Here is a 72,089-nt window from a genome sequence, read left to right as displayed (position 1 = left end):
CATTTTAGGTGAAAAAAATTTTTTCTGAGAACTTTGCAGGCATTGCTTTTTCTAAAATTACTAATAAAAAGCCTGATAAAATCTGTAGGCTTTTTTTTTTTTCTTAGTTTGTGTTTCCTCAGGGAAGTCTTAGGCAAGGATTTGATTTCAATAGGTGATTTTGGAGGTGAACCTAAAAAATACTTGACAGTTAGGGAGTTATGGGCACAGAGAAGAGAAGGCAGCCAATTGAGACCTCATTATCAAGTAAACTATCACTTTGGGTTTTGAATCCTAATACTCTAGAAGTCAGTGTAGATGTGCCTGAAAGTATTCCATATGAGGAGTGAAGGACAAGGGGGTTGTGTATCCCAGTTTTTGCCAGCATTGGGTGTGGAATTGACATCCAATGTAAAATTGAATTCCCTGGAATGGGAGCCAATGAGCTGAGAAAGTTCTGAAGTTCTAAGAAAGTTCAAATGCCAAGTGCTGGCATTTGGAAGTTGGGATTGGGACAATGTAGGGCAGCAGTAAGGGTGAGAACAGAGCATGTGGTCTCCCAACTGTGTATGCTACAGTGTATATTTGTTCATACACTTTTAGCTTATATCATTTAAATTTTCCCACTCTTGAAAATTTCATGATTTTATCTTTATCTGAATCCCAGAATTTCAGGAGACTGTATCTATAGATATGGGTGTCATTAATTCTAACATTTCACAGGCCTTTTAAATAAAGTCAAAGCCTTTAACTCTGTGAAAATGTATTCTTAGTTTTGATTATTTCCTTCATTCCACTATCATTCTTTTCTTTTTCAGAAAATTCTGTTAGAGAGATGTTGGTAGATTTTCTAAGCTTTATTTTCTCATACACATATTGATTTTTTTCCCTAGACAATTGTACTTTTATTTTCCATGACCTCCTTCTCGCTTGCTACTTCTTTTTCATAGCAAGCTATTAGGTTTTATAGATTAATTTTATTCTTTTATAGAAGAAATATATTCTGAGGACATTTAAGAACACTTTCTGATTTACTTGCTCCCATCTTTACCCTCCTTCTCAAATTAGTCAAAGTATCATTGAATAGACTTTTTATTATTGTGACACCTACTTCCACAGAATTCTTTTTCTTACTCAAGATCTAGAGAGTGGTTTTCCATCACACAGCAACGACTCTCTTTTTAAAGATGGATTTCAAGTACTTGTCAGTTATGCTTTATTGCATAGACCTTACCATTGTAGGTTTTTCTTTGATGTTAAATATTTGTCCTATCTTTTGCATTATTTCAACATTGTAGTCAATTTCTAAGGAAGCAAATGGAATCATTCACAAATTTTAGCTCACATTAACTCACTATAAAGTTGATCCACATAAAAATATAAACTTAAAAATAGACAATTTTTTTGTTAGTAGATTTCCAACATATCCATTTTTTAGCAGTTATTAAAATTTGTACTTGTTTCAAAAATATGGTTTTTGTAAGTATAAATGCTATATGTTCATCTTAGAAATATCTCAAAATACAGAGGCTCCTGGGTGGTTCAGCCATTTAAGCATCCTTCTTGATTTTGGCTCAGATCATGATCTCAGAGTTCATGAGATCAAGCTCTGCATCTAGCTTTGTGCTGACAGCATGGATCCTCTTTCTGTCCCTACACTGCTTGTGTGCTCTCTCTCTCAAAATAAATAAATAAACTTAAAAAAAAAGAAATATTTTAAAATGCAGAAATCTATAAAGAAGAATGCAAAAATATAAATTCTAATGCTTTAAACATAAAAGTTGTTATAATGTTATGTATTTTCTTTATATATATATATATATATATATATATATATATATATATAAAATAATGTAATTAATTACATTAGGTTTGTCAAAAATTTTAAATGCAAAAACTATAAATTTATCTACATACCGTTATGGTAATTGTGTTTTGTAGCAATGGCTTCAGATTGCCATATACCAGAAATGAGAAACCCATCCCGAAGTCCATCATTTTCAAATGAATAGAATGAATGAACTCAGGATATAAGATTTTTTTTCTGAGTAATGTTTTTCAAAGCATGGACCAAACTTCTATATAGCTACTTATCTGAATGGAAATGGAAATTAAAGGAAGAAAAGCATAACCTCATTCCATATATACACATACCATATGTGTAAAATACAAATAGTATATATTATATTTACTCTTATAAGTATACTTACACACTACACAAGCAACTATATGTGCATTTAATATAAAGGAAAACAAAAATGCAATTTTAGAAGGAATTCAGTGTTAAGAGTAGATGAATAGAAGGAAATTCTGAAAAAAGGCAATATTAGAAGTAATTTGTCTAGATTTACATCCTAATAATAAGACTGAGGCTAATTATTCTACTCATTGGAACTGAACGAGGAAAGGTCATTACTCTTTTTTCACTCTTGGCACCTTAAAATGTTACCACTCACACACACACACACACACACACACACACACACACACAAAGCTGGAGTTCTTTGGTTCTAAAAGCTGTTTGGATGTTTATTATCATTTTCTTCATCTGGTTTCTTCCAAAAGTGCTGAAACTCATAGCTTGGAAAATTACAAGTAAGAATGGTTCTTTCTCTGTGCCACTCTTTTCAATTAAAATTGAAAATCACAATTCTAATCCCTTTTTTCTCTGATTCTTAAAGGTAATAACTGCTGGTCATTAATGTCAGTTTCACATGGAACCAAATTTGTTCAAAAATACAGTACATTCAAAAATGAGTGTCTTCTTTGTTCTTTCCCACAACCTGAACAATGTTAGAATCAGAGGCATTTTGTTGTTCCTTTTAATAATATTATACTAGTTTTCTTATATGTGTCTTAGAAAAAGCCTGTATTCAGTCTAAAATTCTCTTTAAAACGTGTATTTTCCTTCCTACTGTTCTTTTAATTTTGCACATTATAAGCCTAATTCTCGAATCCACAGGTACACACGGGGTGGGGAAAATTGCAATTCTCACCCCTGTAGGAGTATTACCTTTCTCTGCAAGCTTATTCTACCCCAAAACCGCAGGGGGTGTTGAGGAAGTGATGTGTGTCCACTGACAGAGATATCAACTTCAAGTCTGTGCTATATCATATCTTAGTGTGTCCAGATATAGATTGTATGCGTGTGCGCACGTGCGCGCATGCGCGCATTATGTTTTGATGTTGTGCCAGAAGACAATGGCTCATAACTGACACCTCAAGGCAGGTGGAATTTATGGCTTGTATCAGGGAACTAGAAATGGTTTTTATGTGGAAATAGGGTTTTTCACTCCCTGCAGTTATGATAGCACCACATGGGGATGGCAGGGGAAATAGGACAGTAAATGGAGTATGAGCTTTTTTTGTGTGTTTGTATTATGTTGCATGGTCTTCCAAAGAAGTCAGTGCAACAACAGAAAAAAAAAATAACTTAAGCATTGTATTATATTGAAATATTACTAAAAACAGGGCTTAGAGTGTGAATGAGCAGTGAAACCAAGTGCCTTCAAATATGTGTAGAGTGAGAACATACCTATGAAGTGTCTATACCATATCTATAACACATTTTAGTATACAATGTCTGCAATGAAGTCTTTTCCTAAAATTAATTCTAACAAAGCGTTAGACATACCACATGAGAAAATGTGGTAATAGTTAATGTAGAAAATCATGTATCAGAACCTAAAGATTTTGAGAGAGACAAAATATAGATGCTTCAATGATTAATAAAAATAGAAGAAATAAAGGGAAAACAGAGATACAAAATTACTACCAACTTTCTGTATATTCTTGCAACAAGTAATGGAGACATACAAAATTAGATATACGTTTTTCCTGAAACATTGTTAATTCTTAATCTTTCAAATTAGTTTAAGCCTCCAAAAAATGGGGAGGGAAATGATTAGCTTCACTAGTAAGAAATATAAACAATTAGTGGGTTTTTAAATTATTTTCCAACAAATTGTACTCATTTGTGTTAATGAGGTTGACACACTTGTGATGTGTACAAACATCTGTGAAGTGGTTTAATTGTTTTCAGTAATAGATTCTTCAGCACTTACATCTGGTGCCCTGTAATCTGGAATATTTTATGCTTCTATCTGGATAAAGAACTCATATTCTAGTCCCACACACCTTTCTCCCCCTCTCCCTGTCAGACTGAATTTTTTTGTCAGATTGGGTAGATTTTCCTTCTCTAAATTCCTTCAACTTTCTATTTCCAGGATCTTTGGTGGCCACTGATCTTAATTTTAATTTTCCGAATATTTATACAATTCATAGGCAAAAAATGGTTTCAAATCATAGACTTCCTGTGATGAATTGATATTGAGCACTTATGAAAATTAGGATACCATGTTCAGGCAGGGTGGGTCATATCTGTGGATGTTTAATATTGGAGAAGCAATGGGAGGCTTAGGGACAAACTAGGTAAAAACTTCAAATTGCTAATCTAAGCATTTTTCAAAACTATTCTCATTTGCACTCTTGTTGAAAGCACATAGGGCTAGAGATTGGAAGCACTTGATTTGGAATGCTTACCCATTTTATTAAATGTGGTTTTGATTCAGTTATTTAACTTCCTTGAACCTAATTTTCTTTGTAATGGGATTATTTTTTTGTGACTGTAAATACTGTGCCAATGTTAAATGTTCAGTAAGTGTAAGTCCTTGTCATTCCCTTCACCTCTTTTCTTTCCCAGTTCCTGATATAAGTACCAAAATATGAAAACAAAAATTAATATTATTTGTATAATTTTGATATCAATATATTAAAGATAACATTTTGTAATATGATTCCATTGGCAAGAATATATTGATACCTACTGAAGAGAAAAAGTGTTACTTAGTTTTTAACTTAGTTATTAATATCTAATATATAAGACATTTACAAAGAGATGGGAAACGGATCATTGTATTTCCTTATGGCATTGCAGACTTATTCACCTTAGGGAAAATATTTACATTTCTAGCATTTTATATGTCATTGCAAAACATTTTAATCATTGTAATTGTCACTATTCATATTTGTTAAAGGTAAAATAGCATTAGGAAGTCACTTTAAGCTCTTTTGAAAATTTTTTGATAGAAACAACCTATAATAATTATTAGAATTATGTCAATTTGCAGACATTAAAATTCTAAAGAATTAGTAATTATTAAAGTTTACTTCTCTACTGCAATTTACTTCTCTGCAATTACTACTGCAATTTTTACTTCTCTACTGCAATTTACTTCTCTAAATTTAGAGAAATTTACTTCTCTACTGCAATTCTACTACATATTTTTACTCTTTCTTTACCATGATATAGTTTTTTAGGTAGAGAGGCAAAATGTTTATTGTATTGAGAGCAGTGTGGCTTCATCATAACTGGTTTGAGAAAAAACCGTAATTTAGCCAATCTAAATTTTTTTTTTTTATTCTGGTCAATTCAGTTTTAGTTTCAATTCATTTCTGTTCTGTGCTGCATTTCTTGATTAACTCCTCCTTGTAGGACTTAGGAGTATTTAAAATTCAAGATGGGGTTTCCTAGGTTTACATTTTGACATTACAAACTCCACTTTTATCAATGATACATATTAGAAATGCTCATTAGAAGAAGCTTTCTGTAGATTTTAGAAAACTGTTCTTGTGGACATTACTTAAATTTTGTTCAGGGGCACCTGAGTGGCTCAGTCAGCTAAGGTTCTGACTCTTGATTTTGGCTGAGGTCATAATTTCATGGTTCTTGACATCGACCCTGCATTGGGCTCTGCGTTGATAGGGCGGAGACTGCTTAGGATTCTCTCTCTCTCTCTCCCTCTCAAAAATAAATAAACTTTAAAAATAAGTAAATATATATATTGTTCCATATCAGTTATATAGAGTGCCACAACATAAATCACTCTTAGTGTTTGGTGTTTAACGTTTTATTTCTCCTCTTAAAAAATGAATTTGTACTTCTTAGACTATTAAAGCCAATTATTCACTGTATCTACACTTTGAATTTGTTGACCCAAAGTAAAAAACTAGAATTTTATTAAAATTCAGTAGTTACATCTAGCCTAATTTTTCAGCACAAGTAAGCTCTCATTCACTCCCATTCATTACTTGTGTCTTTATTTGTTATCAGAGTTCCACTGTGTGTGTGTGTGTGTGTGTGTGTGTGTTATAAATCATTAAAATATGTATTGAAGTATTCAAATTATAGATTAAAAATAAAGCAAATGTATATTTGTAAACAGGACTCGGTTAACAGTATATATCTTCCTTTCTGAATGACGAAAGGAAGCTTACTTAGTGCAAGAATAGCTTCTAATTCTTGTATCAATGATTAAAGTGAAACATGGGCAAAAATGTGGAGCTTTTGAGACTGCACAACAGATTACTGAGGAGAGTTGGGAAATCTTCTTAGAGATTGTAGATGAAGTAGCAACACGGAAAGCCCTGCCTATTCACTGTGATGGTTTTGGAAAATATGGTTTAATAATGACACACTTTGGACATTCTCTTGCTGAGAATCAAATGAACACTGCCTTTCAAAGCAATATGACCATTGTAGTACTGCTAAAGCTTTCCAAGTGTGACCATCTGTGCTTGTAGACTTATGCTAAAATGTAAACAGCCTCTCTGAAAACCTCTAATCTTTGTTTTCTTTATGATTGTCTCCACTATGAATAAGGACTTTCATCCTTAGCTGATAGTGTTTGAAAGAATACACCTGAAACATTCATGATCTAAACCAGCAGTTTTGCAGTAGTTTCTAGAAAATTTAAGGAATAGGACAAAACTGTTACTGTAACTTTATATACAAAGAAATAACTGTGAAAACATTGTTCAATACTGTGCAAATGCATTATACTTCTAATCAAGAAATAAAATAAGGCCTTTTATTTTAAAATTAACAGGAAACACTTTTTTTTAACAACTTCGTTTGTGTGAGTAAAGTTTAACATTGTATTTGTTATCTTCCTTCAGGTAACATTGAATTTCATATCTTCCTACAAAGATGCATTTTAGTGTGCCTTTTACTAAAGCAATTACTGCAGAAGCCACACATTTCTCAGAAAGTTCTCATAAAATTACTGTTCTATTCTTTCATTGTTTCATTTAGGCATTGGAATTAGATTGGTCTTTTATAAATACTCATTAGTGGGTCTGATTCTTTCTCTAGTAGTAGCCTTCACTGGAAGAGATAGAACTGGCATAGCACACATTCACATTCTAAAAGGAATTGTTCATATTCTTTTGAGAGAACAAAAAATTATCTCCTCTTCTTTGTTAGTTTTAACTCATTTTCTCTTTTGGTTCACAAAGGGGGCACAATTAGGTGAGGTGTCATGAAGGAGAGGCCAAGGAGACAAAGAGAAAGACAGTCTCATTAATTGAAATTGTATTTCCTGCTTGTTAATTATCTGGATGCTGTGCCACCTGATTTGAGAAAAGTAACTTCTAAAAATGTTGGAATTTCTTTGTAACAGATTATTAACATAAAGTTTAAATTTTAATTGGATTTTTGGTAAATGACCTTTATCACTCCTGGCAGGGACACGACATACAATAACTAAAAAACCCCACTGGAGTCAGAGATTCCAGATGTCAAGATGGCAATGATAGTGGTACAAACCATGCTGCTAATTTTCAGAATCAAAATAGCCAAACAAACCAGGCACAGTAAACTCAGTGAAACAATTACAATGAGTCACCTCCCCTCCAACCCGCCACACATGCATATTTGAAAAAGAATTTTAAGAATAACATTTTGAGCCTCTTTTGCTAAACTGCAGTAAGATAGTGAAGAATCATGGGACCTACTGCTCTGCCTTTGAATTCACCTCTGATTAGATGTTTTTGGGATGAGGAAATTATTCAATCAAATATAGATTATATATATTAAAAAAGCATGTCCCAGTTGTGCATGGAAACCTAAATTAGTTGTAATCCCTAACATGGGAACCTACTGGGAAAAAACATATTGCTATTGAAACTCCCCCAACCTTGCAATGAGTAGGTACTGAGTAAGAGTGTGAAATCACTCAGAAAGCAATATAATTTGTACATTTTCAGTAGGACTATGACAGGATGAATACACTTTGGGGATTTTAATTTAATATTCTTTTCCTAAAAATATCAGTTTCTTTTATTTTAAGAAGTCAGCTGTCTCTATTTTTAATTTCCTGAGGATAGGTGTAAGGCTGGTCAAATAGTAAAAGAAGCAAGTCTTTCCAGTTTTTTTGTTTTTCCAAATGTTTAAGCTCTTAGGAGGACTTAATAAGTTTGAAAAAGAAGAAAAATAAAGAACATGTATGCAGGGATCAAAATAGTTTCCAACCTTGCCTTTGATTAAGATCTTGTTCTTGATTTAAATGAAATGCAAAACAAAATGGAAACAACGACAGCTCGGATTGAAGAGGCAGAGGAGAGAATAGGTGAACTAGAAGATAAAGTTATGGAAAAAGAGGAAGCTGAGAGAAAGAGAGATAAAAAAATCCAGGAGTATGAGGGGAAAATTAGAGAACTAAGTGTTACACTAAAAAGAAATAATATACGCATAATTGGTATCCCAGAGGAGGAAGAGAGAGGGAAAGGTGCTGAAGGGGTACTTGAAGAAATTATAGCTGAGAACTTCCCTGAACTGGGGAAGGAAAAAGGCATGGAAATCCAAGAGGCACAGAGAACTCCCTTCAGACGTAACTTGAATCGATCTTCTGCACGACATATCATAGTGAAACTGGCAAAATACAAGGATAAAGAGAAAATTCTGAAAACAGCAAGGGATAAACGTGCCCTCACATATAAAGGGAGACCTATAAGACTCGTGACTGATCTCTCTTTTGAAACTTGGCAGGCCAGAAAGGCTTGGCACGATATCTTCAGTGTGCTAAACAGAAAAAATATGCAGCCGAGAATCCTTTATCCAGCAAGTCTGTCATTTAGAATAGAAGGAGAGATAAAGGTCTTCCCAAACAAACAAAAACTGAAGGAATTTGTCACCATGAAACCAGCCCTACAAGAGATCCTAAGGGGGATCCTGTGAGACAAAGTACCAGAGACATCACTATAAGCATAAAACATACAGACATCACAATGACTCTAAACCCGTATCTTTCTATAATAACACTGAATGTAAATGAATTAAATGCGCCAACCAAAAGACATAGGGTATCAGAATGGATAAAAAAACAAGACCCATCTATTTGCTGTCTACAAGAGACTCATTTTAGATCTGAGGACACCTTTAGATTGAGAGTGAGGGGATGGAGAACTATTTATCATGCTCCTGGAAGCCAAAAGAAAGCTGGAGTAGCCATACTTATATCAGACAAACTAGACTTTAAATTAAAGGCTGTAACAAGAGATGAAGAAGGGCATTATATAATAATTACAGGGTCTATCCATCAGGAAGAGCTAACAATTATAAATGTCTATGCGCCGAATACCGGAGCCCCCAGATACATAAAACGATTACTCATAAACATAAGCAACGTTATTGATAAGAATGTGGTCATTGCAGGGGACTTTAACACTCCACTTACAGAAATGGATAGATCATCTAGACACACGGTCAATAAAGAAACAAGGGCCATGAATGATACATTGGATCAGATGGACTTGACAGATATATTTAGAACTCTGCATCCCAAAGCAACAGAATATACTTTCTTCTTGAGTGCACATGGAACATTCTCCAAGATAGATCATATACTGGGTCACAAAACAGCCCTTCCTAAGTTTACAAGAATTGAAATTATACCATGCATACTTTCAGACCACAATGCTATGAAGCTTGAAATCAACCACAGGAAAAAGTCTGGAAAACCTCCAAAAGCATGGAGGTTAAAGAACACCCTACTAAAGAATGAGTGGGTCAACCAGGCAATTAGAGAAGAAATTAAAAAATATATGGAAACAAATGAAAATGAAAATACAACAATCCAAACGCTTTGGGACGCAGTGAAGGCAGTCCTGAGAGGAAAATACATTGCAATCCAGGCCTATCTCAAGAAACAAGAAAAATCCCAAATACAAAATCTAACAGCACACGTAAAGGAAATAGAAGCAGAACAGCAAAGGCAGCCTAAACCCAGCAGAAGAAGAGAAATCATAAAGATCAGAGCAGAAATAAACAATATAGAATCTAAAAAAACTGTAGAGCAGATCAACGAAACCAAGAGTTGGTTTTTTGAAAAAATAAACAAAATTGACAAACCTGTAGCCAGGCTTCTCAAAAAGAAAAGGGAGATGACCCAAATAGATAAAATCATGAATGAAAATGGAATGATTACAACCAATCCCTCAGAGATACAAACAATTATCAGGGAATACTATGAAAAATTATATGCCAACAAATTGGACAACCTGGAAGAAATGGACAAATTCCTAAACACCCACACTCTTCCAAAACTCAATCAGGAGGAAATAGAAAGCTTGAATAGACCCATAACCAACGAAGAAATTGCATCGGTTATCAAAAATCTCCCAACAAATAAGAGTCCAGGACCAGATGGCTTCCCAGGGGAGTTCTACCAGACGTTTAAAGCAGAGATAATACCTATCCTTCTCAAGCTATTCCAAGAAATAGAAAGGGAGGAAAACTTCCAGACTCATTCTATGAAGCCAGTATTACTTTGATTCCTAAACCAGACAGAGACCCAGTAAAAAAAGAGAACTACAGGCCAATATCTCTGATGAATATGGATGCAAAAATTCTCAATAAGATACTAGCAAATCGAATTCAACAGCATATAAAAAGAATTATTCACCATGATCAAGTGGGATTCATTCCTGGGATGCAGGGCTGGTTCAACATTCACAAATCGATCAACGTGATACATCACATTAACAAAAAAAAAAAGAGAAGAACCATATGATCCTGTCAATCGATGCAGAAAAGGCCTTTGACAAAATCCAGCACCCTTTCCTAATAAAAACCCTTGAGAAAGTCGGGATAGAAGGAACATACTTAAAGATCATAAAAGCCATTTATGAAAAGCCCACAGCTAACATCATCCTCAACGGGAAAAACTGAGAGCTTTTTCCCTGAGATCAGGAACACGACAGGGATGCCCACTCTCACCGCTGCTGTTTAACATAGTGCTGGAAGTTCTAGCATCAGCAATCAGACAACAAAAGGAAATCAAAGGCATCAAAATTGGCAAAGATGAAGTCAAGCTTTCACTTTTTGCAGATGACATGATATTATACATGGAAAATCCGATAGACTCCACCAAAAGTCTGCTAGAACTGATACATGAATTCAGCAAAGTTGCAGGATACAAAATCAATGTACAGAAATCAGTTGCATTCTTATACACTAACAATGAAGCAACAGAAAGACAAAAAGAAACTGATCCCATTCACAATTGCACCAAGAGGCATTAAATACCTAGGAATAAATCTAACCAAAGATGTAAAAGATCTGTATGCTGAAAACTATAGAAAGCTTATGCAGGTAATTGAAGAAGATATAAAGAAATGGAAAGACATTCCCTGCTCATGGATTGGAAGAATAAATATTGTCAAAATGTCAATACTACCCAAAGCTATCTACACATTCAATGCAATCCCAATCAAAATGGCACCAGCATTCTTCTCGAAACTAGAACAAGCAATCCTAAAATTCATATGGAACCACAAAAGGCCCCGAATAGCCAAAGTAATTTTGAAGAAGAAGACCAAAGCAGGAGGCATCACCATCCCAGACTTTAGCCTCTACTACAAAGCTCTAATCATCAAGACAGCATGGTATAGGCACAAAAACAGACACATAGACCAATGGAATAGAATAGAAACCCCAGAACTAGACCCACAAACGTATGGCCAACTCATCTTTGGCAAGCAGGAAAGAACATCCAATGGAAAAAAGACAGTCTCTTTAACAAATGGTGCTGGGAGAACTGGACAGCAACGTGCAGAAGGTTGAAACTAGACCACTTTCTCACACCATTCACAAAAATAAACTCAAAATGGATAAAGGACCTGAATGTGAGACAGGAAACCATCAAAACCCTAGTGGAGAAAGCAGGAAAAGACCTCCCTGACCTCAGCCGTAGCAATCTCTTACTCGACACATCCCCAAAGGCAAGGGAATTAAAAGCAAAAGTGAATTACTGGGACCTTATGAAGATAAAAAGCTTCTGCACAGCAAAGGAAACAACTAACAAAACTAAAAGGCAACCAACGGAATGGGAAAAGATATTCGCAAATGACATATTGGACAAAGGGCTGGTATCCAAAATCTATAAAGAGCTCACCAAACTCCACACCCAAAAAACAACCCAGTGAAGAAATGGGCAGAAAACATGAATAGACACTTCTCTAAAGAAGACATCCAGGGGCGCCTGGGTGGCGCAGTCGGTTAAGCGTCCGACTTCAGCCAGGTCACGATCTCGCGGTCCGTGAGTTCGAGCCCCGCGTCAGGCTCTGGGCTGATGGCTCGGAGCCTGGAGCCTGTTTCCCATTCTGTGTCTCCCTCTCTCTCTGCCCCTCCCCCATTCATGCTCTGTCTCTCTCTGTCCCAAAAATAAATAAAAAAACGTTGGAAAAAAAAAAATAATAAGAGGACATCCAGATGGCCAACAGGCACATGAAAAGATGTTCAGCGTCGCTCCTTATCAGGGAAATACAAATCAAAACCACACTCAGATATCACCTCACGCCAGTCAGAGTGGCCAAAATGAACAAATCAGGAGACTATAGATGCTGGAGAGGATGTGGAGAAACAGGAACCCTCTTGCACTGTTGGTGGGAATGCAAATTGGTGCAGCCGCTCTGGAAAGCAGTGTGGAGGTTCCTCAGAAAATTAAAAATAGACCTACCCTATGACCCAGCAGTAGCACTGCTAGGAATTTACCCAAGGGATACAGGAGTACTGATGCATAGGGGCACTTGTACCCCAATGTTTATAGCAGCACTCTCAACAATAGCCAAATTATGGAAAGAGCCTAAATGTCCATCAACTGATGAATGGATAAGGAAATTGTGGTTTATATACACAATGGAATACTACGTGGCAATGAGAAAGAATGAAATATGGCCTTTTGTAGCATCGTGGATGGAACTGGAGAGTGTGATGCTAAGTGAAATAAGCCATACAGAGAAAGACAGATACCATATGGTTTCACTCTTATGTGGATCCTGAGAAACTCAACAGAAACCCATGGGGGAGGGGAAGGAAAAAAAAAAAAAAAAAGAGGTTAGAGTAGGAGAGAGCCAAAGCATAAGAGACTCTTAAAAAACTAAGAACAAACTGAGGGTTGATGGGGGGTGGGAGGGAGGGGAGGGTGTGGAGGAGGGCACCTTTTGGGATGAGCACTGGGTGTTGTATGGAAACCAATTTGACAATAAATATCATATATTTGGAAAAAAATTAAAAAAAATAATAAAAAATAAAAAGATCTTGTTCTTGATCAAAGAGATAAGCCTGGAAGGAAGACAGATTGTTCCCAATACCATTGCCACTGGTGTAAAGACCCACATCAGGGCAGAGTATTCAACCTTATTATTTGACCTGAAGATTAAAAACTCTGTCTAGTAATATGTTTAGCACATACTTTGACAAGAATGTTATAGATCAATAAGATAAGTCCAGCTTTTTGTTGATAAATATACTCATTATAGTCTTCCATTTTATCAGAGTAAATTCTTCCCCAGAGGGTTCCTGGCTCTGAAGACTTTCTCTGACTAAAGTTATGTGATCCATTGGTTTCTTTCTTTTACAATTAGAAGCCCAACTCTGCATGCCATAAAGTATTTCCCACTGCAGTGATCCCATTCTAGTAATTTATAACTATTACTTTAGCTTGCGACCACCACCCTGAATACAAACTTCCTCCATCAAAACATTTACTTGCTTCAGTTTCCTCAAATCAGAGCTACTATTGGATTATATATTAATATAGTATGTGAATTATATGTATTGGATTATGCATAAATCTGTATCCAGAGTCTAATCTATCTATCTAAACATAATTCACATGTATGCATTATGTATGATTGGGTAACAAGCCACTAGTTTTTAAAAATGCATTCTGTTTCCATTTTGAAATGGGAGACACCAATTTTGTTGATTACTGACTCATATTTGAGGCACATTACTTCTAACATGGAGTTATCAAAGTTTCACTAGGCATTTATAAATTGCAAAAAGAATAAGCAGTATCTTATTGTCAATTAATTTCCTTTTTCATTTTGTAACATACACATACAAAGGGTACTGTCTTTGTTAAAATGCCTAAATCATACACAATTTGCTCACGTTTCTTTGTACAAACTGTGCCTAAATACCATGCTTTTGATTATTTTAATTTTCTTCATACTTTTCTCTTTCTTACTCTTAATTCAGAAGTCACTTGTGAATCTTCTATTGATCTTACTTTCTCTTGCATTTTGCTATGCTGTACGTCAATACCTCTGACTCCACCAATTGTCTTGACAATATCTGTTTCTGTAAGTCATAAAACATATGATTAAGCTCTACATAATCTAATCACAAAAATAAATAAAAAATACATACCAGATGAAAATATCATAACTGCAAGACATAGTAGGTATTTAGAATATATATCAATAGTTAAAGGCATGGGTATTTGATGAGTCAAAGTGAAGATATGCACTCTACATATTGTTTTAGATTACAAATTAAACCATGGAACATACCCTGCAAAGGATTTTTATTACCTATTTTTTAAAACAACTAGTATTCCATTAAATCAATATTTAAATTATTTTTTATAAAATTTGAATTCCTATATTTGCTGAGAATTGAGAATATTGCACTTGTTCTAGTTGTTAGTATGTCTTAGTGACAAAGCTTGTGATTCATGTGATGGAAGTAAATATGGGAAGTAAAGCTAGTCCAAAGAGCCATAAAGTGAATTATAATTGGCCAGAAAATTCAAGGGTTCAGAGCCTATCAAAAATAATTTCAAAGATCCAGAAATGTGGAAATTCAGTGAGACAAAGAGATAAACTTAGGCTTAAGTGAGCAGTGGCTATATAAGATATATTAGGGTAAGTAAGGCCAGAGGCAGTTTCTTGAAGCAGGTAGTGATAGTCTTCTTAAAAAAAGAAAAACAAAAGCCATGTATTTGTTGATTATCATGTTTTGTATGTGTTTTCAGTTGATAGAAATAAAATTTGGGCAGAAATATGTAAAGTAGCTCAATAATATTCAGATCCTATTCATCTTAAAGTCAGTGTTTCCACAATATACTTTCATTTTCCTTCAACTAAGTTTTAAGCATTTAAAAATATTTTGAGCAGTTGTTGTCAAGTATGTGGAGAAAAATGTACCCTTGTGCCCTGTTGGTGAGAATGTAAATTGGCACAGCCACTGTGAAAAACAGTATGGAGGTTTCTCAAAAAATTAAAAAGATTTGTAGCATATGCCTACCACAAAATGTGTGTATACTTAGAGAAAAACACAACTTTGCTTTGCCCAAAGTTATTAAAATACAAATATCTATGTGTGTATGTATGCATGTGTATACATATGCACAAGCTTGGTATAATATTTACATAGAGATTCAAGGGCCACAAATAACAAGGCATTCTTGAAGTAAAGGTGCAAAGTAATAGTGGTTTTCCTTGTTTCATTTCCAATCCTAGAAGGAAGGTTTAAAGACTTCACTATTAACTATGCTGTTTGCAATTTTGTAGAAATCCTTTTTTTTTGTAGGTATCCCTTACCAGATTGAACACCTTACAAGACATCAGTTAAGATATTATTACAAATTATAATAATAGCATAATATTGGAAGAATACATGAATGGATTTAATGCATGTATACAAAATTTATAATTCAGGTGTCAATACAGACTAGTGGGGAAAATATGGTCTTTTCAATAAATAGTTGTAAACCAATTGAATTGTCAAATGAAGATCGCTTCTCAGCCTTTTGGCTAAGATCAAGTGAATTGTCAAATGAAGAAATAAATAAATCTTAAACTAATACTTCATTCTATACAAAAATATTAATTAGGTGGATTGTAGATTTAAATGTGAAATGTAAAACAGAGCTTCAAGAAGTTAGCACAAGAGAATGTCCTCTTGGCCACTATTTAAGCAAGGATTTAAAAGGCCTAAGAATAATGAAAATATTTATAAATTCAATAACTTAAAAATTACAAAATTTTGTTAATCAAAAGACACCAATTAGAAAGTAAAAAGGCAAACATCAAGGGGGAGAATTTATTTCAATGTTTATAAATGTTTGTCTTCAAAATATTTCAAGAATTCGTATTATTAAGTAAAAAATAGAAAACGCAGTAGAAAAAAGAGCAAGGCATGTGAGAAACACATTACAAAGGAATATACCCAACGATCATTAACTATTTTAAAAGTTGCTCATCTTTGTTAGTAATCCGGGACAGCCCTATTAAAACCACAGAGAGATTCTAATATGAACTTCCAAGAATGACAAGGGAAAAACAAAATAACAAAAAAGCATCTTACACTATCAAGTGTTGCCTAAAATGTGGCAGTACTGTCTTACACAGATAAAATAAATAATATGTGATTTATTCAGCCATTTTTGAAAACTTTTTGACCTTATTTTTTTAAGTTTAATTTTTTATTTGAGAGAGACAGACAGCATGAGCAGGGAAAGGGCAGAAACAGCAGGAGAGAAAATCCCAAGAGAGCAGGAGAGAGAATCCCAAGCAGGCTCCATGCTGCCAGCACAGAGCCCAACATGGGGTTGAACTCACAAAACCATGAGATTGTGACCTGAGCCAAAACCAAGTCAGACGGTTAACCAACTGAGCCACCCAGATGCCCTGAAAAGTTTCTGATCTTTTAACTTAGTATTTCTTCCCCTAAGTAGAATAACACACAAGTGCATATAGTCACCTAGGGACAGCTGCAAGAATAACGCATAGCAGTATTATAAGGAAACCAATAAGGAAATATCAATAAAAATCTAATTATCTATCATCTGAAAGTGAATAAATAAAATTTTGATAAGTTAAATCAATGTGATATTAAAACATAGTTAAATTTTTAAAAATACTTAAAAGGCATCCAAATCAGCCAGGAGGAGGACAAACTTTCACTCTTTGCAGATGATGTGATACTCTACATGGAAAGCCCAAAAGATTCCACCACAAAACTGCTAAAACTGATTCATGAATTTAACAAAAGTTGCAGGATATAAAATCAATGCACAGAAATTGGTTGCATTCCTATACACCAACAATGAAGCAACAGAAAGAGAAATCAAGGAATTGATCCCATTTATAATAGCTCCAAAAACCATAAAATACCTAGAAATAAATCTAACCAAAGAGGTGAAAAATCTATACACTGAAAACTATAGAAAACTTATGAAAGAAAATGAAGGCACAAAAAAAATGGAAAAATATTCCATGCTCCTGGATAGGAAGAACAAATATTGTTAAAATGTCAATACTACCCAAAGCAGTCTACATATTCAATGAAATCCCTATCAAAGTAACACCAGCATTCTTCACAGAGCTAGAACAAATAATCCGAAAATTTGTATGGAACCAGAAAAGACCATGAATAACCAAAGAAATCTTGAAAAAGAAAACCAAAGCAGGAGGCATCACAATCCTGGACTTCATGCTGTATTACAAAGCTGTAATCATCAAGACAGTATGGTACTGGCACAAGAACAGACACTCAGATCAATGGAACAGAATAGAGAACCCAGAAATGGACCCACAAACATATGGCCACCTAATCGTTGACAAAGCAGGAAAGAATATCCAATGGAATAAAGACAGTCTCTTCAGCAAGTGGTGCTCGGAAATCTAGACAGCGACAGGCAGAAGAATGAACCTGGGCCACTTTCTTGCACCATACACAAAAATAAACTCAAAATGGATGAAAGACCTCAATGTAAGACAGGAGGCCATCAAAATCCTTGAGGAGAAAACAGGCAAAAACCTCTTTAATCTTGGCCGCAGCAACTTCCTGTGCAACATGTCTCCGGAGGCAAGGGAAACAAAAGCAGAAATGAACTATTGGGACCTCATCAAAATAAAAAGCTTCTGCACAGCAAAGGATATAACCAGCAAAACTAAAAGGCCACCGACACAATGGGAGAAGATATTTGCAAATGACATATCAGATAAAGGGTTAGTATCCAAACTCTATAAAGAACTTATCAAACTGAACACCCAAAAAAACAAATAATCCAGTGAAGAAATAGGCAAAAGACATGAATAGACACTTCTCCAAAGAAGACATCCAGATGGCCAACTGACATATGAAAAAATGCTCCACATCACTCATCATCAGGGAAATACAAATCAACACCACAATGAGATACCATCTCACGTCTATCAGAATGGCTAACATTAACAACTCAGGCAACAACAGATGTTGGTGAGGGTGCAGAGAAAGAGGATCTCTTTTGCATTGCTGGTGGGAATGCAAACTGGTTTAGCCACTCTGGAAAACAGTATGGAGGGTTCTCAAAAAATTAACAATAGAACCACCCTACAACCCAGCAATTGCACTGCTAGGTATTTATCCAGGGGATACAGGTATGCTGTTTCGAAGGGGCACATGCACCCCAGTGTTTATAGCAGCACCATCAACAATAGCCAAAGTATGGAAAGAGCCCAAATGTCCATCAACGGATAAAGAAGATGTGGTATATATGTACAATGGAGTATTACTCAGCAATCAAAAATAATGAAATCTTGCCATTTGCAACTACATGGATGGAACAGAGGGTTTTAATGCTAAGCGAAAGTAGCCAGTCAGAGAAGGACAAATATCATATGCCTTCATTCATATGAGGACTTTAAGATACAAAACAGATGAACATAAGGGAAGGGAAGCAAAAATAATATAAAAACAGGGAGGGGGACAAAGCATAAGAGACTTTTAAATATGGAGAACAAACAGAGGGTTACTGGAGGGGTTGTGGGAGGGGGGATGGGCTAAATGGATAAGGGACATTAAGGAATCTACTCCTGAAATCATTGTTGCACTATATGCTAACTAATTTGGATGTAAATTTAAAAAAAAGAAAAGAAAAAATAATTGTACAATAAATGTTCTTGTAATGTTTGAAAAAAAAAATTAAAAATACCTCAACATGTAACAACATTGGGCCACCTGAGTGTCTCAGTCAGTTAAGTGTCTGACTCTTGATTTCATCCCAGATCTTGATCTCGGTTGTGAGTTGAAGCCCGCCTTGGGCTCCATGCAGGGTGTGAAGCCTACTTGAAAACAAAAGCAAAAACACAACACCATATATGAATTTCAAAAACATTGAGTGAGGATAAGATATTATATATTTCTGTATCTGTACACATTTTTGTATATTCTTTACTTTGTGTGTACTTTACATAAATGTACTAAGCTAGATGTATGTATATGTATGTGTGTATATATACACTATGTGTATTATATATACTCTGTATATAATATGTAAATATACATATGTGTAAATTAATGTTAAAATCAAGATAATTACCTTTGGGAAAAGGAAAAGGATATTAATTGGTGATTGGGAAGGGTAAGATGGGAACTTTTCTAGGTTTCCATCTAGCTTGCTTCTATAACTGAGTAGTGTTCAATCTGTGATAATTTATTGTGTGGTACATTTATATCTTGTATCTTTTTTACCTCAAGTGAGACATCTGAAGTGAGACACACACACACAAAAACAAAGAGAAAATTAAATTCATGTAAATAAGGCCTTGGTAAGAATTTGGGATTAAGATAGGGGGATGGGAGAGGAATTGGCAAAAGACCCCAACAAAATGACAGGAGACTGACAAACATGGTGGAAGGAATTATTAGCAAGGGCAAAACACCTTTACCCTTAGGTTAGCATAAACAATTCAAAGTATCCTGATTCCTCTCTGAAGGAAGAAGACTAGGTCACTAGTTCAATCTGCAAGTGCTCTTCCTTAACTTAATTAAAAGAAACAAAAACAAACACTAGAAATTGCATCAGAAAACTTGTTTTCAAGGGGCCTTCAGTCTTACAGGAGAAAGAGAAGTGAAGCAGATTATTTTTAGCTAGATCCTCAGTGTTCTGTAGTCCTGGAAGTGGCTGGAAGTGCGGAAAGACAGCCTTTCTTTGCCACTTAAATTACTGCGGTATGCGAGTGACTTCACACCTGAATGACATTTCAGAACTACCTATGTAACAATCATAGTAGATTCAATAATATTTATAAATTTGACATATAAATAATTATTATGACCATAAAAAGTAATTATTGACTATAAGTAATTGTTATGGATAAAAAATTTAAATGATTGTGATTTAAAATATAATTTGGAATCAACTGCTACCACTACCACTATTATTACTTCAAATAAAACTATAAATATAACTAGCCTATATTTACTGAGAATTCATTCTTTCCCTCCTGGATCATACTGTAAATAACAAGCTTTTATTGAGCACTTACTGATTCCTTGAACTCTTAAGTGCTTTATGTATATAAACTTAAACGTTTAAAACATAAATTTTAAATTTTATATTAATATTTTAATAACCACAAGATATTAATGGGGCATCTATATTTAGATTTCTATTTTGGAGATATGAGAGCTAGAGAACATAGAAATACATTAAACTAATATATTCCACAAATCTAAATAATTTGCATTCACAGTGGATTTTTTTAGGTTGCTATTTGGAGCTTAGAATATTAACAAGCCATTTGAATAAAATATTCAACTCTTGATATGTACCTGCTGTGTAAGAATTCACACCTTCTAATACATGGTATAAACCTCAAAAGAAAAATAAACTCTTAAGGTATTGAATTTCCTAATGGTGTTTAGGACTCTAGCATTATGCTACCAGAAGGAACCAATTAGGAACATAGTAATGTTCCTTATTTGAATATGATATGAATATTCCTTTGAATATGTTTTCTAACTATTTTAGGTCATTGATAATTTTATGACTATACACTAATTTCCTATTTAAAAAATTAATGTTTATTTATTTTTGAGAGAGAGAGACAGACAGAGTGAACAGGGGAGGGGTAGAGAGAGGGAGACCAGAATCTGAAGCAAGCTCCAGACTCTGAGCTGTCAGCACAGATCCCAATGTGGGGCTCGAACCCATGAACTTGAGGTCATGGCCTGAACCAAAGTCAGACACATAACCCACTGAGCCACCCAGGTGCCCCTAATTTTTTATTTTAAATGTGTAACTTTTGGCAGGAAAGCATCTGTATTGAAAAAGCATCTTCTATAAGATAGTAGTCTGCTTCCAATGACTTTTATCTTCTAGAACTAGTCCATTTTCTGTTCTTCTCTTTGTCATTTTAATTGTAAAAATGATTTAACATTTTTGGAAGAAACCTATTGTGTTTGTCACTAAAATGTTTGGAAGAAAAGCTGCAACCATCATATCATATTTCACTGCACAGTTCTAGAAGACAGAAACCATTATTGTGTTATCAACATGCCTTCCCATATCATGGTTCCTAAATGATTCATCTTTATGAAACTATATTTTTCAAGACCGGTAAGAAAATATAAAAGGAAACAAACATGCCCACATCTTACCTGAAACCTAAAAGCCAATACAGAGCATGGAAGTGTTCTTAAATAATGCTATTTTATTCTAGACTTGAATAGCATAGGGAAGATTATAGTACCTAGTAATGAAAGCCAAAAGGCATAAGGTTAAAGCTCATTACTCACTAAATAGTGCAAGATATAAATGTGAGGATCAAGAATATTCCAAATGAAAATGCCATTCAAAGCTAAACATGAACATTTTTCTGTCAAACATGAACATTTTCATAGAATCTAATAAACACAAATACTGAAGGAAAACATCTATGATCTCTTGAAGTTTGTGATATTTGGATCTAAATTAAGTCATTCCATTTAACTTTATACAGACAAGGGTATTCTGCAATTCTCCTACAAGATAAATGGAAACTTGTAAGAAAACCATCACATGTAACCTGCAGCCAGAGTATAGGCATATTAAGCCTATTTTGAACACTGGTGCAGATCTTGACTTGGGAATATTTTTCATTATCTAGGCAGATGACATTGCAACAAGTCACTTTAACGTGGGCCATGAAAAATCTCACTACTTGACCACACTGTGATAAAAATAAGTTCAAAGTTGACATTGTCTTGAAAAGAGAAGCTGCTATCATACAGTGATTTGTATCCTGTGTTTAAATACTGTCTACCTCCTTCACTTTAACTTTTGTGCTTTCTAAACATCAAGAAGCCAGATAACTAATATTCAAAAAAATAACATATAAAAGAAAGAACTCTTTGTGTATTTACTAACACAAATACATGAAAGAGAGACTTGTCTAACTGTGTGGTTATTTATGAATGTTTAATATAAATTTAATATTTATTTTAATTTTTATCACAAGGAGATGAAACATTCAAAACTTGCCTGTTTTAGTTATTATGAATAGCTCTGGCAATATGAAGAAATCTCTGGTCATCCAACTACTATATAACTTGTTTATTTAAAAGGTTTTCAGGGTCTCCCCTAGCCACTGTGTTCAAGTGATCTCAAAAGTGTGAAGTTTTCATATTTCACTTTTATCTGTCAACATAAATTTTTATTTACCAAAATAGAAATTTAGACAGCAGTAAAACAAAATTAAGGATTATGCAAAGTTTACAATAATAAAATAAATATTTTTAGACATATTATACATATGCATTATAATTACCTTAAACCTTTTAATAACACTTTAAGTATTGGAAAGTAATTTTATTTCCACTATCAATTACATTATTTATTTTTCAGAACAATTCTCTGACATAAATAGCATTGAGATTTTAAGGCTTGTGATAATTGAGTAACTAGTGTTCACTGAAAGAAAAAAGTGATTTGCCCGCTATTGGAAATCCGTTCTCCATGGATCACTTGCATTTCTGTACGTCTTCCAAACAAGGCATTGGCAGATTTTGATATAGACTCTTCAAGGACGTTTGTATTAGTAAGCAGCCTGGAAAAGATTCCACTATATTCCTGCTAGGATAGATAAAATTGAAAACACTGAAAGTACCAAGTTTTGGATAAGATATGGAACAACCGGAACCTGTTTTAGCATTGAACAGTTACTGAAGGTGGGCATTTAGTCTGTTTTGTGGTTGTATAATTCTTAAAATCACAACTGATTTTTAGCATAATCTACACTTAACTGCAGATGATGTGGGTCTCTGTAAATGTTGCCATGAAGGTTTTCTGGCATCTATGGCATGCTTTGAATTAATAATCGGTTGACCTGGTCTTACACTTCTTATTTTGCCAAGCCTTCTAGGAGAGTAAACAAAATGTAGGCAACTTCAAAATCTGTATAAATACCTCTGCTCCATTAAATTTCAAGTGCTACAACTACTACTATGAGTAATAAACTCTCCTTTGTCTCTGATCAAACATTTTTGTATTTTTTGTCAGTGTTCTGAAACTGTGGCAAGGTAACATTTTAGCTAGCAAGTGAGGTAAATGTCAGACCATTCCAAATTCTTGACAGTTTAGGTGATCAAGATAAGGTGGTGAAAGATAAATGGCTTTCTCAAACAGAAACAATAAAGGTGATATGAGAAAACTTCCTGGGATATGGTAGTGAATGTTCTTGCCCAAGTTGTCAACAGGAAGGATTGTTAATAGGAACTCTTCAGTGCCCTGCCTGCTAGTGAGTATTTTAAAAAGGGGTGCATTGGGTATTAACACTCTCCTCCTGGAGATTGTCAAGGAGTCCCCAAAGGTGAAATAAATTCCATCAGCAGTGAGGATTTAGAGCTTTATGTGGACCAAAACCAGGAGTATATTTAGCTAAATCCAGGAACACACTATGCCACTAGAAACAGAAAGTAAATGTAGAATCTTGCTTGCTGGAACAAGGCAATTCCCTCCTTCTACACACTCTAATATCATTCTTTCCTTCCCAACATCAGCTACTTTAAGATAAATATGGGGCCAAGGACTCTCTGTGTCTAAGTGGTAGTGAATGGTACATATGTCTGTATGTAGGACTACACAGGGGGAATAGACATAAATTTGTATGACTTTGCCAAATATAAGTAACCAATTGTTCATCTATTGGTTGGCAAGCTACAAGCCTCAGTTTCAGTGTTCTGATTGTGGTGAATTACAGCTTTTACAAGGGATACCTAAATAATCCTGAAAAACTTCAGGAAACTGATGGCCAAGTATTTTCTTAGGAATATGTGGGTTGATTCACAAACCTCTACCCTCTGGCAGTGGCACAAGTATTGCTGTCTCTTCAGCTCCAACAACCAAAAAGGAAACCCAGCACCATGTTATACTTCTTAAATACTGATGTCAGTACAAATCTGTGTGATGATTTTGCCAGCCAAAGCCTCTATCAGAAGTATCCTCCCCTACTCAGTGGATCTGAGATTGGATCAATTTATTGATTGATGTCTCTAATGTAGTCTTTTACTGCATGCTAGACTTGTGACTTTTACTAAAAGTTGACCTCTTTGTCTCCAGTGTCAGGTGTAGGGTGAGGAAGGACATTGCATGGGCGTTGCCCACTTCCCCTCTTGGTAGATTGACCAGTTGGACATTGGACCACCTCTGGGGTAATTAGTGGTGCAGTAACACTGTTGACTCTTTTTCAGATTATTGAACAACTAACCAAAGTTATATCACTGTGACCCTTGAATCTGTGTTTGACTTCCTAGACCACTTAAAATTTGACAACTCTGGTTCTTTTTTTCCAAAAGCAACCAAACAAAGATCTGATAGTTTGACTCTACCGCCCATATCTTCTCCTAGTCCACACAGGTCTTAGCAAGGTGCTTAGTCAGTGAATATGCCTTTCCCCAAAACAGCATCCCTTTGGCTGCTTCCTGAAGTACTATCATGACAAAAGCGTGAGGGACTATAGGTGACTCTGTATCTATTTTGAAAATTCAGGATACTTTCTGACCATTTCTGAGTGTAATGTCTTTCCTTACACTATGAGCAAACTCAGTCTACCACGTTGGCACATGTCCCATTTGACAGTCTCATGAAAGGAGACTGAATTCTGGTTATGTTTTTTGTTTGTTTTTGTTTTGCAAGTGGAAGAGGGGAGGAGGAGAGGGAGGGAGAGAATCTTAAGCAGGCTTCATGCTCAGTGCCAAACCTAATACTGGGCTTCACAACCATGAGATCATGACCTGAGACAAAATGAAGAGATGGACGCTTAACCAACTGAGCCACCCAGGCACCTCTGGTTATGTTTTATAAAAGTATCTGTGTCCTTCTTGAAGATGACCCTTCAGGACAAAAGATCTGGGTTCAAGTAAAGAATAATTAGAAAAACTATGAATTTATAGCTGCTAAAATGGGACACCAGATTTTTGTGGAGGTGATGGTAGAGCAAGAGCCCTAAATCTGCCAAGGGAACATTTTGGACCTTGGGAAATAAGATGAGGGGAGACTATTAGTGTTATTTTGTCTTTAGTAACCAACTGTGGGGATGATTATCAATGTTTGTTACAAGTGCAGCATTTAGTAGCTCTGAGTTCCCAGGTTTATAGACAGTCATTTCTATGTATGGCCATGTGGATCTAGTGATAGCTAAGCAGTCAGTAAGCCTGTTTGTACCCAAGGCTTGTGCAAGGGCTTTATAGCTCTTGGACTTTATCAGAATAGTAATGAAATCTGTGATGAAAGGGTCTTCTGAACAGATCGTTGCTTATCCCCAATGGGCCTTGTCATCTTGTTCACTACTCAATGGGGTTACAGAGTCTGGGACCAGGTACTGGACTCTGGAGGATTCAAACACCACCATCTACTACTTTGTGGTTGGATGTACTCCTAGAACCTCCCCTTGCTGGTCTAGTTGTGCTGTATGGGAAACATTCCTCTTTTTACTGCCTTGAGAACTGTTGTGGCACTTTACTAATAAATTATGTGGATGGAAAAAAAATCTGTGGATGGTGCAGCTTTATCAAACTGGTACAAATGCCTTAAATTAAATTGACTGCTAAGTCTTCCATCCTGCCAAACAATTTTTACTATACTTTGATTGCTATTACCCTTGGTCTTAGAAGAAAAGACAATTAGAAATGGCAAGGATGGACCCAGCTCAAAATGCTTATGGTGATCTTTTCCCACCTATTAGCCTATTTCCCCAGCCTACTAGCCAGCTGGATAACCACATGGGAAGTACTCTTAACCCTTTGCAAGTCCTACTTGGAGAACCCAATAAGTGTGAACACACTTTCATTCAGGGGTATTCTCTGCCTCCTTGGAACTCTACTTTCTATATTAAAATCAGACATTAACTTGCCTCTATTCTGAGAACACAGTGGCTTACATCTTAGGTGGGTCATAAGATATCTTCAAGTGTTTAAGGAAATAACACGTCATACTTGGAAGGCATTCCAGCCAGTCTCAACTAACTGGCCAAAGTTGTGATGGATGACAGAAGTACACTAGACTTCCTTCTGATAGGTCAAGGTGGAATTTGTACAATCCTGTTGTATCTGAATTAATGCCTCAGGACAAGTGAAAATGTCAATATAGTAATGTGGCTTTATATGGTAGGTATTGAGGGTTTCACAAATTTGCTTAGCCAGAACCCTGGAGGGCATGGCTGAAGTCAGTATTGCAGATTGACCTTACCTTTCTGCTTAGAGTCCTGTTGATTGCATTGCTATTTGGAGAAAATTGATAAGATTTGGTTTCTGGTCCTGTTGGACAGATGAATCTAAGTAGCTGAGAGAGTGGTATGCCCATGGCAAAATTTACCTGGAGAAAAGATAGTGTAGAAACATGGGTGGGTAATGTTGGAAGATAATTCTTTGTGAATCGCTAATGTTTTGCTGTTATTCTAAGCAAAGTCCTTTCTTTCTTTCTTTCTTTTTCTTTCTTTCTTTCTTTCTTTCTTTCTTTCTTTCTTTCTTTCTTTCTTTCTTTCTTTTCTTTCTTTCTTTCTTTTTCTGGACTACCTTTTCAAGGATATCTGTATAGCAGTCATTTTAGTAAGTTAGTAAACAGTGTTTCCTCTGCTCAAAGGGTAATTTAATTTCCTGACTAAACAAAAAAGATAATGTCTCGACATCTCTTGGACATAGATTGGCAAGTTTGCTAGCAGCCCATTTATATATGACTGGGAGGGTTACTTAGTTCCTTAACTCAGGGTAACTCGGCTGTGATATAAACTCACTGTGTGTACAGCATCAACCTAGTCCACTCCCTATGACCCCCATGGGGCTTGGGGATTAGGGCAATGAATATAAATATGAAACTTATACTACCTGGTATTCTGAGTAAAAAGCCTGTTAGGCAAAGACATTTTATATTTCCTGCCAACGTCTATGAGACTGGGTGGCTACACTGTAGCTTGCAAGTGGGCAAACCTCATACCCGTAACAGGTTTTGATATTCACATTTACTCCTCTGTCATCCAGAAGAAATAGGCCAAAACCGTCATCTCCTATTTCCCAAAGGAGACTGATTTCTTGGTCTCATTTACATACAACCATGGTATTTGTTATTACCTAAAGTGCCCAATGGGAATTTACATTCTAAGTGTATTTTTTTTTTGACAGAATAACAAGTATTTCATGTATCCTCATTTCTAATGTCTGCTTATGAGTATTTTTTTTTATTTTCAATGAAGAGCAACATCTGGAATTTCCTGAAATTATGATTTTTAATAAGAAGAGTTCACTACACTAGTGTTGATTTTAAACTTGGCAAGCCTATTCTTCTATTTCAAATTTAAACTGAGAGAGTAATCAGCAACAACTGGGCTGTGGGGGAAAATAGCATGCTGAAGTAAAAGTACATTTGGTTCTTTGAATTATAGGGATTTACTTTGTTACAAGATTTATGTACAACCTAAAGCAATGCACATTAAAAAAAAAAACCCAAAAAACAAAAAACAAACTTCCCAAGTGATTAATCTGTGTTCTTTGAAAAGAGCAATGCAAACTTGAAAGTTTTTGATAAGAACTGAAACATTGTATTTAGGAGTTGTTTGTTAGGATTCCAAAATAATTCAAGGTATATAATATTCATAAAAGCTGAAACAGAAATGTCAATTCTTATAATTTGCAATGCCATATATGTATATATATAAATTAAGTGTATTGATTTTATGGCATAATATTGTGGCATTATTACATATTAATAATCATGCAAACAAAATGCCTTCAAAGACTATTCTTGGAGTATATTTATCAAAATTCATGTGTGAACTTTTTTTCTGTAAAATGTATAAGTTCTGAGGAAAATTAACTGAGGATGACTTTAATACAACAAACCTAACTAAAATACATATACATTTTATTTATTTTAGTTTTAGTGAAAAGACAGTCTAAATCAGCTAAGTCTAAATTATAACTGAGCTACAAAAGAATGTGTGTGTGTGTGTGTGTGTGTATCCCAATAAAAAATTAATTTAGCAAAGTATTGCTTTGAAGAGGACTTTAAATACCTGATGTTAATTTGAAAATTAAAAAAATTGGTTAAGGATGTTATATAGAAGTTCTGATTCAAGATGATGATATAGGAAAATCCTGAACTCATGTCCTCCCAGGGACACCTTGAGTTTACAGGTATGAACAAAACAATTTCCTCTTATAAAAACCTAAAGCCTGGCTGAGTGACAACTATACATCAAGCAAACAAGAAGAAAGCCACATCAAAGTGGGTAGGAGAGCCTGGGGCACTCAAAATAATCTCAAAATAAACCCACCCCCAGTGCAGCATCCCGTAACCAGGAGGGTCCTCAACACCTAGAGCTTCTCCCTGAAGAGAAAAGTATTCAAATCCACATTGGGCTTGGCAACTTTTGAGATGCACTTGAAAGATGAGCCCCCAAATACCTAACTTAGTAAAACAACAGGGCTTCTGTCTTAAGCAGTATACTCTAGTGATCTGAAAAACACCACTTACAGGGTGTGTGCGCTGTCACTCGCTCATCCAAATCCCTGATCAGAGGCAGCTGATTATGACCTCACTTAAAGGAGGCTTACTGCTTATATGAGAAACACTATCCAAGGATGGAGCCTGGTAGGCACCATCTTCGTATTCTCCCTTTGCCTTTCTCTAGAGCACCAATACCTCCTGGAAGGGAGCTTTTACATACATCTGGTGCCCCAGTTATTGTAGCTGCTCTCTAGGTAACATCTTTTGATTGCCTGGCTCTGAAGGCTAAGGATGCTTATGCTTCTGGTCCCATGGGATTGCAATATCAGTGTCACACAAAAAGGAGCTCATACCCATGTCTAGTGCCTCAATTTTTGTGACTGCTGCCAGGTGATATCTCCACATTGCCTGTCTCGGTGGCCAGTGGGGTTTACACTCATGGGTCCCCTAAGAGAGTAATAAACAGAGTTCTTAAACATCTATCATCCCCAAGGCACGTCAGGATGAAACAGGAGTTCTGCTTTTCTATAAAAGAGACTTACTAGCTAATGATCATAACTATAGCCTGAGGGTCAACTTTATAATTAAACATGCATCTTGGGGCCTTATTGTAATTCTTTACAGAGACCTCAGAAAGCAGATGTTATTTTCATGCTCATCCACTGCTGTATCCCAGAGCACCAGTGTCTCCTGGAGATGAGCATTATCCCATGTCTGGTGCCTTGTTTTCTGTGGTTGCCACTCAAGGAACACTACTTGATCACCAGGCTCTCGTGGATGGGGGAAAGGGGGCTTGTATTTCTGGGTTCCACAGAATCATGTAAATAGGAGAGATGGTTCTTGCCAGGCCACCACTCTCAGGGCACAAACAGTGAACTGAGGCATACTTAACAGTCTTTCTGTGAAGAAAGCCACTTGTCCTGGAGCTTCAACTTGAGGAGAAGGCTTAGGTTTGGCACACATGTAGTGGTCTGCAGAGCTGCTCTCAAGGAGCATAGGCTGTGGATGCCATCTTGACAATTTGTCCTCTGCCTTCTTCCAGATATCATACAATACCTCCCAGAAAAGAGCATATAGACTCATCTGGATCCTCAGTCTCTATGACTGCCACCCAAGGGACACCACCAAATCCCTGTGGAGATTAAGTAGCATGCTACTTAAGAATCAATGGATCAAAGAATAAATCAAAAGAGGAAAAAAAAAACCTTGAGGAAAATGAAAATGGAAATGCAGCTTGCCAAAATTTATGATATGCAACAAACCACTTCAAAGAAGGAAATTTATAGCAATAAATGTCTACCTCAAGAAACAAAAAAAGTCTCAAAATATTTATATACTTCAAGAAACTGGAAAAAAGGAAGTTCAAAGTTAGTCTAAGAATAAAATAGCAAAGGTTAGAGCATAAATAAAATAGAGACTAAATTAACAATAGAAAAGATAAATTAAACTAAGAGCTGATTCTTTGAAGATAAAATTGACAAACTTTTAGCTTTAGCTCACTAAAAAAAGGACTTAAATAAATTAAATATGAAACGAAAAAGAAGATGTTACAACTGATACCACATAAATACAAAGGATTATAAGAGACTGGTCTGAATAATTATACACCAACAAATCAGCATTCTGGAAGCAATAGATAAGTTCCTAGAAATTTATAACCTACCACGCCTGAATCATGATGAAATAGAAGATCTGAACAGACTAATTACTAGTAAGGAAGTTGAATCAGTAATCAAACATCTTTCAACAAACCAAAATCCAGGACTAGAAAGCTTCTCTGGTGAATTCTATAAAACATTTAAAGAAAAATTAATACCAATTCTTTTCAAACTCTTCCAAAAAATAGAAGAGGAGGAAATTCTTCCAAACTCATTTTACAAGAGCATCATTATCAGAACCAGACAAGGATACCAAAAGAGAAAAAAAAAAATTATAAAGCAATATCCCTGAAGAACAAAGATGTGAAAATCCTCAACAATATATTAGCCAACCAAATTCAACAATACATTAAAGGCTCGTACACTGTATCAAGTGGAATTTATTCCAGGGAATCAAGGATGGCCCAGCATCCACAGATCAAAGTGATAACACTACATTAACAAAGTGAAGGATAAAAATCATATGAAATCTCAAAAGATGTAGAAGAAAACATTTGACAAAGTTTAACATCAAACAAAGCATTAAAGTGGGTATACAGGTAAAGTACTTCAACGCAATAAAGGCCATATATGACATGCCCACAGCTAACATCATATTCAGTAATGAAAAGCTTTCCCTCTAAGATCAGGAGCAAAATAACGATACCAACTCTTATTCAACATTGTATTGGAAGTTGTAAACAAAGCAATTAGGGAAGAGAAGGAAATAAAAGACATCCAAACTGGAAAGAAAGAATTAAACTTGTTATAAATTGCAAATGTCACTTTATTATATATATAAAAAATTCTAAAGATTCCATCAGAAAATTATTAGAACTAATTCAGTAAAGTTACAGGATATAAAATCAATACGGAAAAATCTATTGTGTTTCTATACACTAATAATAAACTATCAGAAAGAGAAATTAAGAAAGTAATCCCATTTACAACTGCCTCAAAAAAGAAATAAAATACGTAGGAATAAATTTAACCAGGGAAGTGAAATACCGTATATTAGAAAAGTACCAGATATTAATACAGAAATTGAAGAAGACACAAATAAATGAAAAGATATTACATGCTCATGGATTAGAAGAATTAATACTGTGAGAAGGTCCATTTTACCCAGAACAATCTACAGATTCAATGCAATCACTGTCAAAATTTCAACGGCATTTTTCTAAAAGAGTACTAAAATTTGTATGAAACCATAAAAGACCTTGAATAGCCAAAAAAATATTGAGGATAAAAGAGTCTTTATGCATTGTTAGTGGGAAAGTAAATTGGTGCAGCCAATATGAAAAACAGTATGGAGTTTCTTCAGAAAAGTAAAAATAGAACTACCATATGATCCAACAATTCCAATTGTGGATATTTATCCAAAGAAGACAAAACACTAATTTGAAAAGATATATGTAGCCCCATGTTCACCATAGCATTATATATATTAGCCAAGCTATGGAAACAACCCAAGTGTCCATCAAAGGATGATTGTGGTACACACTCACACACACACTAGAATGTTATTGAGCTATAAAAATGAAGGAAATCTTGCCATTTGCAACAACATTAATTGATCTCAAGGGCATTATACTAAGTGAAATAAGACAAAGAAAGACAAATACTGTATGATCTCTCTTATATGTAGAATCAAATAATAATCTCATAGATGTAGAGAACATATTGCTGGTTATCAGAGGAAGAGCATAAGGGTGCAAGAAATGGATTGGTTGTTCTTTGTATTTAATTTAAGGAAATTGAATCATGTAAAAAGAATATTATATTGTATTGAGATTTAACAGTTTCTGAATTAGTGCAGCCCTTTATATGGAAAAGATATGCATTTAATTTATTTCTTTTTTTCCCCATAAATTCGAAACTTTATTTAATGGTAAACATTTAACTACTCATACGTAAAAGAGTAAAAAGAATAAATCATAGTAGAAAGTTTATTTTATTTTTAATATTTATTGTCAAGTTGGCTAACATACAGTGTATACAGTATGCTCTTGCTTTTGGGGGTAGATTTCCATGATTGATCGCTTACATACAATACCCAGTGCTCATCCCAACAAGTGCCCTTCTCAATGCCTATTACCCCTTTTCCCTTCTCTGCTGATCCCTTCCCATGCCCCCCCCCCGCCCCCGTCAACCCTCAGTTTGTTCTCTGTATTTAAGAGTCTCTTATGGTTTGCCTCCCTCCCTCTCCACTGTTTGTAATTATTTTTTTCCCCTTTCCTTCCCCCATGGTCTTCTGTTAAGTTTCTCAAGTTCCACATATGACTGAACGCATATGGTATCTGTCTTTCTCTGACTGACTTCATTTACCATAATATCATCCAGTTCCATCCACATTGCTGTAAATGGCAGGATTTCATTCTTTCTCATTGCTAAGTAGTATTCCATTATATATATATATATATATATATATATATATATATATATATATATAGGCTCTGTCCATAATTTGGCTAATGTTGAAGGCATTGCTATAAACATTGGGGTACATGTGTACTAGGATAAGTTCCTAGTAGTGATATTGCTGGGTCATGTGGTAGTTATGTTTTTAATTTTTTGAGGAACCTCCACACTGTTTTCCAGAGTGGTTGCACCAGTTTGCATTCCCACCAACAGTGCAAGAGGGTTCCCATTTCTCCATATCCTCACCAGCATCTGTTGTTTCCTGAGTTGTTCATTTTAGCCACTCTGACTGGTGTGAGGTGGTATCTCAATGTGGTTTTGATTTGTATTTCTCTGGTGATGAGTGATTTTGAGCATCTTTTCATGTGTTTGTTGGCCATCTAGATGTCTTCTTTGGAAAAGTGTCCATTCATATCTTTTGTCCATTTCTCCACTGGATTATTCATTTTTTGGGTGTTGAGTTTGATTAAGTGCTTTATAAATTTTGGATTCTAACCCTTTATCTGATATGTCATTTGCAAATATCTTCTCCGATTCCATTGGTTGCAATTTAGTTTTGTTGATTGTTTCCTTTGTATTGCAGAAGCTTTTTGTCTTGATGAGATCCCAATAGTTCATTTTTGCTTTTAATTCCCTTGCCTTTGGAGATGTGTTGAGCAAGAAATTATGTGGCTGAGGTCATCAAAGGTCATCAAAGATCAACAGGCAAAAAGGTTGTTTCCTGTTGTCTCCTCTAGGGTTTTGATGGTTTCCTGTTTCACATTTTGGTCTTTCATCCATTCTGAAGTTTATTTTTTCTGTATGGTGTAAGAAAATGGTCTAGTTTCATTCTTCTGCATGTTGCTGTCCAGTTCTCCCAGTACCATTTGCTAAAGAGACTGTTTTTTTTATTAGATATTCTTTCCTGCTTTGTCAAAGATTAGTTGGCCACACATTTGTGGGTCCAATTCTGGGTTCTCTATTCTGTTCCTTTGGCCTGTGTGTCTAATTTATTTCTTTTTAACACTTATCTTTGTTGAGATACTATATACTTTTAAAACATGAAGACTCTTCAATGTAATACATTTTATTTTTTTGTTTTGTTTTGTACTAATTATCTTTCTGAATGTTTTCTTAGCAAGTAAGTTTGTGACATTTTGTCATTTGTTGTAATTCCTTTTATCCTACTTTTTAAAATTCTTTGTATCACTTTGAATAATACCTACTATTGTGAGTTAAATTGTTTCCCCAAGAGATACATTGAGATATTTATCCCCAAAACTTCTAGATGTAAACTTATTTTAAAATAGGGTCTTTGCAGATGTAAATAGTTAAGGGAGCATATTGGGTTAGGGTGAGCTCTTATCTTAATCCAGTATCAGTAATGTCCTCATAAGTGATACACACACACACACACACACACACACACACACACACACACAGAAATGCATACAGGCACATAGGAGGAAAGGTGAGGTGAAGATGGTAGCAAAGGTCAGACTGATGTATCTGCAATCCAAGGAACACCAAGGATTGCTAGAAACCCACAGAAGCAAAAAGTTGCAAGGAAATATTCTTCCCCCTCCAGCCGTTAGAGTGTCTTTGCCAAAAGCTTAATTTTGAACTTCTCTGTACAACTATGAGAGAATAAATTTCTGTTTTTTTAGGTGTCCCAGTTTGTGGTAATTTATTACATCAGCCCTGGGAAATGAATATACCTATGTACTAATGGTATTCTACATTCAATCAACACTATTGCAGGGTGGTATTTAGATACCAATTACTGTGCTATTTAAAAGTACTAATACTTGAATACACTTTAAATTCTACACAGCTTGGGATAATATTAACGTGTTTAAATTAGATGGGTTTAAAATACTTAATTTAGTCAATTTTCTATATATGTCACTGAATCAGGGACTTGTCCTTTAATAGTTAGATGCTTATGACTTACTTCCATCAAACTTTAATAAAAAATACATTGAAACTGACTAAAATCTGTAGTTGAAAGTAAAAGTGTATATTTCCTTACATTTAAGAAAAGTAAAATAATCTGGGGTTCCTGGGTGGCTCAGTTGGTTAAGCATCCAACTCGATTTTGGCCCAGGTAATGATCTCACAGTTTGTGAGTTTGAGCTCTGCATTGGGCTCTGTGCTGACAATGCAGAGCCTGCTTGGGATTCACTCTCTCTCCTTCTCTCTCTGCCCCTCCCCTGCACGCACTCTCTCTCTCTCTCTCTCTCTCTCTCTCTCTCTCTGTAAATAAATCAATTTTATAAAAATTAGAAATAAAAATGTAAAAGGAAAAGGAAATTTTAAAACAGATTTTTGCACAGTTGTAATTTTTTCTTGAACTTTTTACCTATTTATTTTATTCAGAACTTGATTTATCTTTAATGCTCTAGTCCATAAAAGGTTGGTCCCTAATATTATGGTTAATTAACATGTGTTAATTTATATTAAAATTTATTTGTATTTGGGGAGAATGATGTTTGAAACCTTCATTTTTATGGCATCATTTCAGTTGTTGATTCTGGAAAGTATTTAAAGGGAAAATGAACTAAATCCTTAGTTCACTTATCAAAAGAATTAGCATAATTTGTTGGAAGCTTGTAAGAAATTCAGTCTTGGGATTGATTGCAGACTTTCTGAACGAGAATGTACATTTTAACAAGATCCTCCCCAGATTGGTTTTGAGAAAGGTGGCATTAGAAGGTCCCAAATATATTCTTACCCTTTCCCCTTAAAAAAAAAATTGTGGAAATTTGGAATGAAATGTTGCTGAAATGTCAAGTAAATCCACAGAGTTAGAGGATCCTCAAGTTCTCTTTAATCACCATTCCCACAATAGAATATTAATGTGCTTGATGAGGGCAGAAGCTGGGGCAAACCCCACTGTCATCACAGAGATTGTGACAAAAAACTTATCATGCTTGTAGAATGCATAGGGTTTCCAAAAGTATTATAATACTTAAATTACTCTTCTAATTTACAATTTGGGGAATTTGTAGTATAAATAGTTTCAAACCTAATTTGAGGTGAAGGGGATTTGGGTTTCCATAACTGCCTTGAGACTCTAGAACGTAAAAGAAAATGTCCACAAAATATTTTTCTTTTCTTTTTTAAACTAATATAATGAATAATTTCAAATGTAGTCAGAACAGCAATAAAATTGAAATTAATCCCCACATATTACATCACTCACATTTAACAGCTATCACATTTTATTTTAAATGTTACAAATATCTGTTGTAGTGGATGTATTTTAAAACACAGCCTAAGCCTTACTTATTTCATTTTACTCAACATCCTAGGACTTACTTTTACATAACCACAGTGACTTTTTAATACATAAAAAAAATTTAAAAATAACTATTTGGCATCACCTAATGTCAGAAGAATGAAATATAGGTTCACAGAATACAAAGGCAATAATAAATTTAAAAATTCAAACTTTTTAGCATCTATTAGGAAATTATGATATATATGATGAAACCAATTATTTTGTACTGTTACACCTTTATTTGTCCTAATAATGTCTATCTGCCTCTTTCATGGTAAATTTCCATATCTAAATTTATACTGTAATTTTATATTATGCCAAAGTAATATTTACTCATTATTTTATGCAAATATCTATTGAAAATGTCTAAAACTTAAGTCAAAATTAATTTCTATATTACTTATATGATGATTTTTAGATATCATTAGTAAATTTTCTCTCACTGTTTTAGGTGATATAGTCTTTTGTTTTATACATTCACTAGTTTCCCACATTAAAAATAAAAGGAAAATAGGAAAACATAAAATGTATTTCTTATACGTTTTTCTTTGACTCATTGCCTAGTATTTATTAATGTTGAACTAATTGCTTTTTTGTCCTTGACTATGTTAATGATTGTTACTTAAATAGTTTTATCATGGTTTTACTAACCATTTGAATGTAAATCACTTCTAAAAATTAAGATTCATTTTGAAATGTCATATTATTCAAATCAATTATATATCAAGAGTTGGTTGAGTGTAGGAAGAAATGTCAAGGTTAGAAGCAAAGGACAAAAAATAAAATACTTAAAAAAATCTTATTTTCTAAACACACACCGTTTTGCACACCTGACAGTCAAGGTCGTTTGTCAACTAATATGCAAACATGTTTAGGACATTGCTAATTCTCTTGTGATTATCACTGATGAAACTACACTCTTGTTTAATGCATGCATATTTTGAGTTTTGACTCCCAAGTGACAGAGTTAGTACTCAGAACCCTATTGCATCTACAGAAAGAGTAAGAGCCTTGAGGCTGCCTCTACTTTATCCCTCAGTCTGAATCTGCAAAATTGTTCTTTAAAGGTCCAGGTAGTAAATAATATAAGCTTTGCAGCCATACAGTCTGTATGTATACAGTATAACCACTGTTATATTACAGAAGCAGCCATAGACAAAGCCACACACAAGCCATACATGACACATGAACAAATGAGTGGGACTGTGTTCCAGTAAAATCTTACTTACAAAACAAGTGAGTGTCTCAATTTGGCTTTCCAGTTGTAGTTTGCCATCCTGTCACTATCTCCTTCTCTATATTTCACCTTCCCATTAAGTTACGAAGAAAAAAGTCTTCCCAGACATCACACTGGGCAGAGAGACTGATGCGTTCCTGATAACAGGTACTAAGATTAACCTCCTTTCCAGAGAGTCAAGAGGAGAATAACTTTCTACTGACTAATCTACACTAAGGAAAACAGATAAAATAGTATTTTTTTTATCCACATTCTTATTTTTAAAATTTCAAGCCTTGTAATAACCAATGCTATAATATTTTCTTTACTTTTATATTATTTGAAATATCAAATTACCAAAAATCAATTTATCATTATTTCATAAGCAATATCACTTTATCAAAAAATGATTTTGTTTCAAAATTGTAGCAATTCTTTCATAAAGGTGAAGTGTGCGTTAACTTTATTCCTTCCAAAATGTATCTCTATATTCTCTTCTCTAAAACACTACTAATTAGCAGGAGTATTCCAAATTCTTCAGACATGTAAAATAGACTTGCCAAAAATGGCATATGTTTTATAGCTCTCTAATGCTTTATCATGTAGAAAACACCAAGGCATTATGAACAATGATATAAAAGATATGTTCTATTACAACCTTCATTCTCCTGGAGAGGACGCAGGGTACTTAGGGTGTTGACATGGTCTCTCTGACACTAGTGATGATATATGTCTATTATTCAAGCATGGCTTTCTGTTTTCAGAATCAATGTTATGTACAGATATAAAAATTTAATAAACATTTATTATTTATATCAGGGTCTGCATAGGATTTTAGGAAGTGTAAGAGTAAGAGAATGATATACTGGAAGAGATACATGAGTTGGAATTCATTCTGTTGTTCTTTGTTAATTTGGCAAGTTAACATTTTTTTTTCTCTCTGGTGATAAGGATTGTCTATATGTTACTTGAAGAGGGGTGACTCTCTCATCCCATATGATTTCTGACACCCCATATTAGGTTACTCTTCAGGTGAGCACATGTTTCTTACCTTCTCTATGTACCAAGCTGAAGCTTTCGCCATCGTTTTACACCAAATCAAGCTTTAAAGAATGCCATCTGATCATTTTATTCTCCAGCTGAAAATATTTCAATCATTTAACATTCCTTGAAAAAAATAAACAGCAAAATATGACTTGGAAAATATCTTGATCAAGCTCTACTTATTTTTTCTCATCTTTTATCACTTTCTCATGCTCATAGACACCTGTATGTTTCACATGCTTTCACTCCAAACTATAGAGCGGAGCTAATTCCTATTTACTCACTTTGGATGTCCTATCTTGTGAAGCTTTCATTTATCAAACAATTTCGTAAGGTATTCTTTTGATATGATTTCATGGAATGCTGTAATTATTTTTATCATACCATAGAGTATATTTCACTTTTGTTCTCTGCATAGATTATGAGCTCCTCAGGCTGCTACATAGTAGGTACTCCAAAAATTGATACTTGAAAAAAATGTAACTGGCGAAGAATCATAGGTAATAATTCTTACTAGATCAATTCAGCTAATACAGTAACTGATTTGTGCAAATGTATTGAAATATTAACTAAGAGTGGAAGAACTCTGTCTCCATATCAATATAGGTTTACTTTATGATCTTATATTTCTTAGTAGTCATTGATAAGGCTGGTATTTGATTTTTCTATTGTAATTGTATGTTTATATTTCTCCATTCACACCATCGTACCTGATCACATTTTGCCAGGTGAATGCCTAGCACCTGGGCAGTGTTTCTTACCAAAATAAGAGAGAACTAATTAATTGACCCATTTTTCTTAACAAGTAATGTTTGTGGCTTCATTACATACAATTCAGGAATTGAACAAATTCTTGACAGATATTTCTCTAAAATTACAAAGAAAAATACTATCCTTAAAAAATGCTTCAGTGGTCATAAGAAAAAGCTTAAAATTAAGGAATTTCCTTAGTTCTTATATTTCCCTTAGCAAGGGAATCATTTTAGGAACGTTTTACATAATCAGTGTAAAATATCAGTAGGCTAGTGAGCTAGCAAATTATTCTTGCTGAATGCTTTCCAGAGCTTGACAAGTTAGAGTCCTGTAATACAAAATTTCCAAATCCCAAAATTTATTGAGAAATTTTACATTTCAAATACTTTTTTTTGTACAAAAATAGCATCAAATATATAATTCTCAGGGGAGGACTTCAAAGATAGTATGTGATTACAGTGACATTAGTGGCCAGTAAATGAAAATTTACTGTAAATTAGTAAAATTTACTGTAAATTAGTAAAATTAGTGGCCAGTAAATGAAAATAAGGTGAACAACAGGAAGGTGTCTACCTTCCTGTTGTATAAGGTAAACAACAAAAAAATGTGGTGAATTGTAAAAAATATTTGTCATAGAGTTACCATGTTTTATTTCAAACATGGTAATTAAAACGATACAAACATTGAGTTAATGTACCTGGCTCTTTGTGCTAAATAGGTGTCCTATTAAGGGATTGTTACCTTCATTCAGCTTTAAGCAAGGGATACCTGTCTGCATATACCCTCCCTTCCAGATGCTTCTCTTCTTTCCTAGTAGTGGTTCAGCTTCATCTACTGATTCATGTCACTTATGTGTGACAGAGACTAAAAATGTTGGCACAGATGAGTTTAACACAGGACCACAGTTTGACATTTTAAGGGTATGGCTTCTAGAATTAGTTCTGATGGTAAGCCTTGCTTCTTATTGTGGGTCCTTTGGAAGTTATTTAACCTGTGTAAATATGAGCTTCTTCAACTGTAAAATAAAAGTAAAATTATACATACCTTATTGGGTTATTGTAAGGTTAATAAGCTGATGAATTGCAAAACTGAGAAAACATTTAGCAATGACTACGTTTGGTCACAACCTCTGCCTGTCGCCACGTATCAGGAGAATGGTATTGCTTATCTACTTTTCAACTCTTCATAAGCAGCCCTACCTCCAAATTTCAAATATAGATGTCATGTTTTTTTCTTAAGGGCCTCATTATGTAGATCATAGCCATTAGTGAGAGGGGCTCTGGATCAGCTGAGAGACTGGAGGGATTGCATTGTAAACTGTAAAGGAAGGGGAAGACTTTGGTAGAAAGTCAAGAGGGAAATGCAGGAATTGGGAAGATTAGTTGAAATTTTGAATAACAAATAAACAAAATTTTTTGGAAATAGCCACTTTGTGTGTGAGTTATTACCAGAATAAGAGAGGTGAGGAAAAGGGAATAATTTAATAATTTTTTTCTGAGTTGTGGAAAAGTCTTCCTATTAGGTATTTCTTTTTAATTTCAAAAAATGTTGTTTTCTTTTTTTTTTTTAATGTTTATTTATTTTGTCAGAGAGAGCACAAGCAGGGAAGGGGCATCCCAATCCAGCTCCACACTGTCAGTACAAAGTCCCACACTGGCTCAATCTCATGAACCATGAGATAGTGACCTGAGCTGAAATAAAGAGTCAACGCTCAACCAACTGAACCGGCCAGGCTCCCCTTTTCTTCTGTTTTTAAAAATTATCTTATTTTTATTGGTCACACATTCTTTGAATAAAACACCCAAAGTATGAAGAAGGTATTCCAAGTTTACATATATACATGTGTAAGACATACATCAGTATTTCTGCCTAGGGAATTTCTTAACTCAAAGGTAAGCTACAGAAAAGTCTTAATTGCAAATGCATGGCTATACTTCAAGCAACCACATTTCTTCATTTGCTTCTCTAAATCTTACCAATGCTGGAACACTGAGAAACTCCTTCCTTTCTGTAATTACCTGATGAAACCATTCTGTTTTGCTTTTTTTCTGCATTTTGATGACTGAATTCCTTCACCTGTCATGGTTGCATGTTATCCAGAATTCCATCTTCAACAGTGAAAACAATACAAGCTTCAATAAGAAATGTTTCGAGATATTCCAGTTGCTATTCCAAAATAGAACAATTAAAGAAATACATTGCTTAAGGAAAGCAAATTTCTTGATTTTATTCTTAATATACAGTATCAAAAGGTATCAGTCTTTAGGGAGTGTATGCACTATGAAACAAAGGGAACAAATGACATTTTGAAATTTATAGAATTCATAATTTGGGCCATTAGAAGCATGCTGGTATTTCACATATATTTTCACTGTGTTTTTGAATGTAAGTATAAACAATGTAAATCAACAGAATTCCATCATTAAAAAGTCAGATTATTAAGTTTAAGGGCATTTGTTTTCTTTCCTAGAGATTTAAGGATAGAAATGTAGACAATAAATGATTATTATTTTCAAAAATAATAGTTATTTCATGTAAATCAAGTAACAGGTTTGAAAACAGAGTTATAGAACTATACCAGAATTTTTAGCACATTTTTACACTACATGCTAATAAATCATTATGCTTTATTATTGGTGATGGTATAGTGTTTTATGTGTATGAGAGTCTCTGCAAGTCTGAATGCTAATGCTACCAGTGGCTTAGCATAGAAAACACTAGTAACAGGTGATGGAAACCTGTGCACAATTCTCTAAGTAGTTATAATACTGAGGTCTGTGATCTATCTACTTTAAACGCACACACACACGCACACACACACAGTGTTTAATTTGTGGTTTCTATTATGTTCTATTACTGGCATGATGGTCCATAGCACTTAAATTAAGTACAGACATTTTATCATTGCAACTGAAGAGCAAGAAAATGGAAGCAATAACAATGAAATGTAGTTCAATTATAAAAATTCAATAGATTCTAAAATATATGTGGCCAAAAAAATCACTGAGAATAATTTAAAAATTATGGTTGGATGTTATACACATAATTTGGCATAGTGCAATAAATATTATAATTATATAAATTTTCATATTAGCAAGAAATTATCCAAATACTGCATTACATATTATACATCATATATTACTTTAATATTATATTTATCTTTAAATGATTTTAGAAACTGAATTATTAAAAATATTTCTTTGAATAAATAGAGCCAGAGAAATCTTAAAGAACACACATCTGAGCTTTTCTAGACAAGTTGAGATTGTAAATTTATTTGGCATTGTTCATCATGTTAAAAAAAAAAAAAAAAGGAAAAGCAAATCGTATTTGTGGTAGATTCCAAATATGGCCACATTTTTTTCCTCCTTGTAATCTCCTTGCCTTGTGAACTGCCCTGACACTCTGGCCTTGTGACTTGTTTGGTACAATACTATGTTAGCAAATGTGTTGGAAGCAGAGGCTAGAGAAGCACTTGCACAGAGGTCTTATCCTCTCTTTCAGCTCCTGGGTCTCCTGCTACCATGAAAATAAGCACAGTTAGTCTACCAGATGATGAGAGGCACATGGCCTGGTAACTCCCTCAGCCTGGCTGACAATCTGCAAACCATTCACATTAGATCAGGCTGGAAAACCAGACAATCTACCTTATGATAACAGATAAAAGAGAGAGCTCAGCAGAGATGAACTGAGCTAGCCCAGTTTATAATCATTGGTCAGATAACCCACAAAATCATGATCTAAATAAATAGTTGCAGTTTTAAGCCACCTTGTTTTGGAATGGTTTGTTACACAAGAAAAGCTACATGCATGAAAAAGTACAAATTAGAGATGTTAGGGATGTAAACTGTATTATGCAACATGCTTAAAATGGAAGGTCATATAGCAACTTTAACACTTGTAGAGGTAGGTCTGTATTTAGGATGGCCTGTATTTATTATCGTTTTATAATAATAAAATTTACAAACTATTGTTTTCCATTTATAGTGTATTTAATGATGTTTTGGTTACTTAATCCATAATAGCACATTATCATCCTGTGTCAACCAGATAGAACAGTGCTATATTTATCCCTCTCATTTTTTTATGGGAAGAAACAGAGGACAGATCAGTAAATAAGACAGATCATTAATTTGAACTGAGGCAGACTGGTCCCAGAAACTATACTCTCAACCATTTTATTGCTTCTCATGACAGATATTCACAATACATTGTAGGGTGAATAAAACAGGGAACAGAATATTATGAAAATTCAACCCAAATTTTTGTTTAAAAAGATCAGTAGTTTGTACAGAGTAGACAAAAATAAGTAAATGACATGAGCATTAGTATACTATTGCTATGGTTACAATTACTGTAAATACGATACTTAAAACAGATTTATTATCTTATAGTTCTGTAGGTCAGGAGTTCAGTACTGATCTCACCAGACTAAAATCAAAGTATTGGTAGGTTGTGTGACTTTGTGGAGAATGTAGGGGAGAACATGGTTCCTACCAATCCAAGTTGGATTAGATGGACGGAATTTAATTCATTGAGGTTTGAATTGATGTTCTTTTTTTTTTTTTTTTTTTTTTTTTTTTTGCTGGCTATAAACTGTGGGTGATTCCCAGCTTCTAGAAGAACACAACTGTGTTCTTTGTCTCCTAGCCTCTATCCATCATTTTCAAAGCCAGGTATGATGGGTTGAATCCTCATGTGGCATCTCTCTGACACTGTCTTCTACTATTTTCTACCTTTATGGATCCATGTGATTAGATTGAGCCACCTAGATAATCTAGGTTAATCTCTTTATATCAGGGTATTTAACCATAATCACATCTGTAGAACCCGTTCTAACGGATCAGATGTGATCAGGACATGGACATCTTTGGGGGCACTATTATTCTGCCAAACACAATTTATATATGTCCCAAAGTTGGCAGTTGTTGTTTCTGAATGATTTCAGTTTATTAGTGAATTTTGTTTACTATTTTTTTATTTAACTGAATTCTCTGATATTTCCATAGTATATCTGATACAAAAATATTTATATTCACAGTACTTTTCTGAAAAAGAGATAGGGTATGTTTTTCAAATACCCAAATTTCTGTATTCTTTAAATATAAATAGTATTACTTAATTAACATTGTTTGTATCTCAGGCTTAATTATTATCTTATTGCTATAGTCAAAATCCTTTTGTCTTATACCATAAAATTGGACTTATTTTCAAATCTATGTATTTAGAGGTGATGATATTCTTCTAGAAATCATATCAAGAATCATTATGTGTTGGGCGCCTGGGTGGTTCAGTTGGTTAAGCATCTGACTCTTGATCTCAGCTCAGGTCTTGATGTCAGAGTTGTGAGTGCTGGGGGTGAAGCGTACTTCAAAATAAAATAAAATCATTAGGTGTTAAAATTAGAAATTGAAGTTATTCCAACTTTCTTTAATAACATAGCATTGTCAGTCATAAATTTCTCATGAATAAAGTTAATAATCCTCTTGAACATCTTACCTCCTTCCACAAATCTTGAGTTCAGTTAGTTAATTACTCACTCAGAATTATTATAGAAATTCCTCAGAAAACAAGCACTTTCAAAAATACTATAAAAGTTTGGTGTCCATTTATTAAAGTACAGTTGTGACATTGTTGACTTTTTAAGGTCTTATTAACTCATTCACTCTTTCTCTCATTCTATTTCTTCTCTCCCTCTCTGTCCCCTTCTTTCTGCCCCCCCAACCTTGAAATGTTATTTCTTTTCTTAATACCTTAGCTATTTTGGATTCATATTTCTTTGTTTTAACTAAAATCCAAGTTAGTTAACATATGGTGGAATAATGATTTCAGGAATAGAATTTAGTGAATTTACATATAATACCCAGTGCTCATCCAACAAGTGCCCTACTTTATGTCCTTGCCCATTTAGCCCATCCCCCCACCCAACATCCCTCCAGCAATCCTCAGTTTGTTTTCTAAACTTAAGAGTCTCTTATGATTTGTCTCCCTCTCTGTTTTTATATTTTTTTGCTTCTCTTCCCTTATATTCATCTGTTTTGTATCTTAAATTCCACACTATGAGTTAAATCATATAATATGTGTCTTTCTCTAACTAATTTATTTTGCTTGGCATAATACACTCTAGTTTCATCCATGTTGTTGCAAATGGCAAGATTTCATTCTTTTTGATCATTGAGTAATATTCCATTGTATATTTATGCCACATCTTCTTTATTCATTCATTTGTCAATAGACATTTGGGCTCTTTCCCTACTTTGGCTATTGTTGATTGCGCTGCTGTCAACATTGGGATACATGTGCCCTTCAAAACACCACTCCTGTATCCCTTGGATAAATACGTAATAGTGTAGTTTCTGGGTAATAGAATAGTTCTATTTTTAATTTTTTGAGGAACTTCCACACTGTTTTCCAGAGTTGCTTCACCAGTTTGCATTCCCACCAGCAGTGCAAAAGAATACCTCTTTCTCCACATCCTCACCAACATCTGTTGTTGCCTGGGTTGTTGATTTTAGCCACACTGACTGGTCTGAGGTGGTATCAGAGTGTGGTTTTGATTTGTATTTCCCTGATGATGAGTGATGTTGAACATCTTTTCATGTGTCTGTTAGCCATCTGATTGTCTTGTTTGGAAAGGTGTCTGTCTATTCATGCCTTTTGCCCATTTCTTCACTGGATTATTTGTTTTTTGAGTGTTGAGTTTGATAAATTCTTTATAGATTTTGGATAATAACCCTTTATCTGATATGTCATTTGCAGATTTCTTCTCCCATTCCACTGGTTGTGATTTAGTTTTGCTGATTGTTTCCTTCCTTGTGCAGAAGCATTTTATCTTGATGAGATCGCAATAGTTCATTTTTGCTTTTGTTTCCATTGCTTTCCGAAGACATGTCAAGTAAGATGTTGCTGCAGCTGAGGTCAAAGAGGTTATTGCCTGTTTTCTCCTCTAGGATTTTGATGGATTCCTGTCCTATGTTTAGGTCTTTCATCCATTTTGAGTTTATTTTTGTGTATCTTGTAAGAAAATGGTTCAGTTTCATTCTTCTGCATGTTGCTGTCCAGTTTTCCCAACACCATTTTCTGAAGAGACTGTCTTTTTCCCATTGGATATTCTTTCCTGCTTTGTCAAAGATTAGTTAGCCATACATTTGGGGGTCTCGATTCTGTTCCATTGATCTATGTGCAGTAGAAAGAGAAATCAAGGATTAGATCCCATTTACAATCGCACCAAAAACTGTAAAATACCTAGCAGTAAACCTAACCAAAGAAATAAAAGATCTGTACACTGCTCTTCAAAGAAATTGAAGAAAATACAAAAAAATTAAAGGGTTGCCTGGGTGGCTCAGTCGCTTGAGTGTCTGACTTCAGCTCAGGTCATGATCTCGCAGTTCATGAGTTCGAGCCCCATGTCAGGCTCTGTGCTGACAGCTTTGTGTCTCCCCTTCTCTCTTACCCTCCCCTGCTCATTCCCTCTCTCTCTCTCTCTCTCTCTCTCTCCTGAGAAATAAATAAATGTTTAATTTTTTTTTAAAAAAAGGAAAAAACATTCCATGCTCATGGATTAGAAAAACAAATATTGTTAAAATGTCGATACTACCCAAAGCAATTTACACCTTCAATGCAGTCCCTATCATAATAACACCAGCATTCTTCACAGAGCTAGAACAATTCAAAAATTTGTATGAAAACAGAAAAGACCCTGAATAGCCAAAGCAATTCTGAAAAAGAAAACCAAAGCCAGAGGCATCATAATTCTGGACTTGAAGCTGTATTACAAAGCTGTAAATATCAAGACAGTATGGTACTGGCACAAAAACACACATGGAATCATATTTCTAATTCTAGTTGTGCTTTTGATTTTTTGAAGCCTTACATAACATATTGGGTGTCTTGTTGAACTCCCACAGCATTGGCATTCTGTACACAGGGGACATGAAAAAAGCTATATGTAATGGGATAGCAAAACATATTGGATATGCATATTGCATATATTTCCTCTGCTCACATGCATACTTCATTGTTCTAGCAGACTTCAATTACAAAACCTAAGTTAGATAAAATTACCAAGAATTTCAAAATAGCAACAGCAGTGCACCAAATTATGTGTGGCTCCCTTTTTATCATAGGCTCTGAGTGGCTACACAGCTTGTACACCCATAAAGCCATCCCTGTTTACTTCCTTCTATATCACTTTCCCCATTTTCTTACTTGTGTTTTCTGAGATTACCTCCTGGGTAAGTGACTTGTATCCCAAACTAATACTCATCATTTTATTTTAAGGAAATGTATACGAAAATGGCAATAGTAGTGGTCATCACAATGAAATACTGGAACTAGTCAGAAGACACTAAGTACCCCATTGCTGGCAACAAGTGGCTTCAAATCATCAAACTGATAATGTTTTCTGATAATGTATACTTATAGTCTCATTGTGGAGAATGAAATGATATACATGTAGAAAGGAAAACCATGATTATGTAATAGCTCAACCACTTGCAACAATTGGAGAAGTAGTGATTATAAAGATATTAGAGTTAAGTAGGTTTTTTTACTGACCTAGAAGCTGTGAGGAAAGAGAATGACAGGTTCAGGCCAGTTGACTATCAATTCAAGGTACACTGTGCAAACCAGAAACTCTTCATGGAAAATTTAGAGAGATTGATATCTTTAGTAGCCAGAAGTCAGACCCATGTTTTGATTTTAAGAGCTGCAGAGCCACCAGAAGGTCTATTCATTGTAAAACATAAGCCCTTGATAGAGAAGGACTGGGACCCCCAAAACAGGGAAAGGACATTGAATAGATTAAGTTGATAATTTTGAACTCCAGATTCTTCTGAGCCTTCTGAACTGAGGAAATGGTGCACTATCTCATGCTAAAGGAGAGAAAAATTACATATTCTGAAGCTCAAAGATGGCTTGACTTAAGATAGATAGTACATTAAAGATATTTTTCCTCATGATCTTTTGCCTGCTGCCTTCATTGCCTCTAAATCAATGACTAAGCTGAAGTCTTAGCATGTATTAAGTGGGAAGTATGGGCTATATTATGTGAACAAAAGGATCATTCACTTAAGAACTGCAGAAACCTGCCAACATGTAACAGCAGAAGAATAAATTCTAAGAATCTGACATATAGCACAGCGACTAGTTAATAGTACAGTATTATATACTTGAAAGTGGCTGAAAGTAGATATTAAGCATTCTCACCACAAAAAAGTGTTAACTGTATGATGGATATGTTAATTATCTTGATCTTGGTAATCATTTGACAATGTATATGTATATCAAATCATCACATTGTACTCTTTAAATATATACAATTATATTTGTCAATTCTTCAATAACATTGGGGGAAAAAAGAGCAGAAACCTGGATAACACCTGCAGAAGTGGACTTTGAGTACACTGCACAGAAGAGAAGGCAGAAAATAGGCTGGTTAGCAAGAGAGTTTACTGATATGAGAGTGATATCTGGTGAATCAGTATGAAAATACTGGCAGATCTGATGAAAATCCTGGATCCAGTCCTAATACACTACTTAAGTAGTTCTATGTCAGTTTTCCTTTGTCATAATAATGGTGTGTAACAGGGGCGCCTGGGAGGCTTAGTCAGTTGGGTGTCTGACTTCGACTCAGGTCGTGATCTCACAGTTCATGGGTTCAAGCTCCTGTGTCAAGCTCTGTACAGCTCTGAACCTGGAGCCTGCTTCAGCTTCTGTGTCCCCCAATCTCTCTGCCCCTCCCTGCTCGCATTCTGTGTCTCTCTCTCTCACAAATAAACATTAAGAAAATTAAAAAATAATGCTGTATAACAACCACACAACCCAGTAGCTTAAAAGAGTAACTATTTATAAGCCAGTGGTTTGGCTGGATGTGTTGTTGTTGTTGTTGTTGTTGTTGTTGTTGTTGTTCTAGAACTGGTGCAGTTGTGTCAAAGGGATTATCTCTAGCACATGCTATTAACAGACAGATGGTCTGAATGTAGTTTATCTGTCTAGGATCACCTTAGCTGATTCATGTAGTCTGGCAACCTCTAGGAGGGAGGGTTTTTTTTTTATGTTTATTTATTTTTAAGAGAGAGAGAGAGAGAGAGGGAGAGAATGGGGAGGGGCAGAGAGATGGAGACAGAATCTGAAGCAGGCTCTAGGCTCTGAGCTGTCAGCACAGAGCCCAATGTGGGGCTCAAACTCACCAACCATGAGATAATGACCTGAGCCGAAGTCAGGTGCTTAACTGACTGAGCCACCCAGGTGCCCCAAGAAGGTTAGCTTATACTCACCTGAATGGTGAACAGATTCAGTGGAAAGAATCAAAGTGTGTAAGGCTCTAGGTTAGACTCAGTAACAGTGATCCTTCTACTTCATTCTATTACTCAATGCAAGTCAAAGACCCAGCTGAGATTCAGATAGTAAAGAAATAGGTTCTGCCTCTTGATCTGCAAAATCATATTACAAAGAAATTTATACCAGAAGAAGTAGATAATGAGTCATTTTTCAAATATTCACTCTCCCTTGAATCCTATATGTAATCATCACTTCCTTGACAGAAAATTTTAAAAAGGAGTCAGAAGACTCAGAGAGATGGGCATATTAGGATGAATTTATTATGTGAAAGTGAGGAGCCTATCTGTTAATAATTCCCTCGTATGGTGTAAGTAACATTCCTTTCTTTAAAGCTATAAGGAATGCACCAGTGGAGAGGGTGCGGTGGACAGCATCCTTGAGAAACTCTTTGTTGTAAGTAGGAAAGATTGCCAAAAACTGGCCTTCAAAGTGACAGGCCTCTTCAGCATGACAGAGGACAGTGGCATTTAACTCTTGGGGACAAAATGGATATGATTACCAAAATGGGCAGCAAGACAATAAGAGTAATTAGGGAGAGTTGAACTGCAGGAATTTCTGGTAATGGTAGTATGTTTTTTGGGTAAGAGAGTTGGCATCCAAGAATAGTATAATTTGACTTACTCTAAAAACATCAAAACAGGGTGAGAAAAAGCTAATGCCTGACACTACATTAGAAAATAATTATTTCTTGTTGAGTTTCTGTATTTGACCCATTTTTCATACTCAGAGCCCGTCATCAATTGGAGTCTTAGTCTGAGTAAGGAATCTGCAGACGCCATGAGTCAACAAAATGAATATTCTCCCAGTCTTTTTTGAAAGGGTCCTAAGTAAATTTAGCAAAGTAATTATATAGTAGGTAAATAAAATTCCAGAACTTTAAACAAATTTGAATAAGTGTCTGAGCTGTATACAGTAATGATCCCTTGTTGGAAAAAATGAACATTAAACCCAGGAGATAAATATAGCCCTGGTATAAGTCTGTTTCATAATCAGTCCAGTAGATTGGCAGATCAACCTCATTGTCGTTTCCGTAGCTCCTTGAATATATAAAATATACAGATATACTTGGCACTTTGCTGAAGTCTTTCCTTGGCTCCCTGACCTGGGACTAAGAGAATTTATCATAGAGATTATATAAATCCCAAAACACTTCAGGAATACAAGAGTAGTAGTTTCCATTATATCTCTCTTCGATTTTCTTGTATAATCTCAGAAAAAAAAAAAGGAATCATGATGAAAAAGGGGGGGCTATCTAAATGTAATCAAGTAAAAAGCCCAACTGCAGCTATTGTGCCAGATATGATATCTTTATTTTTTTTATTTAAAAAAAAAATTTTAGCGTTTTATTTATTTTTGAGACAGAGAGAGGGAGACACAGAATCTGAAACAGGCTCCAGGCTCTGAGCTGTCAGCACAGAGCCAGATGCGGGGCTCAAACTCACAGACCACGAGATCATGACCTGAGCCGAAGTCAGCCGCTTAACCAACTGAGCCACCCAGGCGCCCCAGATATGATATCTTTAGTAGAATAAATCCACACAGCGTCTAGCATTTGATGTGTACATATTCATCTGGCAAGTGTGTTTTTTCTAGTTCCTAACAGAAAGACTTCTTGAATGTTCCACTCTTGTTCTGAGACCCATTCAAATATGGGAGGGAGGGATCAAAGGGCTACCTGTTTTGAGTGGAGACCAGAACAAGAGATGAATCTGCATCAGGTTTAAGTATCCCTATAAGGAATGTAGGCCAACTTCAAAAGGTGGGTTGCAATTTAGGCCACTAGGGTACTCAAACAAGGTCATACCTTTTGAAGTAGAAAATTATTAATAAATAGTGACTAGTAATTACTATTGAGCTTTGAAAGTAGCCTTTATCTTTACACTAGACCCTAGAAAAGACTTAGTACCGGAACGTACTGCATCAAGAGACTATGAAATTGGTTCTGTCCTTCCTAAACTGGGTTATCAGATACACCACTTAATAAGTTTAGATGGATACAGTAGCAATTCATTGCATAATGAAAATTACTCAATTATGTTTGAGTCAGAGTCATTGAGTATATCTAGCGGGTCCAAATAAGTTATATGAACAGAACTCAACATCAACTACAATTGTTACACCAATATCTGTCACTCAGCTATGACTAGTTTCATACAATCAGTTGATGGAAGAAGAGAATTTTTAGGACTAGTTCGAGAATGAGTCACTGAAATATATGTGTGAGTTGAAAATGGACTGCTATCACATAGGGGGTAGCATTAAAGGAGGATGGTGAAAGGAAGTATCCTAGTGGGCAGAATTTCAAGCAGTATATGTGATCATCAATTTTGCACAGCGGAAGAACAAGTCTAAGATAAAGATATACATTAACTTTTTGTGAGTAGAAAATACATTGACTTCTTGGACAATAACCTAGATGGAGCCAGATTGAAATACTGGGGACAAACAGGTGTGGGGAAGAGGCTTGTGAATGGATCTATGGGAATGGGCAGAGAATGTTCAGATTTGGTACAAACACCATTAGCAGAGAGGTTTCAAACATGCTGATGTATCAGCATGGCATTCATAATATCACCTTCTATCAAAATAGTTATTTTAAAGTAAAGGAAGTTTGACACTGTATAGATTACCATGGGATCCTCTGGTTATATTACATACTATGTCACCTAGAAGCTTCCAGCCTGATAAAACACTGAAATTTCCCCTAAAGTTTTGCTACAGAATCCAGCTTTGGGATACATTGTGAAGTTGGGAGTAGTCTTTCAGAATGTCGTATGTATGTTTATCCAAGTGCCATGATGTGTCATTGTTTCTAATTACTAAAATATATAGTATCAGAAAAGAAAATGTGAAATTAGACTGAGTCCCTTTGGCAGTGATCTACTTGAGGAATAATTTGTGATTTTTATCTTTGAAACTAAGTTCCCAAAGATTTAAGACCTGTTTCCTGGATTGAATTCAGGGTATGTCAGGGTAGTCACTTATACCAGAGACACAGGGTTCTTTTGAACCTAGTTACAATGACCACTTTGTCGTTTTGATTCCTCATACCAATAGACTCGTAAACCAGTAAAACTAGTAAGCCAAGTGTGGGACACCTCTTGGTCATTAATACATCATTACTATTGTAAGTGGCTAATATATCAAACACTGTCTAGGAAAAGAAAGCTAACCAGGTGCTTAGATCTCTCAGAATTAAAGGCTTGTGTAACCTCACTGGACAAATAACCTAGACTAAGATTAATGCAAATCTCAAATAGGTGGTAGAGGAAGAAGAAGCTGAAAACCAATTTTGTCCTCAGGCGCACAGCTGTGCAGATGTTTTTATTAACCCTTATATTTTTAAGGCTTTTTTTTAAAATTGTGGCTGTGAAAGTTCTGGGTTCTGCCCTGTTGGCAAACCAACAAGTGAGACTGCCAGTTTTACAAATACTGAAAAGAGATATAAGACTCTTTCTGGGGCACCTGGGTTGCTCAGTCGGTTGAGCGTCCGACTTCAGCTCAGGTCATGATCTCATAGTCTGTAGGTTCGATCCCCGTGTTGGGCTCTGTGCTGACAGCTCAGAGCCTGGAGCCTGCTTCTGATCCTGTGTCTCCCTCTCTCTCTGCCCCTCCCCAACTCTCACTTTGTCTCGCTCTGTCTCTCAAAAATAAATAAATGTAAAAAAAAAATTAAAAAAAAAAAGACCGTTTCTGTGTTAGAGACAAAGGGCATTATTACTGACAGCAAGCATCATAAACTTGAACAAAAATCTTTTCCTGTTGGCTTATAAGCATTTTTTGCATAGTTTAGGTATCATTTTCTTGCCTCTTTTGGGCATTACAAATGTATTTTTCTAATATGTCATCTATTAGCTTCTTCAGTGATGTCCTTCATTGTAATGAATCCTAATTTTGATGTAATTTTATTCATAATTTATTCATTTAGAAATTTTTAAAACCATGGTTGAGCAATCCTTCTTTCTTTATTTTTCTAGTTAGCAGTTCAGCTCATGTATTCATGCATCTGTGTCCCTCTGTATAAATTTTGTAGTAAATGTATCAAACTTCTTAAAAAATGACCACTGGAATTTTGGTAGGGTTTATATTGATATTTAAGTTATTTGTGAATATGTTTCATCTAAGCACATGGGACATATGTACAATTATTCAGATCACCTTCATATTTTTAATGACCATTTTATATTCTGAGAAGAATATTTTTGTTTTTATGCTTAAAAATATTACTCCATTGTACTGCTCTTACTTTAAATTCATTAATAAATTTAAAAATATATAATGTAATTTTATATTTTATATAAGACTTGTATATGAATATGCACATTTGTGTTTTATATAAAATTGCATATTAAAATAAAACTTTTTTAAATAGTAAAAACATATTATTTAAATATGATATTTTTCCTTTAAATATGTTTTGCCATCCAGCATTGTTTTCTAAATGTCTTATATGCATCTAATAAGAGTGACATTTTTTGAAGATAATTTGTTCTTTCTTTTCAAAAGTTTTTAGAATTTTTTTATGCTCCATGTATCTAGATACAACTGTAGTGTGTCTACATGTGGAATTTTATTAATCTCTCCTACTTGTTATTCTATGAATCCTTTCAATTTGTGCATTTTCATCTTTCTCTAGATCTGAGAAATTTATTCTTATTATTTCTTCAACACATTCATCTCTTCATTTATATTCCTTTCAGGTGGGACTCCCAAATCCTGGTGCTGCCACCTTTGTATCTGCCTTTGTGTGTTTAGAGAGGGAAGCAGTGAAGAACACTTTGGTCTCACTCTTCAGCATTTCCCTTTAGAGTCTTTTGTAGAAAGTGGTAAAAGTTGATGAATGTCCTTGGGTTGAAATGCACCAGCTTCAGGGGTTCAGATAGCGAAGGAAGTAGGAAGGTAAAAAGAACCAGATGTCTGTGTTGAAGACTCCATCAGGACCTACAGGCTGTGATTTTGCCTCAACTATTGGCTAGGGACAGTCAAAATTTACAAAGATAATGTGAATAAAAGTCAAGGGCAGACACTTAAATATTTCCTTCAGCCTACGCTTTCAGTGCTGCATCTATCTGCCCCTGACTTCAAGTTGCAGCTGCTACCCAACATATATTCCAGTTCAAGTCAATGTTCAGTTTCTCCAAAAATGTTTTACAATATCTTTGTTAGTTCTTGTTATTCATATTCCCTGTTCCATTATTATTATTATTATTATTATTATTATTATTATTATTATTTCATTATTATTATTCTGGATCTGGGAACCAGCAGACTTCTAGTTTACTATCCTGACAGGAATTAAGAAACACCCTTGGTAGTCTTTGCGCAGTAAGGTTCTTTCTTTCCATATCGAGCCTCTCTATAATTTTGCTTTAAGATCTAAAGCAATCTTTATACAGATGCATACATTGATCCAGTATCATTCTTGTTCTTTACATACAACGTTTTCTTAAACTTGTCTTCTCTTTCATATACCCACAACACCTCTTCTCAAAGTCACATATCCTTTTTCATTCACACATGGTATTCTATATTATTTTACTTCAGGATATTTAGCTTTCCTCTCTAATATCTTTTATACAGATATTAATTGCTTTCCTTATTTTCTCTTCACGTTCTATCCACACTTGTCCTAAAATATGATATAAGAATTCATTTATTTGAATTCTATGATACTATAGTTTTATCCCAATCAAGATACATATGGTAAAAGTATAGGATTGCCACAAACATTTAACATTTTCTTCAGTAAAATTACACAGAGAAAATAAATTCCTAGTAGAAGCTAAGAGGTTTTTTGGGGATTAGCTATTAAAGATTGTATTGATTCATTTATAATACTTTCAAATTCTTTAGAGATATATTTCTTTATCAGTGCAATTTTAGTCTAATAACAAAATCAATAGCATTTTTCACTCGTTTTGAAAAATATCCATAAATGTAGATTGTAATGTTCCTATATACTGAGTTAAACCAAATATTTAAAAACCTAAAAAGGAAAAGAAAGTAATTTTAATTTGCATATAAACATTGGATGCATTGTAAGTTTATAGGGAAAAAAAGGTTTTATATGTTTTATTTTTTATGATTTTCCCTTTTTAAGGTTTACCTAATACAAAGGAGGCTAAAAAAAAGAGCAACTATTATTATCTCACATGCATAATTATTATTTGTACTTTGGTATATATCCATCCATATATTTTTCTCAGTATACATATACATTATCAGCATACTCAGTATCAGCATACATTAATACAAACATATATTGGTATAACGTACCATATATAGTTTTTCACTGTATTGTCACCTGTTTCTCTAAGGCTTGATTTTAATTTTTTTAAATGTTTAATTATTTTTGAGATACAGAGATAGAGTGTGAGCGAGGGAGGGGCAGAGAGAGAGGGAGACATAGAATCCGAAGCACAGAGCCAGATACGGGGCTCAAACCCACAAGCCATGAGATCATGACCTGACCGATGTTGGATGCTCAACCGACTGAGCCACTCAGGCACCCCAAGGCAATGACTTTAATTAGATTTTAATTATCCCATTTTGATAATACCAATTTTTGGACGATAACAATTATTTTATCAATCAGTGTGTTCTAAGTTTTCTTCAATAAAGCAGCTGCAAGTTTTTTATGGTTCATAATAGTAAAAATTTACTGCTCACTTCTATGTCATGTCCAGCAAAAGGTCACCAAGGCTAGTGATCCACATCATCCAGAATCTTGCATTCAGGTTGATGGAGGAGGTGATATCTTTCTAATTCTGCATGTGACAGTGCTAGAGGGAAGGAGAGCATAACAAACCACTTACTATCTCCTAAAATTTTCACTGGAAGTGACACACATATTTTACTCCCATTTAATTGGCCAACCATATGGAATTTCCCAATTACATTTGTCCGAGACTAACTATATTTGGCCACATTCAACTAAAAGACAGAATTATAAAACTAACTTGTTTCTGTAAGAAGCCAACAAGTGAAATATTCATGAACAACACTGAAAACTATCAACAGACCCCCAGTCCTCAAATATTCAGTTTACTCTCCCTTGCCCTAGAACATGGAGTCACTTCCTTGTCCTGAAGGAAGACAGTTCAAAAATCCTATTCAGTCACAGCATGGAGCTCAAAGTACAAAATTTGTACTTCATGTACAAATGATGCACAATGATATCTTCACTTGGTGGTGTCATTAAGTCCTCACTTTAAAAATACATTTGCCTCAAAGCACCCACTAACAAAGTAATTAACTGTATATGTATGTGTGTGTGTGTGTGTGTGTGTGTGTGTGTGTGTGTGTAGAGAGAGAGAGAAAATTTTAATTTGCTTAAATACGCAAAGACTATTTTGAAATAAGGTAATATTCTAAGATACTGGAGGATTAAGACTTAAATGTATCTCTTTTATGTGGGTTTGAGCTCAACCTTCATGTGGGTTAAACTCAGAGTCTGGAGCCTACCTTGGAATCTGTATGTTCCTTCTCTGCCCCTCCCCTGCTCACACTCTGTCTTTCTCTCTCAAAACTAAATAAACATTAAAAAATGTAAAAAAAAAAATCTTTTATTTAATCCATAATACCCATGATATATTCAGTAAATAAAAATAAAAAAATTTTGAGCTTCCCTAACGGTTGTCACATTTTCAACTTTTAAGTATTTTCATAATTATTCTCCAAATACCTATCTCTATAAACTATTGTGCTATATTTTTATTTTTATTTATTTTATTTATTTTTATTTTTTTAATGTTTATTTATTTTTGAAAGAGCGAGAGAGAGAGCATGTGAGCGAGTGAGCAGGGGAGGGGAAGAGAGAAAGGGAGACACAGAATGTGAAGCAGGCTGTCAGCACAGAGCCCAACTCGGGGCTTGAACTCACTCGCAAACCTTGAGATCATGACTTGAGCTAAGGTCAGATGTTTAACTGACTGTGCCACCCAGGTGCCCCTATTATGCTATATTTTTAATAAGAATTACTTAAAGTAGATTTACTTTGTCAAATACTCTGACAATTTTTATGGCTTTTGTTAAATCAAATAAGATTTAATCAAACTGTTGTCTCAGCAATTTTTACAAAAATTGATTTAATGTTTATCCTTATTCAATAGTCACATTATAATATTTTAGCATCTTAATAGATATAATTAGTCAAAATGGTTCTATCATCCCCAAATGTGCAACAGGTATTGTTTTCTATTAAATTCAGCATAAGCATAAACTAGAAAGCATTTGATTGAGTCAGTAGCAGATAAGAGGTTAACACAGATTTCCTAGCAGCATTGCAGGATTTCATATTCTCTTTTGCATTGGTTGTAAATATTAACTATCAAAAGAAAACTCATTGATATTGGTACAAACTATCTTATCTAGGGAACCAAATGTTGATTTCCCCTAGGTAACGTCTAGCAAATTTTACCATACATTTGACAGAGTTAGATTCTCTTTATTCTTCAAGTTCCTGATGCACTAGTTTTACTGCCTTGTGGCTAGTCGATAATGTTAATTTCTATTTCAGCAGCAATTGTACTTTCCCCTCCTTATTCCTTTTTGCCGGCTTCATTGATTCTCTTCTATGCTGATTGAAGGTCATATTTATTCCCTTTGCTATTTTATAAGGTTTGATTACAACAGAAGACAATTTCATAGACTACTCTTCCCCAAACTTTCCATTCTCCTTATTGTGAATTGTGTTGAGACCACAGCAATTTTTAGTTGGTGTAAGTGTCCTGCACAAATTTTTATATTTTGTATTTTTACTTATCTTACTTGGGAGTACAACAGAACCAGAAAAAAAAAACAAAACAAAAGAAAGCAAAAAACTCAGTTGTTGCTCAATTACCTGATAGATATGGTAGTTTTTAATTATTTAAGTAGTTTTTATTGTATCAGAGATATTCACTTATTTTTTAGTTGTTGTTGTGAAAATACGTACAAATTCAGAAACTCTCAGAAGTGATATAAAGAGTTATATTTCTTTGGGCATTCTCCATAAACATTAGCAATGGCATTTTTAGTGTTATGTGCCTGGGCAAAGGTAATTTTGCCTACTTAAGGTGGTGTATCACTTTGTCAATTGCTTCTATAAGTGAAGGGTTGCTTGTTTTAGCCCTGGATATAACTTGGATAACTGCCCTGCATTACATATGGTGTTGAATCTCCTCCTTCCAGCAGAGTCCTCACTCTTCTGCCTTTAATGATCTTTCTGGGATCATCATTCAAACTCTCTTTATCCTAAACTCATTGGAAATACTTCTGTATCTTAAGGAACCCTGAGATCACATAGTTTTAATATAAAATCAGGGAATCTATTAACACTAGAGGAGGTAACTGTGAAATACCAGAAAAATGACAGTATAAAGCTTTGTTACTACCTATGCTTCCCAACTCCATGCCAACTAGTAATGCCTCTGCAATCAAATAGCTCTTTGAGGCTGAGAGTTAGGACAAAAGGTGTAGTCCAGTCTAAAGAAAATAGTTACGTTTGTTCCCTTAGATCAAATGATAACTGAGAACACAGGTTGAATATCTGAGGGCATACATTCATGAACACAGATTCTGGAGAATCTCTGTCTTGAGCAGGTCTATGAAGTGTGGAGGGGAAAGGTGGCATTCCCTTTGATTCCTAAGAGGTTGAAAATTAGTAAATCAGAGAAACTGAAGCCTATAACCTAACAGCTAGGAAAGCTGTAAAACTGTAGTCAACTCCAGGAGGAGAAAAGCTTTCTCTTGGTTCCTGAACAAAGGATCTGACAACTTCTGAGCTGGTATAGCTCTAGCCCACAGAGAGGAAGATCTTATTCCCATCCCTTTTGGGACCCACTTAAGTCAGTACCTGAAGCCAAGCCCCAAGGAATAGTTAAAAACTCTGTCAATGTTCTTAATGTGTTCTACCAGCCAGAGAGAAAAGAAAAACAAACTGAACACATCAAACAGAGAATTCATAGTAATGTGAAATTATTGAAATAAAGAAGTGGAAATTTGAACAAGGAGAAGAAAAGAGATACAGAGAGAAAGAAAGATTGATTTTAGGTTGTAAAGTAAAAATCAATGCCAAACTTAGTTAAGGAGAGATTTATTTGAAGGGATACTGCAAAAAAACAAAAGGGGTGGGGGAGATGCTTTTACAACAGGGGAAGGGCACTGTTGTGATAAGGAGAACACTATGATCATAAATCTGCAAGTGTCCCAAGAGTTAAGCAAAAATGATTTTTCTTTCATAGAAGTAAACAAGGTTGGAAACAACTAGATGTAAGCAAGTGAGATGAATGGAGATGGCGTGATTGGACAGTAGATCAGAGAGCATTTTACCTGAATGCCAGGTTCTTCTCAGTTTGGTTAATAAGTATTTTGTTCCAGTTGATCGGCTAATCATTTATGAGACGAAGAATGGAAATCTGAAAAACCTTATGTCTGGTCCTGTTATAAGTATTATACATTGGTATCCATGAGTTTTCTCTAAGTCATATGGAGATGGGTCTTTCTTTGCAGTAAGTCTTTCCTAGAACGCAAAGGATGGAAAATTTCTTCACCTTCACTGTTTTCCAAGATTAGGGCTCAAGTAAGTTTCAATATTGTTAGATGTTTTTATAGCACAAACCAGTTCGTGGAACTTTTTTTCCCCTGTGAAACTCCAAGCAATCAGGAGATAAATTGAAGGAATTTTTACTATTGGATAGATAAATTTTTAGCTGGAAGATTAATGAAAGAAATACTACAAAACTTAGAGCAAAATTCAAGAAAAGCAAAAATAATAGAGACAAAATAATTAGAGTATAGATAATGACTAGTAATGTGGAAAAACTTTAACAATAGTTATGAAGGATCTTTTAAAAGGATCATATTAAGGAGAGACAAACATCTAAAAAAATTATACATTTTAAAAACCTCTTGTTTGAAATTCTGCAGTTTTAAGTTTTTTTCCAAGTTCAAAGCAAGACCAAACACACACACACATACACATACCTGTAAGCATATATTAATAATTTTTTATAATTCCATGGATAAACAGAAAAACTTAGAACTTTCAATTAGAGAAAATAAATTATTTGTAAAAGTAGAAATAAGAGACTGATACTAGGTTTCTTATCTGCAAAACTGTAAGCTGGAAGACTGTGAATAGAATCTATGTAATGAAAAAAAAAAAAGCCTGAAACTCAATGTCCTTTTATGTGCCTAAGAAATATATCATTCATCAATCAGAGTGATAGAGAGATATTTGCAAAACTCAAGGATCCAGAAATTACATCACTTATGTCTTATATCTGTAGGAAATATTTGGGAGAAAGAGATAAAACAAAACAATGCATTAACTGAAACTAGAATTGGAGGCAGGGAAAGATGAAAAAGGATTGTGGTAAATTATCAACCTTCTTGTTTGCTCACTCATTCTCTATCTTGCTCTCTTCCTCCCCTCTCCTTTTGTGTCCCATTCTCCCTCTCTCTTATCTATCTTTGTGTGTATGTTTAAGTCTAAAAGAGTATTCATGGGGTGTCTTACCAGGTAATATGCAGAAGATTTTACAAATGTAACAGATATATTACAAAGAATAATAGAATCATAGACTCTTGGCCAGACATCAGAGCCAGATGGAAGGAAAGTGAGCATCTTCTAAAGATCACTGCAGGGGGGCGCCTGAGTGGCTCAGTCTTTTAAGCATCCGGACTTCGGCTCAGGTCTTGATCTCATGGCTTGTGAGTTTGAGCCCCGTGTCCGGCTCTGTGCTGACACATAGAACCTGGAGCCTCTTCAGATTTTGTGTGTCTCTCTCTGCCCCTCCCCCGCTTACACTCTGTCTCTGTCTCTCAAAAAAAATAAACATTAAAAAAAATTATAAAGATCACTGCAGGGCAGGTGGAAATTTAGAAGTCACATTAGTGTAATGCTTTCTTCTAATCTGGGGAGGAGCATAGCAGTGGAAGAATAGATTTGTACAGTAGAACCACTGGATTAACTAGCGGGAAGAGGAAAATTAGCAGTAATATACATCAAACTAGCCAGAATAAAGAATGGGAGAAAACTTTCATGAAATAAGAGAATTAAAGAATGATCAAGAAATAAATCTAGGCAGCTGGGTGACTCAGTTGGTTAATTCTTGATTTTGGGTCTGATCTTGTGGTTCATAAGTTCCAGCCCCACTGGTTTCCATGCTGTCAGTGCTGTTTCCCTCTCTCTCATGGAGTTGTCATCACTTGGGATTCCCTCTCTCCCTCTGTGGGCCCTTCCCCTGCTCATGCTCTTTCTCTCTCAAAATAAATAAATCAACTTAAAAAAGGAAAGAAATCTAGTGTGTACATATATATACATACATGTATATATATGTAAAACTTTGAGTAAATGTATATAAGAGAAATATATATTTACAAATATAAAAACATACAATATATATGTAGTTACATTAAAGGTAAGTGTGTTATTAAATATCAGAGATTATCCTACTAGATTAGAGAAGATAAATAGCTATGCACTGCTTAAAATGACTTTTAAAGCAAGTACAAAATGCAAGTTAAAGAAATTTGCAAATACACAAAAGATAACCACATAAAAATAAATATTAAGTGGCCCTATTAACATCAGGTAAGTGTGAGTTAATAATAAGATTATTAAATAGGTTAAAAATGGGCACCATGTGTTGTTTAAAAGCTCAATTTATGAATCATATATGGCATTTATAAATTCACATATACCCCCAAATATCACCTAAATGTATAAAATCAATAGCATTAAAAATTATATGTAAAAAGGGAAATAAACTTTGGAAAGGGAAATATTAGTACACATTGTTTTAATAATAGATAGCTCTAATAGCCCAAAGTTACTAATTATATTTTTAAAGTACAGTCAATTTATTAATTTCATTACTATATACCAATTTTTGTATTTAATTTTTGAAATGAAAAAATATAAAGGGTATCTGTTTTTGTATGTCCATGGAACATTTTCACACATGTTCATTACAAACAACTTAGCAAATTCTGTGATCATTGTGCCCCAAAATACATATTGAATATGTAACAGATATGTTATTATTTTCAATTTAAGACTTTGAATTTACCCTAGATAGAAGAGATCAGCCCTTAAGTTCTGTCTGCCTAAAAAATAATGGAACAGAGAGTATATTTTGCACTAGAATTTAAGTCTAATTTTGAGGAACACTGTCATTATTGTAAACTTAATTAGGTAGTGATTCCAATTTTAGCTGAACTAACAAAATCCCTGAAACTTGGTACAGAAGTATTGAATTGGCAAAGGCATTTGTTTCCCTTTCTGTTAGTAAAGATGGTTACAGAGTGAAAAGTGAGAGGAATGAAGAGTGACATTGTACTGTCTCCCAGCAGCTATGTTTTCTCATGGCTCCACTACTTGCCTGACTGGTCCACCAAGATTCCAGTTTCCTTCTTTGCATTAGTTTGGTCTGGCTGCCATAAAAACAAACAAACCAAACAAACAAACAAACAAACAAACAGATGTTTGTTGGCTTAACAGAAATGTATTTTCTCACAGTCCAACACAAAGTGTTGGCAGGTTTGGCTTCTCCTGAGACTTCTCTCCTTGGCTTACAGATGGCCAGTTTTTGCAGTGCCCTCATGTGATCTTTCCTCTATATGTATCTCCAGTGTCTCTTTGTGTGAGCAAAGTTTCTTTTCTTATAAGGATGCCAATCAGATTGAATTACACCTTAATGGCATCACTTATGGAGCATAAGCAGGGGAAGGGCAGAGCAAGAGAGAGACACAGAATCTGAAGCAGGCTCCAGGCTCTGAGCTGTCAGCACAGAGGCCAACGCGGGGCTCGAACCCACGAACCATGAGATCACAACCTGAGCCAAAGCCAGATGCTCACGGGACTGAGCCACCCAAGTGCCCCTAACGTAATCACCTTTTAAAGTCCCCATCTCCTAAACAGTCCAGTCCTGAGATACTGGAGGTTAGAGCTTCAACATACGAATTTGAGGGGAACTCAATTGAGCCCACAACATTCTTTCTTCTATTTGATTTTTAGCTTAGTAGTGGTAGTAGTATCTGCTTGCAGTTAATCACTCATCATCCTGTTAGCGTTTGTGCTTTTTGATCGGCTTTGGTTTTTATTTTTAGAAACATTGTAGAATCACACTTCACTTCATTATCAACTTTGATACTTTAGGAATAAAGTAACCTACACAGCACCTCATCTCTTTTCTTGTACAACTCATAAATCTGTTGGCCACAAACATGCTTTTATTACCACTATCATAACCAAGCCCTCCGACTAGATATATGTGTTTGTAGATGCTTCAAATGTATGGATTTGTTTTTTACTGTTTGAAAAATCAAATAGTAGCATATCACTGTTTTCTATGACAAAACAGCATGCCCTCCTAGAAATTAGAGTTAGACTAGTTTTGAGAATCAGCCCCTCAGTGTCATTCTCAGCATAATGACATTTATGAAAATTTCATAGTGATTTAATGACTATGGATCAAAAACTATTAAGATGTCTCAACATGACAAAATACAGCACCGACACTGCAGGGCTCTAGTCAAAATTTAGTGGACTACATTTTAGTTGTTTATAGGTCCTCTAATTTATGTGTCTTCTCTTAAACTCTACAAGTGACTTCTATATTTTCACTGTTCATTGAGAAAATAAGGACATACAAATAATCTAGATTTTGTAATAATAATGTTGTGCATCAAACAACTATAAAGCTCATTAGCTTAAAATAATAATCATAACTTTCCTGTGTCTGTTTTTTGCTGAAGGATGTCTGATCTAGGCTGGGCTTGGCTCTAAGTGCCATAGTGGTCTCAGGTCTGCTTCTTGTTTCTCTCTCTCTCTTTTTTTTTTTTTTTTTCTTTTCCTTGCTTTTCTTTTTCTTTCTTTTTTTTTTTTTGTTTTTTTGTTTTTTTGTTTTTAATCATTGGTCAGTAAGGTGTTTGTTCTTATTATAGAATGGAAGAAGAGAAAGAAATAAGCTCAATAACACTTCAAGCCTCTGCTTGCATGATAGCTGATAATGTCCTATTAGCCAAAGTGTGCCTTATGATGAATCCAAACTCTAGAGGCAAGGAGGTACCCTCTCCATTTGGTACACTACAAATCACAATGTAAAAGTAGTAAACAGAGTGAGGGGGGGATATTTGGGAATAATGGATGTTTTGCAGTTGTGCCTAAAATATTAATTGGTTCTTAGAGTTTACAGAAAATTTCAGTGTTTCATTCAGCCCTCAACATAATTCTGAGAAAATTGCAATTAACTTCATTAACAATGTGATAACCAAAGTTCAGGGATCTATTAAAATATTTTTACTACATGGTTCTTGTATGTGCACATTGTCAATATTGTTGTTTAACCCTTAACAGAAGCCTGTCCCTGTCCTTTCTGTCTTTCATACCTCTGCCTGTCAATGACATGTTAAAATGGAATGAGATGTCTGATCAGACACTTCTTACTGATTATAAAATAAAGGCTGTTGTGGAGGATGAACTCCAGCACGATAGCTAATAAATTAATCTATGGTGTCAGAAAGGAGTTTTTCTTTCATACAAAACAAATCTGAGGACATAAATCTTTATTGTTTCAAAAGCTTGCTTCTTTGCAATCAAGTCTTAAATGGTTTTTCAAAAATATTTATGAGAGGAAAAACGAGTGGTTGGTAATTGGAAATAATCCTATGTTTTGCAGATTACTTCTGAGCAGAAAACTCAGACTATATAAGCTTTTAATATTTTGTTCTTGAAGAGGGGATATATTTACGTACTCTGTGAAGCTAGATTAATTGGATTATACTATGATTTTTTTTTTAAGTTTAATTTTAGTTTCATAGCACTAAGTGAAAGATGTGGAGATGGAAAAAAAAAGTTCTGTCTGTTAGGGAATAACAAAACACCTAGTGATAGCTTTGAAACAGAAGAAATAGTTATGAGTTTTATTTTACAGCTAACATTTCTAAGATCTAGAATGTTGATTATGTAAAATATTGTTTAAATTATGGTAAATTTATTATACTCCAATGTAACATTCATTGTCAAGTAAAACTTTTATACATAGTTACATGTATATTACAAGTAAATCTTTATTCAGTTCATAATGAGCAACAAGCCATGCTGAAGTATTATTATTTTGTTGTTGTTGTTATTGTTTGGTGGGGGAGGGGGTACTTTGTTTTGTTTTTTGCAAAATTTGCCTTTGAGTGCACATCACCCAAAATGGTGCCACAATATATTTGTTAAGTAAATGCATTTATGGACAGAGGCAAAGAAGGAGAAAAAATTCAAACTTTAAATACCCACTTTTGCCATATGTCCATTTTCTTCAACAACTATCATTTGTTTATTTATTTTTTCCTACTGAGTCTTTTTTCTGTCATCATTATGGAGCAAAGTTTCCTGACTCTTCCCAGTCTGTAAATTTATATCATCTTTGAGATAATTCTCTTTTTTCCTTTCACTTTGTGGATGGATAAACTCTCATTAAACATACTTACACCCTTGATCCCTTACTTGGGTGCGGAGATCAGAATCAGCTTTCTTTGACTTTATTTCCATTACAAAGAAATTACTATCTACTGGTTGCTCACCACTCTTGAGTAAGTCATCAATTTATTTTAAATTCTCTGTCACATTTCCCATGGTTGTTTCCTCCTAGGTATGTCCATGCTGCTAAAGTTTCCAAAAGTCACTACTGCTCAGCAGAATACCTTGTATTATATATGACAGATGGTAAAGACCATCCAATGAAACTTCCTTTCTCTCCTTCTGAAAAATGTTTTTCTTTTTTCAAGTAATCACGAAGGAAAACAGTGTTCATTCTTGCCAAGAGTATTATCTCACCCTATCATCCTGACTCTGTCTTCTTTGAGGACCTTATCTAGCTTATCCTCTAATACTTATTCCCCTCTTTTCTGCTGGTACTGTAACTTGTGTTTACATGCATTTTCAAGGAGTCCTAAAAAGGAAACTTGTCCTTGATCTTGCTAGAACCTCAAAATACTATTTATATCTTAAACTTTGCAACAGAATTCTCAGTCCGGTAATATGTATTTTTGTGGAAAGCAAGTAGGAGTACCGATCTGTAGCAAACCTGAGGTTTGCAGACCTCAGAATTATGAAGCTCAGCTAAAGTCTTTTTTTCTTTCACAATCTGTCATTCCTCATGTTTTTATCTAGAACATACTAAGGATTTAGAGTACTTAAATACATTGGGGTTTAGTCAATAGAAGGCCTAGTGGCAGTTTCATTTGCTATGGATATTACCAACAGGAATAAAGATTCTTCATTTTCATGCAAGATAGCTGTGGTTTGGATGAAAAACTAGGCTTGCTTAATCTTAGCATGTCAAAAAGGATTTAAATATACAGCATGCCTTACACAAAACAAGCTACTGTGGCCCATTATCAAAATTTCCTTAATTTGTAACACTCTACTGTTGCAAATGAATACATGATTTTCATGATGAGTCAGTGAGTCAGTTAGGTGGGCCTCTCCCTTGTTGGCCAGCCAGACTGAGATGTAGTCAGGGAAGAGATTGAGACAACATTTGTGAACTAAATACAGAGTAACTATTTCTACCACAATACCAATATATCTTACTAGTTTTTTGAATTATTTAATGTCACAGAGGTCTGTGATGTGCATAAGCATGAGGATAAAATGGAGTCTTTCTTAAAGAAAAAAACACAACAAACTGAGCATTACTCGTAATATGCCAGGTGAAATATAATCCTTATTCATAACATGTTTCCAAAAGGGAATGCTAAATCGTATACAAATGAGGATTGCTTTATATAGTGTGTAATTATTTTATGGGTCACATTATCACAAGATGTTAGATTGAGTATGTAAATAGATTCCAAAAAAGGTTTTACAGAATTTATTAATGACAAAACACAGGCATGTGAAAGCTGAAATGTCAAGTCAAAGTCAGCAAGCAAGGCTCTGGATTAGGATTTCTCCACTGTGGCACTGTTGATATTTTGGATGGGATAAGTCTTTGTTATGGAATCTGCTGTGTACACTGTAGGATGTTTAATAGTATGTCTCTGTCCACAGGGCCACTTCATGCCAGTACCAATCCTCTACCCCAATTATGACAATCAAAAATATCTCCAGACATACCAGAATGTTCCATGGAGCCTGTAATTATTCCCAGTTGAGAACCACTGCTTTAAGTTTAACACTAATCTTAGAGGCTGATAACTGCCCTGGTGCTTACTGGAAATTGTGTATTAACAATAGTAAGCTGAACAACATTTTTAAAAATTTTATGTCCTTTCTCATTATTTCCTGGAGATTCTTTTGAGGGGAATTCTTCTGTTTAGTCATTTTGGATAGCCCCTGGAGTGGTGCGGGACTCCAGGGCACTTCCCCTGTGCTGTCTTGAATAACTTGCATTGGTGGGTGGGGCCGCAGTCAGACCTGCTGTCTGCCTCCAGGCCACCGCTGGGGCCACAGTCAGACTGGTGTGTACCTTCTCTTCCCCTTTCCTAGGGGTGGGATTCACTGTGGGGTGGCGTGGCCCTACTGGGCTACTTGCACACTGCCAGGCTTGTGGTGCTGGGGATCTGGCGTATTAGCTGGGGTAAGCAAGGTGGGTAGGCAAGGTGCACAGGGGCAGGAGGGGCAGGCTTAGCTTGCTTCTCCTTCGGTGATCCACTTCAGGAGGGGCCCTGTGGCAGCAGGAGGGAGTCAGGCTCGCTGCCAGAGGGGTGGCTCCGCAGAAGCACAGCGTGGATGTTTGCGCAGAGCAAGCAAGTTCCCTGGCAGGAATAGGTTCCCTTTGGGATTTTGGCTGGGGGATGGGCGAGGGAGATGGCGCTGGTGAGCGCCTTTGTTCCCCGCCAAGCTGAGCTCTGTCATCTGGGGCTCAACAACTCTCCCTCCCGTTGTCCGTTGTCCTCCAGCCCTCCCGCTCTCCGAGCAGAGCTGTTAACTTATAACCTTCCAGATGTTAAGTCCCGCTTGCTGTCAGAACACACTCCTTCCGGCCCCTCCGCTTTTGCAAGCCAGACTCAGGGGCTCTGCTTTGCTAGTGGGCTGCCCCTCCGCCCCGCTCCCTACCGCCAGTGCGTGTAGTGCGCACCGCCTCTCCTCCCTTCCTACCCTCTTCCGTGGGCCTCTCTCTATGCTTGGCTCAGGAGAATCCATTCTGCTAGTCTTCTGGTGGTTTTCTCTTATGTACTTTCTCTAGGAAACTGTTAAATAAAAAAGAAGTGATAGGAAAATATTCATTTATACATATACACCTTCCTTGCTTTTGCATAGAGGCACAAACATACACACATACATGCAAAATTCTACCAACTAGCCTAACAGTATGGTGCTTAAAATTATATTTTTATCCTTTTTACTTTGTTCATTGCAACTTATGTGTTATGGTAAGCCTCTTAATTTAAATTGGCTATGATGAATTATCAAAGGGCAAATTCAGTAAATCTTAAATTTTATTGCTCTGGTCACTCTCTATACCTATTGCCTAAGAAAGAATCTTCTCCGCAAGGCAAAATCCTACCCTAACAAATAGTCATTTTTAACTTTATTTTGTCATTAGATCAGGTAGGTTATTGTTTTTCTTATGGCTGTTTCACCCTTAGTATCTGTTCTCTCCTCCCAGTTTTTATTTGTTAGTGGATGGCAATTTTAGGAATGACAGAGGTCCTGAGAAATCATATGCTCTGCTAAAGACAAAACCTATAAAAATAACACTATCTTTGAATTTTAATATTTTAATATTCAGATCTATAATGTAAAAAAGACTAAAATATATAAATGGAATATAGAAGCAAAATGTGGATTTGCTCTTGAGCGTGCCAAGCAATTATTCTGGTATTTGAAACTCTCTTTTACTCTCTTACAAATCATTTCTTCAGTGGCTTACTACATGTGGTGTGTGGTATAACATGCTATGGAATACATAAACATGGCAAAGACAGATTCTTACCTTTGAGGAACTTGTGAGCCTGGCATGATTTAAAGCAGAATGAAAAACTCTTAGTGAAAATAGTAATATACAATTTAAATATAGGAGCTTTTATGTTTGGTTGAGGGGAATTACAAACGAAAATTATTAAGAAGAAAAACCTTGAAGCAATTTAAGTATGATATCAGTGATTGCTTTATGAAATGTTTAAACATATTGGAATCATACTAAAATTAGTCCTGCTTTTAACATTTCTCCATTCTTTTCATTTTAGACATTTCAATCAGTTCATTCTTTCTAATTCCTATCTTTGAATGCCTTTGCCTTCAAATTCTTAAAATATTCTTACTACATCAGAACAAAGAATTCACAAGTCTTTATTTGGCTCTCTGTAATCCCTTCCTATTTTTATTCCCAACTTAATATTATTAGATTCCATAAGTAAGACAGTTTTCATTTTTAAGAAAGACAACAAAACCTATACATTCTAGACAGTTCAGTATTATTAAGGGTTTGATAAAATACATAGTATTTGGTCTTGAGAGTATCTTTTTAAATTTGCATAACCCACTAAGTCTTTATACCTGGTTCTTTTGAATATTTAATTTGATTATAAAGATTTATGTCTTGTATGACTCGAATGAATTTTTAGTTTTAATGGCAATGCTTAGGTACAAACATTAACAATGCATTTAGGTTCCATGAACTATTGACAAGAAAAGCTGGTAAAAACAATATAAAAGGGACCAGCCAGATGCCCGAGGCTGGATACTCCCCTTGCATACTTTTGGCTTCTATAATCTTGTTTGCCTCCTGTGTCCACCAACTGCCAGGAGCACCACTGATAAGGGCCCCTCCCCTTTTTCTTTTGTCTCTCAACCCTCTAATATCCCAGCCATAAAAGGAGGCCAATACCAGATATCAAGGTTCAGGGCTCAGCCTTTGGAGGTGACTCTGCTGGGGCAGCACCAGTGCGCAATAAACAGTCTTTCCTGATTCCCCGAGTGCGTGTGGCTGGTCTCTTCCTGGGCACCTTGTATTTGTTGTAACACTGTGACATTTTTGGTATAATTTCTTTAAAGGCAAAATTGCCATCCTATCAAAGAAGTGTCTCACAATGCTGAATTTTGTTTTAAAACAAACTACATAAGAAGTTGTACACTGAATTTAACATTGTAATAGTCACCTTTTAATTGCTACATGGACACAGAATTACAGATTTGGTCATGTAAAAACCTTGTATAATAGATTCTTATGGTTCTTCACCAGCATTAATTTTATGGAGAAAATTTCAGTGGAAATACTACAAAAGTAAATACTATCTTAGTATTAGAAACAGTAATAGTACTACATAGGTAAAGTATATTAGTTTGCTAGAGCTGCTGTAACCAAATACCACAAACTTAAGCAGTAGAAATTTACTGCCTTATAGATTGTGGAGTCTAAAAGTCAGAAATCAAAGTGTCAGGCAGATGGGTTCTTTCTGAAGGCTGTGAGGGAAGAATCTGAGGATCTGTTTCAGGCCTCTCTCCTTAGTTTGTAGATGGCTTCTCTCTATGTCTTCTCATGTTGTCTTCCTTCTCTGAATGCCTGTCTCTGTGTACTAATTTCCCTTTTTTAATAGGACATCAGTCATGTGGTTTTAGATGCTATCCTAATGACTTCATTTTAACTTCATTACCTCTAAAAGGACCTAACTCCAAAAAGTCACATTTGGAGGTTCTGGGGATTAGGACTTCAACATACTTTATTTTGGCAGCACACAATCCAACCAACTGGTAATATAAAAGTATCTCAACTGTTAAAAAAAATGAACTGTTATTTTTATAGATGCATTTAAAAATAGTTTTCAAGAACTCAGGTTTTAGAATTTAAAAACAAATATGGACTAAATGAAAAATTTTTTAAATATTTAAAAACTAAGATGTAAAAATAGTTACAAGGTTTTTTTTTCTTTTTTCTCTTCTGTATTTTATTGACTAACTGAAGTTTAACACCTCTAAGGCAGTTCAAAAAGAAAAAAAAAAAATTATGCCTTATGCCTTCTCCTACAGTTACACTTGAAATACGATCTAATTAATTTTACCACTTACAAGATGTATGGAAAATTCTTACAACACTTTGAAGAAAAATAGTGTCGTTCAAAAAATTTATTTTAGATGGGCAACTTTCTCATCTTCCATTCAGTTCTCTAGCTTCTTTTTTCAGAGTTGTAAGAATGTTTACCTAACTATATGTACTGATGGTAATGTTTCAATTAACTTGTTCCAGCAGGATCAAACATGATTTCTTCCATATGCTGAGGAAAAGGACACTTTTGGTGAAAGCTGAATCCTAATGTAATGAAGAGAGAGAATTAAAGAATTTTTAGCATACATTTCCAAACTATCTTGACCATGGAACATATCACTCTTGAATAGTGGAATATCTTTAATGTGGTCACCAGATAGGTGGAACTACATGGAATTCACAATGTTTGACAGTTTTTAGAAATGGCAATTTCATATAATTTAATCTACCAAGGATGAAAAACAGAGAGGGTGGTGGTTCACAATTCTCCCCTTCCTAAGACTAGTACAAAGGGAAGAATGGGCCTGGGTGAATAATCATACTGATCAAGGATGCTCCTTACCCATTGTCACTCTAACTTAACTTAAAAAAAACAAAAAGAGAGAGAGAGAGATTGAGAAAACAAAACAAAACAAAGAAGTCACTAAAAGAGCT

Source organism: Panthera tigris, chromosome B1 (assembly GCF_018350195.1).
Source record: "Panthera tigris isolate Pti1 chromosome B1, P.tigris_Pti1_mat1.1, whole genome shotgun sequence".
Lineage (NCBI taxonomy): Eukaryota > Metazoa > Chordata > Mammalia > Carnivora > Felidae > Panthera > Panthera tigris.
Note: the sequence above shows the minus strand (reverse complement) of the source record.